Below are 72,089 nucleotides of genomic sequence, written 5' to 3'. Positions count from 1 at the left end.
GGGACTTGGGTTCAATTCTGACCTTGAGTGGCTGTGTGGAGTTTGCACATTCTGCCCACACCTACGTGGGTTCCCTCCTGGTGCTCCGATTTCCTCCCACAATCCAAAGATCTGTAGGTTAGGCGGATTAGCCGTGGTAAATGCATGAGATTGCAGGGGTAGGGCAGAGGGCGAGGGCATGGATGGGATGCTCTTTCGGAGAGTCGGTGCAGACTCAGTGAGCCAGTTGATCTCTTTCTGCACTGCAGGGATTCTATGATCAAATAAAGAGGTGATGGTCTAGTGGTTTTCTTACTATTAATCCAGCAATTTAGCTAACGTCCTAGGGATCCGGATTCGAATCGCGCCGCAGCAGATGGTGGAATTTGAATTCAATTTTTAAAAATCTGGAATTAAGAATCTAATGATGCCCGTGAAAACATTGTCAATTGTTGGAAAAACCCATCTTGTTCACTAATGAAATTTGCAGTCCTTACCTGGTCTGTCCTACATGTGAGTCCAGAGCCACAGCACTGTGGTTGACTCTCAGCTGCCCTCCAAGGGCAGCTAGGGTTGGGTAATAAATGCTGGCCAGCCAGTGACACCCATGTCCCACGAATGAAATTTTAAAAAAATCCATATCAGCATTTTCTGCAGGAAGGAAAACTAACAAAGCTTGATGTGGTGATTTGTTAGCATGAACTCAACGTCTAATTAATTAGGAAGGAAGTTTATTGCAGTCCCAGTCCTTGCCTCACTGTTGTAGCCAGGGGGTAGTGTTCTCCTCGGTTCCTGCTCGTACCCCATGAATCCAATCATAAAACTGAACACTTGGCCAAAGAAACTGGGAGCGCACTCGGAAAATGAAGAAGACGCAGGGCTGAAAAATCAGGGGGTGATTTCCTCATTAATGTATTACACTTCAGGGGTGAATTTTCCTGTTTCACCCGCCACAGCAATCGTAATGGGGAAGGGTTGCGGGGGGAAGGGATGCTTCAGACCTCGGAAAGGTCTGCTGACCTCGAGTGGGATTTTCCCAGTTTAGGGGCAAGCTCGGCTGGGAAATCCCGCCCACCGTTCCTGTCAAATGGACAACTCAGGAGACTTGGGCAGTGTATGTGAGAGGGAACTTTTGACGCGTTTTTTATTTGCATTTGCAAACATGTTTTGCTCTAGGCATTAATCAGTTGGTAAATTTTGTTTCATTTTCCAATAATTTCCTCCTCTTTGGCTGATGTAGTTCCACGGAAGCAGCATCATAAAAAAACAGGCCTCAATGCAAATTTTAGAATAAGATAAGGCCCCAACTTTTAGAAACGAGGAGATGGGTTCATGACGAGTCAACAAATGCAGGTGCAATGATTCCCAAGGCATTTATTTCTCGCACGTCATTACCCCAAGGTTCATATTTATTTACCACACCCCCCAATCCGTCCACAAAACTGAAGAATATCTGCTTCACAAGAGAGGCAGTCACATGCTGAACAGCTGGAGCAGAGGCAGCCCCCAGCTGCCACTGCAACAACAACTCAGCTTGCATTTATATATCTGCCACAGGGAAAAATATCCCCAGCTGCTGCACAGGAATGGAAGTTTGGTACCTGCCCAAAGAAGGAGGGGAAGCCTGTTTAAAGACGGGTTTTTCAGGAGGGCTTTAGGACGGAGAGGATAACGGAGAAGGAAAAACTGCTGCCCCACCACACCGAGCTTACTGCAGGAGAGATCTGCAGCACAGTGGTGAGCACTACTGCCTCGCAGCGCCAGGGTCCCGGGTTCAATTCTGGCCTTGGGTGTCTGTGTGGAGACACAGGGTGGAGGGAAGGGCTTGCACTTGCAGAGAGACAGTGCAGACTCGAGGGGACTGATGGCCTGCTTCTGCACTGACTGGATTCTGCGATGTCAAGCTGCCTGCTAAAGTTTAAAGTTAATTTATTTGTGTCACGAGTAGGCTTACATTAACACTGCAATGAAGTTACTGTGAAAATCACGTAGTCGCCACACTCCCGCGTCTGTTTGGGTACACTGAGGGAGAATTTAGCATGGCCAATGCACCTAACTCTCACATCTTTGGACTGTGGGAGGAAACAAGCGCACTCGGAGGAAACCCACGCAGACATGGGGAGAATGTGCAGATTCCACACAGACAGTGACTCAAGCCGGGAATCGGACCCGGGTCCCTGGCACAGTGAGGCAGCAGTGCTAACCAGTGTGCCATTGTATCGCCCATGGACACATCTATCAAACCAGTGACAAACACTATGCTGGAAAGGGGCAATGCATTTTCCTGGAACAAAGTAATCAGTTTGATTAGATGCAGAGGTGCCCAAATTTTTGTTAGCAGCAGACTTTCCCTAAATGCAATTCAGTGAGAATGAGGCCACTGTGGGCATTTGGTATCCTCATTAAAGACCCCATGGCCTACCAAACAGAATGAACTTGTCTTCCTGCTATGTTCAGGTGATCACAGTAACTCAATGACCGCTATACTGGATGCCTGCCTTACGCAAAGGTTCACAGTACCTGCGCTATTTGGTGATGTATGTCCCATAGACCATGGCTATGTTCTTCATTTCTGACAACTGGCTCCCATTCCCACCAACATCCAAGGAAGTCCTTTGTCTGGAAGTTTAGTATAGAATTATAGAATCTCTACCGTGCAGAAGGAGGTCGTTCGGCCCATCAAGTCTGTGCCAATCACAATCCAGCCCAGGTCCTATTCCCGTAACCCCACATATTTACCCTGTTAATCCACCTGACGCTAAGGGTCAATTTACCATGGCCAATCCACCTAACCCGCACGTCTTTAGACTGTGGGAGAAAACTAGAGCACCCAGAGGAAACCCACGCAGACATGGTGAGAATGTGCACCCTTGCTTTCTTCAGACAATACCTCCACCCACAAGAAAGTAATGTGAGCCTGCAGTACACAGTGAAAGAGCGTGTGCAAAAATGGAAATGGTTTACATACAACTTCATCCCAAAGGGTGCCTGAAAAATTAAAATTTGATTCTGCTAATTAGGCCCAACAGGAAATCTGTGCAACTTACTTTCTCTTCCCCTCCGGAACTGGCGAGCATCTTCATTTTGTAGTCAGACATAAGAGGCGGGATTTTCCAGCTGTGTTTGCTCCCAAGACCGGAAAATCCTGCCAGAGGTGAACAGACCTCTGCATGGTCTGTGTTCCACCCACTACGATTCCCGTGGCAGACGGGGTGGGAAAATTCTACCCAGGATGTTGGGGTGACTGCATTGGTTGTTGAACAACCTCCTGTCATGAAGGTTGCCCTTGTAGTTTTACTTGAGGCCGTTCAGCCCATGGAAGCCCCTCCTTGGAGTAACTCCTGCAGCCTGAGCTCCAAAGTCTTAGCATCAAAAGGAGCAGAGAAGCCCGAAAGCTCCCATTGTCCTATTGTGAGTAGTTGGTGAACATTGCTACCACCATTACAGCTTCCCCTTTAGAGTCAGCTGCAGTGCTCTGAACACTGCCGTCTTGCCAGATTTTACCAGAATGATAGGGAGTGGGATAGCTTGATCTTGGGTTCAGACATAGCTCGGTACAACATTGAGGGCCGAAGGGCCTGTACTGTGCTATACTGTTCTTTGTTCTATGTACAGTGTCCAACCAAATGCAAACCTGGGCAAATGTGCTATGCCAGTATTCTATTTAGGGTACTAAGTGTTGTTAGAGAATTTGCTGCAATCCATTCCCTGAGCTGCCGAGTGACCCTATGTTACCTTGAGCTGGACGAGCCTCATTTTGGCTGCGTTTGGAAAATGGCGAGGGGACGGGTGTATCAGCATGTAAAGTAAAATGTGTTAGAACTAGATAAAGCTTAGCTTTTGCAGTTTGATGCCAAGTTAATGACACTAACATTCACTTCCCTTTCTCCAGTCATATACAGAAGAATTGGTAGATCTTCATCGCAGGTTGATGGCGTTACGAGAACGCAACGTGTTGCAACAGGTAAATTACCAATGCACCCGTGGAAACCACACGTAGATCGGGGTCTCCTGCCCCCCTCCCCTCCCACGCTGCATCTTCCACCAATGGAGGTGGCTCTCCGTTGGCTGCCGGAGGGAATTATCCAGTCATTGGCTGTTGATGTTGCTTGCCAGCCATATCACCAGGGAAACCGTCACGTAGGGTGGGGAGGGGGAGCCTCTGGCAGGGCTGGGAAATCCCAGCCATAGACAGTTGTTCATTGATAGCATTGCTTTTAAGTGTTCAGATCAATCTCAATAAACATTTTAACTGGAATTATTTTGAATGGTTGCGTTCGCTTTTAGGAAATAGGTTTTTTTTTCTGCTACAAAATTGCCACTTGGACTCCCAAAATTTCCAATCTGGTTGCCCCCGCAGAAATCTGCAACTTCTTGCTGGCTTTGAACACCGTTTCCTGAGTTCTGTATTACTCTTTTTGAATGACTTTATAGAATCATAGCATGTTACAGTACAGAAGGAGGCCATTCTGCCCATCGAGTCTGCACTGACCACAATCCCACCCAGGCCCTGTCCCCGTAACCCCGTGCATTTATCATAGCTCGTCCTTTAGACACTGAGGGGCAATTCAGCATGGCCAATCCACCTAACCCGCGCATCTTTGGATTGTGGGAGGAAACCGGAGCACCCGGAAGAAACCCACGCAGACATGAGGAGAATATGCAGACTCCACACTGACAGTGACCCAAACCGGGAATCGCACTCAGGTTCCTGGCGCTGTGAGGCAGCAGTGCTAACCACTGTGCCAACGTGCCGCCCTATTTGATTTGATTTGATTTTCACCAGGGTGATTAGAACTGATATTCAATATGGTGAAGGGTCATAGAGACATTACTGTGCAGGAAGAAGCTATTTGGCCCATTAAGTCCATGCCTGCTTCCTGTACAGTTATTCAGCCAGTCCCGTTCCTCCTCTCTGTCCCTGCAGCTTTATTTGCCTCACTCACCCAAGTGATTTCCTTCTGAAATTATTGATTGTCTCTACACTGATCACCCTTAATAGGTAGCGAGTTTCAGAATTATGTTACTCACTGCTTCTAAAGTTCTTCCTCACTTCTGCCCTGTATCCCTTGCCCAGAACATCAAACCTGTATCTCCTGCTCCTTGCATCAAAGAAAAAGCCATCATTTGGAGCATGCGACTTTCAAATCATAGAATCCCAACAGTATAGAAGGAGGCCATTTGGCCCATCAAGTCTGTACTGGCCACAATTCCATGTAAAAATTGCCCATCTGTGTACATAATTAAAAGTCTACCTGCAACGCTTTTGAAGGTGCCACATCTGAAATTGTCATTTTAGATCATTGATCAGGTTGGACTCATCGTGTGAAGGTATCAGCTATGGCCCAGTGGTAGTGTTTGCACCTCGGGGTCAGATGATTGTGTGTTCAGACATCAGGCCAGAGACTTAAGCATCTCACCAAGGCTGACACATCATTGAGGGACTGCTGCTTTCTGGATGTTGATGGTAAACTGAGGTTCTAACTGTGCAAGGTTGATGTGAAAGATCCCATGGTACTGTTCGAAAATCAGGCGAATATCCGGGCCAATATTTATCCTTCAGCTTGCATCACCAGACAGATGATCAGGTCATTCATCTCTTTGCTGAATGTGGATCTTTGCTGTGTGGACATTGCTGACCATGTTTTCCTACAATAGTTCTTCAAAACAACATCACCTGTGAAACACTTTAGGATATCTTAAATGAAAGGTACAATATAAACATCTGCTAAATTATCCCATAGTGTCCAACGATGTGTGGGTTATGTGGAGAGGCCATGGGTAGCATGGTGGGACAGTAGTTAGCACTGCTGCCTCACAGTGCCAGGGATTCCGACCTCGGGTCACTATCTCTGTGGAGTCTGCACGTTCTCCCCATGTCTGCATGGGTTTCCTCCAGGTGCCCCGGTGTCCTCCCACAGTTCAAAGATGTGTGGGATAGGTTGATTGGCCATGATAAATTGACCCTAGTGTCAGGGGATTAACAAGGTAAATATGTGGGGTTACGGGGATAGGGCCTGGATGGGATTGTGGTTGGTGCAGACTCGGGCTGAATGGCCTCCTTCTGCACTGTAGGGATTTTATAATAAAAGTGTGGGGTTATGGGATTAAATTCAGCAGGCCTGCCGGCAACTGTCGGAGAAACAGGGCTAACGCCTTAAGTCATAGACCCTTGTCATTCACTTTACTTTCCTTTGTTCTTTCATGGCATGTGGGTATCACTGGCAATTTACCATTCCTGTTGCCCTTGAACTGATTGCCTTGTTAGGCCGTTGCTGTTGGTCTGGAGCCAAATGTGGGGAGACCAGGCAAAGGTTGGCAGACTTCCTTCTCTAGGGTGAAGGCACAGCACCAGTGACCTGGGCTCAATTCCAGTCTTGGGCGACTGTCTGTGTGGAGTTTACACATTCTCCCTGTGCCTGCATGGGTTTCCTCCAGGTGCTCCGGTTTCCTCCCACACTCCAGAGATGTGCAGTTTAAATGGATTGGCCATACCAAATTGCCCCTGTATTGGCCCAAGATGTATACGTTGGAAGGATCAGTGGGGTAAATGCATGGGGTTAAGGGAATTGGGGGGGTGGGGCGAGGTCTGGGTAAGATATTCTGTTGGATTGTCGGTGCAGACCCAGTGGGCTGAATGGCTTCCTTCTGCACTGTAGGGATTCTATGAAATTCTTTCTCATAAAGTGAATTTATCTTTGATTGGTTTAAGCTTTTCCACAGGGCTGCTTTTCTCATCAGTCCCATCCGAATGTTCAGTTTCTTCCACAGTTGATAGAAAATATTTTTTAAATAACTTTTTTGATTGGGATGGGGGAATCCTGTTACAGCCAATCTGGGGATTGAATTCTAGAAATGAAGAACACAAACTCTATACTGTATATAGCGAGGCATTTAATTAACCAAAGCTATAACTTGATTCGCAACCAGGATGACTGTTCTCCCCTGAGAATAAATCAACCTCTGTGTGGTCAGTCATTATTAACAGTTCCAAATCTTGAGTTGTATTTTTGCTGTATTTACTATTTACCTTTCATGGAGGCAGTGGCACTGTCACTGTAACCCAGACACTCAGAGCAAGATCTGGGGACCCAGGTTCAAATCTCATCAAGGCAGATGGTAAAATTTGAAATGAAATCTGGAATTAAAAAAGATCCATCTGTGACCATGAAACTATTGTCAATTTTAAAAAACCATCTGGTTCACTAGTGTCCTTTAGGAAAAAAATCTGCTGTCCTTAACCTGGTCTGGTTTACATGGGGCAGCACGGTGGCACAGTGGTTAACACTACTGCCTCAAAGCTCCAGGGGACCTCGTTTCGATTTCAGCCTTGTGTCCCCGACTGTGTGGAGTTTCCACTTTTTCCCCATGTCGACGTGGATTTCTTCCGGATGCTCTGGTTTCCCCTCGCTGCCCAAAGCTGTGTGGGTTAGGTTGATTGGCCAGGCTAAATTGCTCCTTAGTGTTCCAGGATGCATAGGTTAGACGGATTAGCGGGGTAAATAAGTGGGGTTACGGGGATAGGGCCTGGGTGGGATTGTCATCGATGCAGGGTTGATGGGCCGAATGGCCTCCTTCTGCACTGTAGGGATTCTATGTGACTCCAGACCCACAGCAATGTGGTTGACTTGCAAATGTCTTCTGGAGGGCAGTTAGGGACGAGCAATAAATGCTGAATTAAAAAAAAATTCCAACAAAGTTGACTTTGGTCAAAATCTGAAGAATTGACCTGAATTTCTGAACCTGGTTTTAATCGGTCTTTATTTTCCTTTCAACAGATTGTGAACCTTATTGAAGAAACAGGACATTTCAATGTTACAAACACAACTTTTGACTTTGATCTTTTCTCATTGGATGAATCCACTGTCCGTAAGCTACAGAGTTACTTAGAGGCTACAGCGACATGACAAATCTCGGGTCTTCAGCGCAGACTGTAGTATTTTTAATTAAGAACTAAGACATTGGACTTCAACCCCTGTAGGATGGAAGGCACGGCCTGTGAGATGAGGAGCAGCAATGTTACCGGACGTTGAAAACCACCCTGTCTCAAAAAACTGAGAGGCTCAAGTTCAAACCACCGCCGCACGGGATTAAGAAAGTCATTGTCAAAGCCTAAATTTTATCACCATTTATCCGTTCCCTGAAAGCATAGCTATTCTACTGGGCCGGGGGCAGAGAGAAAGGAAGAATACCGAGTGACTTCCTCCAAGAGGTCTTCGCCTTTCTGCGTGCTGCCAGAAGAACACGGGAACAAAATGTTTTTTTAAGAAGCATTTGATGGGACTTTTGTTTTAGTTTAGTGAATCTGTGTGAAATTTTATCTGGAGACTCCAGAAGTAATGTATATATTCTGAAAAGAACAAATGAGCTACATCCCTGATGTGAACCGAAGAATTCTGTGGTCTCTAATAAAATGCCAAACAATACAATTTTACCGTGGAAGTAAGGTTCCATAAAATGCTAGGCACATTATTGAACTCAGTGTCACTAATGTGGCCTCTGAATCCAGAATACAGATCTTACTGCATTGTATATTATCTAAAGAATATATATTTTTGAACCCTTTGAGTACTGCCTATCCTTTCCCATTTCCAAAATGTGCACATTTTTAAAATCTGCATTTTGTGTCATGATCTCAAACCGTGCATTTTAGATATTGTCATATAAAAGGGACGTTTAATTTCAAAGCATTTTGCCAGGCAGGAGGCCGGCCGCCTGTGCTACCCCTGCCTGGACCTACCCTCCAAAAAGAAAAGCTTAATAACTCTTGTTCCTTTGAGGTTTCAGATCCAAACTCCCTGCCATAATCCCATGAATATTTGTCTGCCTGTTTTTTTTTTAACAAACCCATGTGGAAGATCACTTTGCCTTTTGCAAATCCAAAAACCACACCGGCCAGAATGTTACAGGCATGCCCCACCCTGGAATCGGGGTGGGTGTGTTTCGCAGAACAGAATTCTCCATTGACCTTGGTCGGGATTTTCCGAGCTTCGCCCGAGCAAGGTCATAAAATCCCGACCGCCATTTGCATTTCCTTATCAATGCAATTTTTTCCTCAAAGAACTTTTAAGTCTACCAGCCATGCCTTGCCTTTTGTAAATCCATGCTCACTATCCATAATCCAAATATTTCTATGCATTAGTTTCATCGTTTTATCGCATAAGAACATAAGAAATAGGAGCAGGAGTAGGCCATCTAGCCCTTCGAGCCTGCCCCGCCATTCAATAAGATCATGGCTGATCTGAAGTTGATCAGTTCCACTTACCCGCCTGCTCCCCATAACCCTTAATCCCCTTATCGATCAGAAATCTACCCATGACTTAAATGTATTCAATGAGGCAGCCTCCACCACTTCAATGGGCAGAGAGTTCCAGAGATTCACCACCCTCTGAGAGAAGAAGTTCCTCATCAACTCTGTTCTAAACTGCTCCCCTCTCCCTTATTTTGAGGCTGTGCCATCTAGTTCTGGTTTCCTTTCTAAATGGAAAGAATCTCTCTACCTCTACCCTATCTAGCCCCTTTATTATCTTGTAAGTCTCTATAAGATCCCCCCTCAGCCTTCTAAACTCCAATGAGTACAGGCCCCATCGACTCAATCTCTCCTCATAAGCTAGAAGCTTATCCACTATTAATGTTAGATTGAGTTATCCACTTTATTCCATTCTTAGGGGTGTTACACTGACAGCCATCCAGCCCTCTCGCATAACTTTCAATTAGAAAATAGAAGCAGACAGAGGCCATTCAGCCCTTCGAGCCTCCTCCATTATTCATACACTGATGCGGCCGCACTTGGAGTATTGCCTACAGTTCTGGTTGCCACATTATAGGAAGGATATGGAAGCATTGGAAATGGCGCAGGGGAAATTTACCAGGATGTTGCCTGGTATGGTAGGAAGGTCTTATGAGGAGACGCTGAGGGACTTGAGGCTGTTTTCGTTAGAGAGAAGAAGGTTAAGAGGTGATTTAATAGAGGCATATACGATGATCAAAGGATTAGATAGGGTGGACAGTGAGAGCCTTTTTCCTCAGATGGAGATGGCTAGCACGAGGGGACATAGCTTTAAATTGAGGGGTGATAGATATAGGACAGATGTCAGAGGTAGGTTCTTTACTCTGAGTAGTAAGGGTGTGGAATGCCCTGCCTGCAACAGTAGTGGATTTGCCAACATTAAGGGCATTTAAATGGTCATTGAATAAACATATGGATGATATTGGAATAGTGTAGGCGAGATGGGCTTTAGATTGGTTTCACAGGTTGGCGTAACATCAAAGGCTGAAGGGCCTGTCCTGCGCTGTAATGTTCTATGTTCATTTTGATTATCAAATTCAATGTCCTGATTCTGCCTTGCCCCTCCCCGCCCCACCCCCCCAATCCCTTCATCCCTTGAGCCCCAAGAGCTATAATAGAAACATGAAATGCAAGATGGTTGAAAATATTCAGTCAAGGTCTTTGTTGGGCTGGAAAATGATCATCTTGTCCTGGAATACTTACTGGTATAACATCAAGCTCTTGATTTTCACACTAACATTTCCTCCTTCCAGGCGTTTCTTCCACAGCAATAATCTTGAGACGGAGCTGCAGGGTGTGGGGAGGATGGCAGAGGAGAAAAGAAAGCACATTAACAGATTTGTAAAGCTGTGGCCCAGCACAACAAATAACATTTAGAAATGCCTAAGTTCTCACTGAATTCAAAAGGGTGACAATTATTAAGAATGGATTTTTATTTACATTTGGTAACCACAATTATTAAGAATGTAAGTAGCTACAACTTAAAAATGGAGGATCAGCTTTATATCAGCTTTGGGCGCCGTACTTACGCAAGGATATTTTGGCCTTGGAGGGAGTGCAGAGGAGGTTTACTAGGCTGATGCCGGAGTTGAGGGGGTTGAGCTATGAGGAGGGGCTGAATAAATTAGGCTTGTACTCGTTGGAGTTTAGAAGAATGAGGGGAGATCTCACTGAGACGTATAAGATGATGAGTGGGATGGATAGGATAGAGGTGGAGAGACTCTTCCCGCTCAGAAAGGATAGTAGGACTAGGGGGCACAGCCTCAAGATAAAGGGGGGGCGGTTTAGAACGGAGTTGAGGAGGAACTTCTTCACTCAAAGGGTGGTGAATCTCTGGAATTCTCTGCCCGTTGAAGTGGTGGAGGCTGCCTCGCTAAATATTTTTAAGACGCGGGTTGATGGGTTTTTGATAAGAGAGGGGATTAAGGGTTATGGGGAGAGGGCGGGAATGTGGAACTGAACCACGACAGATCAGCCATGATCTTATTGAATGGTGGGGCAGGCTCGAAGGGCTAGATGGCCTACTCCTGCTCCTATTTCTTATGTTTTTATGTTCTTATAGCAAAATACAATTGCAACAAGGGGCTGGCACAGTGGTTAGCACTGCTGCCTCACATCGCCAGGGACCCGGCTTCAAATCCCAGCTTGGGTTGCTGTCTTTGTGGAGTTTGCACGTACTTCCAGCATCTGTGTGGGTTTCCTCTGGGTGCTCCAGCTTCCCCTCTCAGTTCAAAAGATGTGTTGGTTAGGTGTATTGGCCATGTTAAATTCTCCCTCAGTCTACTCCAATAGGCACTGGAGTGTGGTGACTAGGGGATTTTCACAGTAACTTCATTGCAGTGTTAATGTAAGCCTACATGTGACACTAATAAATGGACTGAACTGAAGAGACCAGGAAATAGATAGTAGCCCCAAAGTTCCCAACACCAAACACCAAGTTTCTAGAGGCTGCCATTAGGGACAGATAGACTGGGTATTTGGATACAAATGAGCAAGGCAGCATACATGTATAAAGGGTAAGTCATGCCTGTTGAAGCTAGTTGAATTTTTTGTGGAGGGAACAAACTTGGTAGATAAAGAGGTGTCTATACATACTATTTGTATACGGACTTGCAGAAGGCATCTGACAAAGTTCCACATAATAGACTTAATAAAAATGAAAGTTTATGGAATTGGAGGCAATCTATTAGCTTGGATAGGAAATTGATTAGGAGGTTGAAGACTGAGGGTAGACATACTGAGCACGTACTCAAATTAGCAGGATCTGTACTGGGACATCAGCTTTTCATCACATTTATAAATGATTTAGATGTAGGTATTGGAGAGTCATGTATCTAAATTTGCTGACACAAAGTTGGGTTGAATGGTAGATGGGAGCTGAACTTTGCAGACATTGACGTTAGTGAGAAGATGGAGTCCAATGTGAGATCATCCACTTTAGACCTAATTTTGAAATGGGAAGATAGGAATTGTGGACTAACAGTGATTTATTGCAGTCCATGAGCAGAAATCACAAAGCTCGGGGATAGTTCAAGAAAGGCTAATGGAATAAAGGCTGAAATACAAAGGAATGTAAGTTATGCTGAAGATGTAGAAAGCTCTGGTTAGACCTCATCTGAAATACTGATGTCAGCTCCGGACAGAACATCTCAGGAAGGACATAGAGGCCTGGCAGGGGTATAGCCCAGATTCACCGTAAAGGTCAGGTTGAGGGCAAGTGCCTAGTCCAAACACTGAAATTTAAGGAGTGCTCTGATGGAGGATTTAGGTTGATAGAAATGATTTCCTTGCAGAGATTCCATACCATCGAGCTTGGCTGTTCATGGGATTTGACTAGAAGCATTTCTTTGAAAGTAGAAATCTGGAATTGCCTCATCCAAAAAGCAAAGGAGGCTAAATTTCAGGACTGAGATGGATGGTTTTTTTTTTGAGGCCAAAGTATTAAAAGTTAACACAAGCAAGGCATGTAGATGAAGTTAAGATACGGGGCAACTCAAGGGATTAAATAGCTGACTCCAGTTATTTGAAAACAGGCACAGATCGGCTACTTTGGAACGTGTTAGCCTGAATGTCATCAGCACTACAATGACTGTTTAACTTGTGGATGCAGGGGGCTGGCACGCAGTCTATCTTGAAATCTGAAACTTGAAAGATGTGCAGTGGCCAGAAGAGACCAAGTTTTATCTAAGAATCTCAACTTTTTTGTGGTAACTTCTAAGCCTTGAGAAGTGCCTGCGCACTTTGGATGGTAGTTGTCAACCCCACATGGAACCCTTTTCTCTCTTTTGGGTCACATCCTACATCAAAAGTAGCGACACTACGAATCTTCCATTTGATTTCCGATCAACATACTTTTCCCTTAAGTGAGAAACAATAACCCTTCAAGGGTTGTTTGTCGCACCTTACTCAACACCCAGTTTTATGAAATATGTAATTCACCCTCCCAACCAATGGTGGTGATATTTTTGAAACAGGAGCATTATAATGCTAGCTAAGACAAATCCTTGAATAGATGTCAGTGTTCTGTTATACAAAGAATAATGTCACTTTGCCCTCAAAATTCTACAGAATAATCAAAGTGACTGGGATATCATTGAGAATGGAGTTGTATTGTCAGAAATAAGCTTGTTCCCTGATCTTCATTCAGATGGTATAAGCATTGTTATTGTTGAGAAAAATTACTGGCTCCAAAATTCCCAATGCTGTAAATTATATTTATGATGGGATGCCACCTCTTTTCAAAAATATTTTATAATTCAGATCCCAAGAGTAAATCTTCTTTCTGCAACAAACCATGGGACCATCAGCATGACATAGAATCTGACAATGCAGAAGGAAGCCATTCGGCCCATCAAGTCTGCAACGACTCCCTAATGAGAGAATCTTATCCAAGGCCCATCCCCATAACCCCACATATTTATCCTGCCAATCCTCTTATTCTACATATCTTGGGAGACCAGGGGACAATTTAACATAGCCAATCAACCTAACCTACTCATCATGGCAGCACAGTGATTAGCACTGCTACGTCACAGTGCTAAGGACCCAGGTTCAATTCTTGATTTGGGTTAATGTCCGTGTGGAGTTTGCACATTCTCTCTGTGTCTGCATGGGTTTCCTCGGGGTGCTTCGGTTTCCTCCCACACTTCAAAGTTGTGTGGGTTAGGTAGATTGGCTTTGCTAAATTGCCCTTTAGTGTCCTGGAAAGCATAGGTTAGAGGGATTAGTGGGATAAATATGTGGGGTTTACAGGATAAGGCCTGGGTAGAATTGCTGTCAGTGCAGACTTGATTGGCCCCCTTCTGCACTATAGGGTTTCTATGATCCTTGGACTGTGGGTGGAAACTCACACAGAATGTGCAAACTCCACAGTCACTTAAGGCCCTATAAGACATCAGTACCAGTGGACACCTGGTGTTAACCACTTTGACACAGAAGAGTACTCAATTACCTTAATCAGAATGGCTCCACTAAGCCTGTAGAGTCACTTGGGCCTCTAGGTGACCCTGCCTTTGAAGAGTAGATTGCTTATCGCCAGGGTGGTCATTGCTAATGTTGTCGTACTTTGTCTGGAATGATATCAGTGTATGTGGTTTGCTAATATGTCATTACTGGCAATCAAATGGCATTTTACCATCAAACTTAGCAAAGCACATAAACCGAGCACTGGGCTGGAGGTTCAGCATTCTCTGCTGGAGTGATCCTGATTTTCTCCTGCACACTTATCGTAGAATTCCCGACTGCAAGCACTGATAGGGAGCAAATGGCTTTGAACCAGGGAACCTCCTGACCTGCAGTCAAACGCTGTCTATCACTGAGCTACACCCTGGTAGTATAGTGGCACAGTGGCAAGCACTGCTGTCACACAGCACCAGGGACCGAGGTTCCATTCTCAGCTTGGATCACCGTCTACAGAATCTGCAGGTTCTCCCAGTCGCTGCGTGGGTTTACTCCCACAATCCAAAAGATGTGCTTTTTAGGTGCATTATCCCTACTAAATTCTCCCTCAGTGTCCCCGAACAGTTACCAGAGTGTAGCAACTTGGGGATGTTCACAGTAACTTCACTGCAGTGTTAATGTAAGCCCACTTGTGACACTAATAAATGAATCTTAAACATGAGGGGTAAATCCTCCTTTGCAATTGGATTTGATCGTGGAATTGTAATTACAGGGCCCATTTCAAGATAGATCAAAGTACTACTTTTAAAATTCTTATTAAGGCATTGCTAGAATTTTAGTGCAAACTTTTATCCCATGTCTTTTTGTATCTGCTGTGCCTGTTGGTGTTATTTTACTCTGTGCTGCATGGTTTGACCATCATTTTTTAAAATCTTTAAGTATTTATAAATAGAAGAGAGTTTGTCTGCTGATAATGATGTAAAATAGAGCAGTTAAACCAAAATAGGTCATTTTTAATCACTAAACCATCAGCGTGGTTTTAAATGCGAAGCATTTTCACCTCAATCATTGCTATTAGTTTTTTTAAATGTGTAGTCCACTTCTTTCTCCGCTTATCTGATCATGGTCACGTTTGGACCATCAGAAAATGACCATTGATGCTATCGTATGAATTAGTCTTTATATTTTTCCCCACTTGGCAAAAGAACAAAGAAAATTACAACACGGGAACAGATCCTTCGGCCCTCCAAGCCTGCACCAACCATGCTGCCCGACTGAACTAAAACCCTTATCCTTCCGGAGACCATATCCCTCTATTCCCACCCTATTCATACATTTAGCAAGATGCCCCTTAAAAGTCACTATTGTATCTACTTCCACTACTTGCCCTGGCAACGAGTTCCAGGCACTACTCTGTAAAAAAAAATCTGCCTCGTACATCTCGTTTAAACCTTGCCCCTCACACCTTTAACCTGTGCCCCTTAGTAATTGACTCTTCCACCCTGGCAAAAAGCTTCTGACTATCCACTCTGTCCATGCCTCTCATAATCTTGTAGACTTCTATCAGGTCGCCCCTCAACCTCCGTCATTCCAGCGAGAACAAACCAAGTTTCTCCAACCTCTCCTCATTGCTAATGCCCTCCATACCAGGCAACATCCTGGTAAATATTTTCTGTACCCTCTCCAAAGCCTCCACATCCTTCTGGTAGTGTGGCAACCAGAATTGAACACTATATTCCAAGTGCGGCCTAATTAAAGGTGATATAAAGCTGCAACATGATTTGCCAATTTTTAAACACAATATCCTGGCCAATGAAGGCAAGCATGCCGTATGCCTTCTTGACTACCTTCTCCACCTGCATTATCATTTTGTGACCTGTGTACCTGTATACCCAGATTCCTTTGCCTATCAATACTCAAGGGTTCTGCCATTTACTGTCAAGTGGGGAACTTCAAGTGACAACTTGAAGCCAGAATGGATATAAAAATTAATTTTTGATAATCCACTATAGAAAGGCCCTTTTTCCTACAGCAAAAATAATCCTCCTCTGCAGAGCTGCTGAGTTCACAACTTTTATTTGGAACACATTCCAACACGATGCTATGAAAAACAAAAAAGGTTCAATGTTGAATATTACACATTCATGCAAAAATTTACAGTCTGCCGCAGCAACAGAATCTAATAATTTACCAAATACAATATCCATATTTACACTCAATACAGTCTGGGTGTTATCACTCCTGGAAATTAGCAATAACCATCCTCCAAATAAGTATCTTTCATATTGTGACTTGTTGCAAATATATTAAACATGACAACTAAAATATTGACCGTGCAAAAAAAAAAATCCTTCAAATAATACATATGAAACAACTGCTTATCGGGCAATGTTTTCAAACTTCAGCTTACATGTTTCTGATTCTGATACCGCGCCAAGATTGCGCACTCAGTTTAAGAAACTGGCAGCATGCATACGATAGCTGTGGTATGTTGGTATTAACAATAAATGCACAGATTTTTATCTCCTTTCTGATAACTCCTCACAGGGAAAATAAGATGCAAACTGTGCACTTCACAACTTGGTAAGAAAAATGCAACATTTTATCAAGAACAATCGTTATTAGAATCACTGTACAAGTCACTCAGAACTTCAAAACAGAACAGAGATCACTGGGTTCCATTTCTGTGGCGTCATCAAGTTAGTGCTAACGCATTATTCTGAGCAGCAGAAGAACTTGAGATGGCCGAAGGGGTTAATTTTTCTCTGGTTAATGCCTGTCCCCGTCAATCAAGGATTAGCATTTGTTCTGAAAAATTCAAAGCTGGTTGGTGTATGTCAACTTTGAAGAAAGAACTGAAAAAAGTGTTGCAAATAAACATGTACAATAATAAACATTTTTCTTTTAAAATTTAGTCCCAGCATTAAGTTTTTAGGCACTTGTTGCATGTTATCCAAGAGATTATAGCACAAAAGGCCTTTACAGTCTAGTGTACCTGTCAGTGTTAGCTCATAGAATCCCTACAATGCAGGAAGAGGCCATTTGACTCTTTGCGTTTGCACCAACTCTCTGAAAGAGCATTTTACCTGGCCCCAACCTATCCCACTGACCACACATATTTACCCCACTAATATCCCTAACTTACATGTCGTGGGGCACTAAAGGACAATTGAGCATGGCTAATCTATCTAACCTGCACATCTCTGGAGCGTGGGAGGAAACCGGAGCACCCGGAGGAAGCCCACGCAGACAGGGGGAGAATGTGCAAACTCCACACGGACGGTCACCCAAAACCAGAATTGAACCCAGGACCATGGCGCTGTGAGACAGCAGTGCTAACCACTGCGCCACCGTGCCACCCAAAAGTTGACAGTGACTATATTTGGTGCAAGAGGGAAGTTCCTATTTCTGGGAATTTGAGACCAATTCTGCAACAGAAGCAATCTCCACAGAATGGTTACGTTCATTAGATCCAGAGAGGTCAGGTACCACACCACCAGCAGAGAGTAATATGGCAATGATTCACGCATTAAAACAGGTTGCGGTAGGGGAGGGGAGAAACAAGATTAAATAAAGCAGGGAAGCCTCAGACTACAAGAGGGATTATAAAGAATAAGATTACACTGGAAACCAAGGCAAATTTCAGACATAAACATGCAGAATAACATTTAGAGTCAGTGGCAACACTGCTACGGGGTTGCAACGAGACACGGCTTTTGCTAGCATTAGATGGGAGCTGAACATTCCTGTGAACGCAGCAAAGGCTGCGATCCCAACCTTCCAAACACTTTTGGACAGAGGACTGTTACCAAATAACACTTCCAATTAAGGGAAAAAGAATAAATCCGGTAACTACTTGTAAAGGAGGTCCAGAGGTCCAAGATTGGGATAAAATGACTGAAAGATGATACAGGTTGAATCAAGGGCTGTAAAGGCAGGTATATATCTGACAAGTCAAAGGGAGGGCTTTAGGGAATAATGAATGTTATCAACAAAGGAAACAAATTTAGACAGATTTTCCACAACACGTAACATAGGAGTCTTGTTGATAAGGAACAAATTACTCATCTGTCAGCGTGGATACCAATTTAGTTAATGGAAAGTAGCAGTAGTTAATACAACTGAACGATTTTAGCATGGTTTTTTTTTGAACAGCATTGCACAGAGATATATTATCAATGTAAGATCTCAAGGAAACAAACTGAGAACATAGTGTTTTAAGTGAACAATTTCAGGAAATCAAAAGATGAATTCCTGGCTTGGGAAGAGAGCGACACTGGATGAAATTTGAAGTGAAGCTTGCACGTTTTGGGAGGCCAAATAAAGAAAAAAAAAGGGCCAATTGCAAGAGATTAATTTACATCTCGGATCTAGGGTTTTAATCAATAGGTCCAAGGTTGAACAAGTGTAAGTAAATAAAAAGCTATGCAAATCATTGTTCTATTATGGAAAGTGCTAACACAACGAAAAGATACTGTTGTGAACTGAACCAGGTATTACTGTGGCTTAAGATTCTCTTAAGGTTACCGTGCAGGTTCAGTCACAGTTAGGAAGGCAAATGCAATTTCAGCATGTTGAGGAGGCAGGGATGTACTTGCGAGGCTGTATAAGGCTCTGGTCAGATCTCCCTTGGAGTACTGTGAGCAGTTTTGGTCTCTGTTTCTAAGGGAGGATTCTCAAGAATGATCCCTGGAACGAAGAGCTTGTCGTATGAGGAACAGTTGAGGACGCTGGGTCTGTACTCATTGGAGTTTAGAAGGATGAGGGGGGATCTTATTGAAATTTTACAAGATACTGCGAGGCCTATACAGAGTGGACAGGATGTTTCCACTAGTAGGAAAAACTAGAACCAGAGGGCACAACCTCCAGCTGAAGGGACGATCCTTTCAAACAAAGATGAGGAGGAACTTCTTTAGCTGGAGAGTGGTGAATCTGTGGAACTCTTTGCCACAGAAGGCTGTGAAGGCTAGGTCATTGAGTGTCTTTAAGACAGAGATAGTTAGGTTCTTGATTAATAAAGGGATCGGGGTTATGGGGAAAAGGCAGGAGAATGGGGATGAGGAAAATATCAGCCATGATTGAATGGCGGAGCAGACTCAATGGGCCGAGTGGCCTAATTCTGCTCCTATGTCTTATGGTGGCTGCTACTGACTGTAGAGTCAAAAATGTTAAAGTATCAGGAGGTGTTCAATAAGAGTATAAAAATATATAAATTTAAACTAATCTCTCAGAAGACAGAATCTTTTGGCCATTCATGCTGGTGAGACTATCCCATCCCACTGCACTGAAAAGGAGATTTGGCTGGGCACAAATTCTCTGGCTCGCAGCAGTGGGAACATGGCGTGAACGGTCAGTAAGATCGTGTCCAAGAAGTGAGGGTTGGGGGGAGTGTTTGTTTTTTTTTACTATATAGAGGGTGGTAAGGATACAGAATGCCATAAGCAGTGAAGGTAGAATCTACAATAGCTTTTCAAAGTAGTGGATGACCAGTTGAGTGAAAATGGATAGCTCTCCCAAGCAGCTAGTATATACACGATTTCTCCTGTGCCATAAGAGTCTATGGTTCTACAATCCTACAAAGTATAAAGCACAGCCGCATCACATTATGGCTTTTCATGTATAAAAAAAAATCAAAACATCTGGTTTTTCCTATTTGGCTTGTCCAAATGGGGCTGTACAATTCTTCTACAAAATGTACATCTGAAACACTAAAATATATTTCATGACAATTTTGCTTCAAGAACAATAAATAGCCAGAAAAACAAGACAAAGTTTAAATAATTTTTTTTGGGCTGTACAGAAATTTAAAACAAAGAAAAAGGAAATCCTGGAATTATAATAATCTTTTACACAAATGGCTCAAAAACAGAGCTCAAAAATGATATCACACTTCTTTGGAGACTGTAATCGTGTATGGCAGAATATCGGCCGTGTGTCATGGATTTTGTAAACAACATTGTGTTCTGTATGCGAGAGACATCGCTAGCGACAGAATGTTTGTTGCCCACCCTTCGTGTTTACTACAGTTTTGACACATTCCCGCGTAAGGAAGCCAAATGGCAAAAATAAAATTTCCTCCTTTGTGCGCGCACGCACACACACATACCCCTCACAGACACACACGCACACATTTAAATAGGGCAACAAAACTTTTCAAATGAGCAAGTTTGCAGAGTTAAGCCTGCACTAAGCATTTGAAATCAGAAGTTCTGGTTCCCACGCAACCCCAAATCCCTGAAAATTAAACAGATGCGATATAATTCAGGTCTTCACCATGGCAACATCTGAGTAACATGAAAATTTATTTAGGTCAGAAATGCCAAAAGAAAAATTAATGTTAAAATAGCAAAATTAAAAATATAAACAAACGATGTACAAATCCAGCTGGTGCTTCACCACTGTGGTGATGACGGAGTCTATTTTGCAGTAAGTGGATTATCTGGCGTGTTTGGGGTTATTGCATCCTTGTAGAAATCATCTATTTGGTCACTGTACATCTTCAACACAACCGGCCGTTTCAGTTTCATTGTTGGACCTGTCAGTAACAAAAGGCAGAAGTGAGATTTATCAAAACGGTGGAAATACAAGGCTATTTTTTTTTTAAAAAAAACTTTCCTTCAGGCGATCCTGCTGCCTCCCTCCAAACGTTTGAAGGAGCAACTTACTTCTGATTGCCACTTCCCCGTTCTAAGACAGGAAATTCACTGGGCGCGATCTTACCAGCTCACTACGAGGGTTAATTGACCTGCGGAGGGGCAGCAGTGGGGTGGGAAGGCAATTGATTGGCGCGGGGGGGGGGGGGGGGGGGGGGGTGTCGGGTGGATGGCTGCGATCAGTTGGGGAATGGCTGTTCTCCCAGTATACTGAGAGATTGGGGCGCCTGCACGTTGGCACACCTCGAGCTCAGCAGCCAGCTTCTCAGACAAGCTAAGGCCCTTACTGGCGAGATTCACATTACACCTTCTGCATTGCACAGAATGCCAGAAATTCCCATTACTTAACTCGCTGAAAAAAGTGGCAAGAAAACCTATTGTTTTCTCGCCTGTCCGACACTTGGAATTTTTTTTTTGAGAAAATACCATCTACTGTGTGGGCAAGGAGGTAACGCAGTCCACTTTTCCATATTAAAACACATCGACACACCCAACTTGTGTGGTCACTGGTTCACTGTGGATGTTTTGACTTGACCTACTTTGAAATCATGGCCTTCATTATATGGCCAACAGGCTGACTCCGAGCAACCTGCAAAATTCCTTCCAACACATGCCAATGGCAAACAGCAAGAGCTGGAGAGACACCTAGTCAGCTGCACTCCAATGTGGAGTGGCGCTCCGCAAGCCATAAGCCTCTGGCAACAGGCTACAGCGACCTGCTCCAGGTAAAACCGCACACTCTGGAGTCAGATGAACATCTGCCTCGGTGCAAACAACCACAACAACTTTGAACTGATCATACAGCTCTACGCCTCTTACCCAGTTCCCCTCCTGGAATGGAGAAATCCTTTTCTAAAAGAAGCCACTTCTGGATGCGCTGTGCATTTGATGTAGCTTTCTCGTTCACACGGTTGATGCACTCCTGTATGGCAGCGTACACTTCAGCGTCTCTGCTGCTTAGGATTTCTGACACCTTTGTGGCTTTGCTCCCCAGCTTTTGGCAAAACTGAATTGCTTCTTCTGTGAGGTTATCCTGTGGCTCACCTGTTTCATTGTTCACATTGCACTGGAAAAAGGAAAAATGTGCCAGTTATTGTACAAGGCGTAACATGCAGATACAATTGTAGAAATAGAATTCTTTAAAACATTGGTGAGTACTAAAATTGCAACTTAATCCGACTGATAACATTTTTATTATTACAATCCATTATCAATGTAGAGCGAAGAACATACATAACACTTTAATTCCAATGAATTACAAATAAAACAAATCATTTTTAAAAGTGCACTTTAAAATCTTGACATTTTTTACCCATAATAAAATTCCCTGCCTTGTCTTCCCTGGTGTCAGACATAAAGCAACGTTATCTACTTTAGGGCCTTCAGAAACTTCCGCACAGGACCAATTGTTCAAGAGAAAAAATTACTCAAGGAATGAACTCTCTAAGATATTCTCCACCATGTGCATATTTTAAAATTTCAAGTTTATTTATTAGTGTCACAAATAGGCTTACATTAACACTGCAATGCAATTACTGAAAATCCCCTAGTCGCCACAGTCCGATGCCTGTTCAGGTACACCGAGGCACGGCCGATGCATCTAACCAGCATGTCTTTTGGACTGCGGGAATATATTCAACTCAGTAATCCTCAAGGATCCGAAATGTGAAGCAAAAGTTCATGTGCTCAGTGTCCAGGATGAATTAACTGTACATATTTCTCAAGGAGGTTTGAAGAGTTGTAGCACTGTGTCCCTTTCACATGAAGACAGTTTTACAAAGTAGATCTTTCTTTTTCATTCCGGGTATTCGCCACACACCCCTGATCAATTAATTCGAAAGAAGGCCCTTTTGTAGATGTTCTGGATCTAAAGTCCAAACAACAATACTTGCTGATGGTTGTTCGAGACTGCTCCTTTATCCACGCAGCAGGTGTGGAAAGGGGATACAAAAACAGAAAAATGCTGGAAAACCTCAGCAGGTCTGACAACATCTGTGGACAGAGAATAGAGACAACATTTCCTGGCTAGAAAATCCTTTGTCAGAACACTACTGAAGGGTCATCTAGAATCGAAACGTTGGGTCTATTCTCTCTCCACAGAGGCTGTCAGGCCTGCTGAGATCTTCCAGCATTTTTCTATTTTTGTTTCAGATTCCAGTATTTTGTACTCATCCTTGTGGAAAAGGGATGCATGCTTTGTAACTGATGGGTTTTATCTTACAGAAATGAAGACGACTCATTTTCCGACCTCCTTGGAGCCCTGGTCCAAAGATGGTCAAAAGAGCTGAACTCCAAAGGCAGCATTTGACTGAGAATGGCATCAAGGAGCTTTAGCAGTCAAGCGGGAATCAGGAGGGAAACTCTCCATTGGTTGGAGTCATACCTGGCACAAGGGAAGATAGTTGTATTGGTTAGAGGTCAATCATCTCAGTCCCAGGACACCTCTTCTGGAGTTCCCCAGGGTAGTGTCCAAGGCCCAACCACCTTCTGCCACTTCATCAATGATCTTCCTTCCATCATGAAGACAGAAGTGAGGATGCTCGTTGATGACTGCAGATGTTCAGCACCATTCACGAAATTTCAGCTACTGAAGCAGTCTTTGCTCGTGTTCAACAAGACCTAGACATCATTCAGACTTGGGCTGACAAGCGGCAAGCCATTCAAGCCATACCAGCATCAGGCAATGACCATTGGAGAATCTAACCATCAGCATTATCATCACTGCATCCCCCATGATCAATATCCTGGGGGTTACCATTGACCAGAAGCTGAACTAGACCAGCCTCTCAAATATTATGGCTACAAGAGCAGCTAAGGCTGGGAATTCTGTGGCAAATAATTCATTGCCTGAATCCCCAAAGCCTGTCAACCGTCTACAAGGCACAAGTCAGGAGTGTGATGGAATGCCCTCCACTTGCCTGGATGAGTGCACCTCCAACAACACTCAAAGTTCAACGCCCCTGCCTGATTCACAGCCCATCCACCATCTTCAACATTCACTCCCTCCACCACCAACACACAGCAACGACGGTGTGTATCATATGCATACAAGGTGTACTACTGCAACAAACCAAGGCCTGACTGAAGCATTTTCCAAACCTGCAACCTCTACCTCCTTGAAGGACAAGGGTGGCAAGTTCAACCTCCAAGTCATGACTTGGAAATATATCGCCATTCCTTTCGTGTCGCTGGGTCAAAATCCTGGACAGCCTTCCTGACAGCACAGTGGGTGTACCTACACCAGATGGATTGCAGTAGTTCAAGAAGCATCCCAACACCATCTACGCAAGGTCAATTACAGATAGGCAATGAGTGCTTCTAGCAGTAGCACTCTCTACACTGCCCGAGAGAAGGTAGTAACTGTGCTAAAGAGGTGTTAAATCAAGTAAGTGCCAGTGAAAAGCCTCATCTTCAGTGGCTTCATTGAGTCAACAAACACACAGTGGCCGGGAATTTACAACCTCGTTCAGGCTTGTAAAATCCCGCCTGAGGCCAACAGATAATTCCATTCTGCAAGCCTCACCCGCTCCAATTCTGGAGACGGGCGTGCCGGTAAAACTCCAGCCAATAACTTTATCTTTATACTTTACCTTTTAATTAGTAAACATTCCAAGGTGCCTCACAGGATCATCAAATAAAACTGAACACCAAACCACATATGGAGATAAGTAGGGCCGATGATCAAAATCTTCAATCAAAGGTGGTTTTAAGAAGTGTCTTGAAAAGGAACAGAGAGAGGTGGAGTGGAAGAATCCCCAAGCTTAGGATCCAGACACCAGAAACATCTGCCTTGCTAATATCTGGGAAATTAATCTGTGGCAATTACTTAGATTTAGATATAATTGGGACAGGTTATCTTGCCTGAAAAGGCTACCTAATTTAGGCATGGTGTGAAGATGGAAGTGAACAGCAAAGATACTAAAATGCCTGAAAGGATATTAATCTTTTCCATGATTTCCTCAAGTATCGATCCACTCCAGCAATATTATAATTCGTTCTAGCCACTCCCTTTCACAGTCAAAGGGATTGCAATCTATTCAGATCACTGATATTTCTCTCGGCTCTCCTCTACAGTACTGCTCAGAAACTAATCATTACAATTGTATTTAAAATCAAAGAAGGAAACACCACAGAATTCCTACAGTGTGGAAGACGGCCATTCGATCCATTCCCCACCAGCAAAAATCCAACCCAGGACCTAACCGTACATATTCACCCAACTAGTCCCCCGATACTAAGGGGCAATTTATCATGGCCAATTAACCTAATCCGCGCATCTTTGGACTGTGGGAGGAAACAGGAGCACCCAGAGGAAACCCACGCAGACACAGGACAAACTCCACAGTCACCCAAGGAACCAAACTCAGGTCCCTGGCACTGTGAGGCAGCACTGCTAACCACCGTGCCACCCTCAACATATGACAATTGAAGCACTGCATTTACCTCTAAAACTTCCTTCAATATTTTATACCAGCTGTGAAGCAGTGAATATGAAATAAAATCTCAAAGGTGGCTTGCATCTGAGCAGGTAAGAACAGGGTAGGGGGATTAGTTATTAGAGGACAAGAGTAAGACTACGTTTTAAATATGATACAAAAAAACTGAATTTAGATGGTGGTTGGGAAAGAAGTAATAAATAAATTGGACTGTTAAAAACAAAAGCAAGGGGCACTATTTAGTGCCTATACCTCAACGCAAAGAAGCATTAGAAATTAAAATGCGAGAATTGTACACAGCAGATAGAAGGAAACAAAACATTAAAGAGAAAATGAAAACATATTTCACGCCAAAATATTCAGAGATACAGGTTATTCTGGAAAGGCAGGAATGGATAGAATGAAGAGTAGCTTGATACAGAAAAGACGAAGGGGAACAACAAGGGCGGGAACTGAGTCTGTGACTACTGGCTGACAGGAATCATCCCACTAAGATCGAGGAGATGGACTACTCAAAACACATCTTTGTTGCACAATCAGTATGTGACTGCCATAGAACATGAAGAATAACAGCCAGCAATAGACAGTCTGAAGGGGAGATTGGGTGCGGGTGGGTACGTGTGCACCTGCGCGCGTGTGGAGGGGTGATCTGTATGTGTATGCGCGCGCGTGTGGAGGGGTGATCTGTATGTGTATGCGCGCGCGTGTGGAGGGGTGATCTGTATGTGTATGCGCGCGCGTGTGGAGGGGTGATCTGTATGTGTATGCGCGCGCGTGTGGAGGGGTGATCTGTATGTGTATGCGCGCGCGTGTGGAGGGGTGGTCTGTGTGTGCGCGCATGTGTGTGTGACAGGGTGTTGTGTGCGTGTATGGGGCATAAAGCACCTCGCAGCTGCCCCCAACTTCTATGAAAAACGGTGATACCAATACATCAAGGGAACATAATATTATGTGAAAAGTTAATTTTGAATCAAGATCTTGGAAAATCTGCACTTATTCAAAAGAGATGGAATGAACTGGTCAGCGTGGAGTTCCAATCAAAATGGCACTGGCCAATAAATGTAAAGAGAGACAATTTGATGGCTTGCTTCACTTTCATTTTAAAACAAAATTAAACATCAGATTAGAGCCTCTGCAAGCTTCCCTCACTCTCGTTAAATGTCTTCTTAAACATAATACTACAGTCCGACAGCCACTACAAATTTAGAAAATTACCTTTAGCGTCAATAACATTGATAGAAATTTGCGTTTGTCTCCAATCAGCATGGCATTGCTGATAATTGGTAAATTTTGCTTTACAGCCTCTTCGATGGGAATCGGTGGGATGTTTTCCCCACCAGCAGTAATGATCAACTCTGTAACACAGGAAAAAAACAGACCATTCCCAATGAAACACAAATTCCACAATGAAGGTGCTTGTGTAGCACCGTTCACAATCTCAGGACACCCCAGAGTGGTTTAGAGGAAAGGAGATACAATGGGGACGATCTTACCAGCTGGTAGATGGGCAAGGCAAGCTGGCATGATTAGGCGAGAGGCGAAAAATTGGATTCGGGCCTGGTTTCTCCAACCTTACCAGCTTCAGATTTCTGGTGTGCTTGGAGTGGGGAATGACTGACAGATCTCTGTTCGGTTGCACAGGACGGAGATCTGTGCTCACGCAGTTGCGTAATCCGGTATGAACAGCTAGCTTTCTGGCAGGCTTAGATCCCACCCCCTCCCCCTACTGGCAGGAATCACACTGCACTAAATGCCACAATGGTTCATCTGTGGCCTCTCCGGAAAAGCAGATCTGAAACTCTCCTGCCTTCGCGCTTAGAATTTTTTGGCAAATTCACCCCCTTTATTTCTGAAGCAAGTACGCTGTTGTAATGCAGCATTATTACATGACGAAGGTTAGTTAGGATTCTCAAGTTAATTCCCCAGGAATTGGCAAGGCAGATCTTCCTGGGTCTCTGTATGGTGTACTGGGTAGACTGAGCATGACAGATACCAGAAATTGGGTATGTCACGGTGCTGATCAGTGGAGTGCAGATTGCTCTCTATTTAAATTAATTGTAGATGGTTCTGTGGCGTCATTAGCAGAGGTCAACGGACGTACGAGATTCTTGCGATGCATAGGATGAGAATGGTCCCATACATCTGTTCATGAACAGATCATTGTGATGTTGCAGGATCTCAACATCATTCCTGTCCATTCTGATCTCGAACCTCTTCATCAGCTGCAGGACTAGATTTCAATTCACTGAAGATCGAATCCTATAATTTTTTTTAATTCACTCATGGGATGCGGGCATCACTCTGGGCCAATGAAAAAAAATTTCAAAAAGCACTAGGGAAAACATAATACAATGACACACAGTAGATTTTAAAAATAGTGTTGTTACAATCATAGAAGGTGTAGGTGAGACCACACCTTCAGTACTGTGCCCAGTTTTGGTGTCCTTACTTGAGGAAGGATGTGGTGGCATGTGGGAAAAAAAAAAGGTCCACCAGACTGATTTCAGGCACGAAGGAGCTGTCATACGAGGAGCGGTTGGATAGTTTGGGCTTGTACCCGCTGGAGTTCAGAAGCACGAGGGATATAAAATGCGAAAGGGGATTGATGAAGGTGGACATTGTACTGACATTGCTGCTTGTGGGACAAATTAGAATAAGAGGTCATAGTTATAGGGCGAGAGGAGGGAGGTTCCAAAACTGAGATGAGGAGAAACTATTTCTCTGAGGGTGGTGAATCTGTGGAACTCGCTGCCCCAGAGTGCAGTAGAGGCAGCATCAGATTCAAGAGAGAGATAGATCTGTTTCTGATGAAAAGCAGGATAAAGGGTGATGGGGAGCAGGCTGGAAAGTGGAGTTCGGGCCAGGATAAGATCAACAATAGCCATGTTAAATGGCGGAGTCGGCTTGAAGGGCTCAATTGCCTCACTCCCCCTCCCAGTTCCTATGATTCTACGTAGGCAGTTTTGCAATTACACAGTGATAGCATCTTATAAACGAGGGCAAAAGGAAACTGACACAAAGGTGCGAATAAACTGACAATAAAAGGTGTTTGTGGACAAAAAATGCATAGTTTTTTTTTCCTTTATAATTGAGAAGTAGATAATTTATAGATTATGAAATTATTTATATTATAGATAGATTACGAAAGTATTTACCTTTAATTCTTCCTGTGATATACAGGAATCCGTTCTCATCGTGTTTCCCCAGATCGCCCGAGTGTAGCCAGCCATCCTCATCAATTGCTTCTTCGGTCTTATCCCCCATCTGCAGGTAACCCATGAACACGTGCCTGCCCCAGAAACAAATCTCGCCACAACCTTCCTCGTCAGGATTGAAGATTTTGGTTCTGCATCCTGGCATCACCTTCCCACAGCTGGAAGGGAGAAATCCATCAACAATGGCAGGTTAAAAATACAGAATAAACTTAGGGTTGGAATTACACTCTGGGTAAACTGGTGCTTGGAGTGCATTTTACCTGCCAGTGGTGCACAGGTATGCGTGGGCACACGTCGGTCTTTTTGCAGTCCCCTTATTTAGAATCCACAGAACCCCTACAGTGCAGAAGGCGGCCATTTGGCCCATCAAGTCTGCACCGACTACAATCCCAAGCCCTATCCCCATGCAGTTACCATAGCTAATCCCCCTGACAATAAGGGGAAATTCAGCAAGGCCAATCCACCTAACCTAATCTTTGGATTGTGGGAGGAAACCCACGCAAACACAGGGAGAATGTGCAAACCCCACACAGAGTGACCTGAGGTGGGAATTGAACCCGAGTCCAAGGCGCTGTGAGGCAGCAGGACTAACCACTGTGCCACCCAGTTGCAGTGCTTTTCTGCAGAAGTAGCATCATGCAACAGGTATATAGAAATCGAGATTTCCTTTACAAGAGTCTTCTTTTTCTTTATGGCTTTAGGAGCTGAATCTGTAGAGATAGTTTCTATGTCAAGTTCCCCCAACCAGTTCAGTGTGCTGATGGAGCGCAGCAAAAGGGGCTGAGAGACCCTGTGTATGCTCAGCCCTGTTTGCTTCACTCTATGCAAAGACTTCATTTTAAGATACATCTGCCTATGCAGTTACATCTGAATGCTAGATTGTAGGGGTTAACTAACACATGACTACATTTTAAAATTCAGAAGGCATGCTGGATTAGCTGAAAATTAACCACATTCCTAAAAAGTAGGCAGCAAGCAAAAATTCTGATAACAACAACAGCTGCAAAACCTGCTTACTCTGGACAGAGACAGACTGCGAAGGAGACTCACAATAATGAGATAATATTTAACATATAATTTGGAACTGTGTGTTCAGCTAGCTGTTTTGTTTATGAGTTGAGTGTCTCAGTACAGCGGCTGGCAGTAAAGGCCAGTCCCGAGTTCATTTCGTTTTTGTCATGATTTAATTTTCTTTAGGTTCTGTTCAATAAAAGAAATTCATTTTAAAAATCATGTAAGTGCTACCCTCGTCTATTCAAAGGAATGAACAAACCCTACAGTGGCACAGTGATTAGCACTGCTGCCTCACAACACCAGGGACCCGGGTTCAATTCCAGTCTTGGGTCACTGTTTGTGTGAAGTTGCACATTCTCCCCGTGTCTGCGTGGGTTTCCTCCCGGTCTAAAAGATGGGTGGGTTAGGTGGATTGGTCATGTGAAGTCGCCCCTTAGTGTCCCAAGATGTCCCAGCTGGATGAATTAGCCATGGTAAATGTCTGGGGTTATGGAGATAGGGTGGGGGAAGAGGGCCTGGGTAAGGTATTCTGTTGATGAGAGTTGGTGCACCCTCGATGCAAATTCTACAGTTAGCTCACTCCGAGCTACAATTTCACTGAGGATTCACACCAACACATTTCTGGGTCAGTGTTAAGAACGAGAGAGTTCCAAATGGTCAGGGGAGTGGAGACCTTTGACAGATTACCACCCACTAAAATCCACTGAATTTAGAGGTGAAAATAGCTATTAAAACTCAGACATTGCTCAAGGTGGAGCCTCAGGGAAAGAACTGAGGGAAGTGATATTACCTTGCAAGTCTGAAGGCATTAGATACAGAGATGGTGTGGGGGCCCGAGCTTTCACTCATTCCGTACAACTCGTAGACAGGGATGTTGAGGCTCAGGAAGAACTCCAACGTGTCTTTGGTTATTGGAGCTGCTCCGGTGTAACACTTGGTGCACCGACTCAATCCTAAAGCATTCCGAACCTTTTTAAACACGAACTTGTTGGCCAACCGGAAGTCAAGCGAGACAGCCATGTTTCTGAAAAGAAAAACACAACACGAATATTGAGTCCGAGTTTCAAAAAAAAAGGACTTTGTTATTGTAAAAACATTGTGAGGTTAACAATGACAGTGCGTATTGTTAGTACGCTACAGAAAGCCATGTAGTTGATGCAGACAGAGATAGTGGTGTACAAAGAACAGTATTGCACACTCCAAGCCTGCGTCGATCACATGGTCCTACCTAGACCAACCACTTATACCCCTCTATTCCCTGTTTGTTCACGTGTCTATTCAGAAAAGTCTTAGATGTGGTTAACGTAACTGCCTCAACCACCTTACTTGGCAATACATTCCAGGCCCCCACTACTCTGTAAAAAAAAACTTCCCTTACACCTTTCACCCCGTTATCTTAAACTGTAATTGTCATTTCTGCCCTAAGAAAAATCTTCCAACTGTTCACCCTTACCCCTCAACTTTATAAACTTCTATCAAGTCATCCCTCAGCCTCTATCTTTGCAGAGAGAACAATCCCAGTTTATTCAATGGTAATGTCACTGAACTAGCAAAATCGAGAGGCCCAGGACGCTGGGGACATGGGTTCAAATCTCACCAAGGCACCTGGTGCAAATTAAAATCAATATTGAAGTATAAAGTTAGTCTCAGTACTGGTGAGCATGAAACTTGTCATAAAATCCCACTGCTTTACTAATGTCCCTTCGAATCAAAGAACAACGAGGGAAACAGGCCCTTCGGCCCAACAAGCCCACACTGCCATTTTAACAGTCCCCTCTCCACCCATGACCCTTGTCAATGCTTATGGCATTCCACATTGAGGGAAGGCTAATTAGGGACAATTTGTTACACCAATCAGCCTAATAGCACATCTTTGGGGTGTGCATCATAGGATCCCTGCAGTGCAGGAGGCCATTTGGCCCATTGAGTCTACACTAACAGTCCTACCCAGGCCTCATCTCTATAACCCGATGTATTTACCCTGCTAATCCTTTGACACAAGAGAGCAATTTAGCATGGCCAATCAACCTAACCAGCACGTCTTTCGGACTGGGCGAAGTATCTGGAGGAAACCTACCCAGGCATGGGGAGAACATGCGAACTCCACAGGCCAGAACTGAACCTAGGTCCACTGGTGTCACCCTTGCCTGGTCTGGCCCATGTGTGACTCCAGATCCATAGCAATGGTCTAACAAGCCACTCAGTTCAAGGGCAACAGGGAGGGTCACTTGCCAGTGATGCCCACATGCCATGAAAGAATAAAAAAGCTAAATATTTTTAAGAAGCGGGTTGATGGGTTCTTGATAAGAGAGGGGATTAAGGGTTATGGGGAGAGGGCGGGAAAGTGGAACTGAGCCACGACAGATCAGCCATGATCTTATTGAATGGCGGGGCAGGCTCGAAGGGCTAGATGGCCTACTCCTGCTCCTATTTCTTATGTTTAAAAGTGAATGATAAAGAGACGTTAACCCTCTTTCTCTGATCGGTGCTGAATTTTTCCAGCTCTGTTGACTATATGGAGAATTTGGATTCAATCAGCCTAAAAGATTAGGAGACATATTCCGGTTATAAATAGAAGTCCTTCTCCCTTCCATCTGATGCCTTGTATCGATTGGATAGCTGAAAAACTGTTACACCTGGAACATCTGGTACTTTTATGTTACAGCCAATGTTACAATATCCACAGTGAGCTTTACACAGTTTCCTCAGTTAAATACTCAAAAGGTGATGGTGGAGACTGTTTGATTATAGTTGAGGAAAGGCCACTGTCATTGGACCTTTAATTTGGGATCTGTTTCTTGTGTTGTCATAGACACTGACGTTCTTCTGCAGCTATAAATACCACTGGATTGGGTAACCTGCTTGGATGGGAGCCAAGCGCCATTTTTGGAGGTTTCCCCAAGGAAAATTAATGACAACATCTGACATTTTGCCTGGAATTTTACCGGCATGCCCGCCCGAGGCTCGTAGGATCGCGCCCAAGGTCACACCGAGTGCTAAGCCGCTCGCTGTCAGGTGTTACAAGGCAGCCTTGGACAACACACCCAACAAGACAGGTCCCATTGCAGGAACAACACCAAACAAACCATCTCTCAAATTCCAACATATCACAAAGCTTAATTGTGAACAGACCGGAGGCATTCTTTCAAAACGCAGTGAGGGATTTTCGTTGTGGGGTCGGGACCCTGTTGCCAGAATCAGATCTGGTTCCTGACCCCACAGTGTGCCAAACTCACCTGATGAGGGAGCTGTGCTCTGAAAGCTCGTGATACCAAATCAACCTGTCAGACTTTAACCTGGTGTCGTGAGACTTCTTACTGTGCCCACCCCAGTCCCAACGCTGGCATCTCCACAGCATGCCAGAAATAGTCACCCGACTTGACGTTCAAAGGAACGATCGGTCCATCAATGGCCAGGAGCGTTCTTGCTGTCCAATTAAAGACGGTGCGGCGGGGATTGTTGGGATGGGGGGGGGGGGTGGTGGTGGTGGTGGTGGCAGGGGCTGATGTTCCTGATGCTGGAGGAAGCCCCTTAATGCCAGGAGCACAGCCAATTCAAGTAAGGGACAAAGCGGCTTCCTCAAGATGGACGACACCTCCCACTCTGCTCGGGAACCCCCTCCACTCTGCATGATCCAGACGTTTCTTGACACTGGCAGCAGGGTGGGAGGGCGGTCACTGCTGTTATGTTGCTGTATTTTCAGCTAAGGCAGTGGGGACTGCCTATCAATTGGAAAACCCCAGTCGAGGCTGGAATGGGCTCCTTAACTGCCTTGATTGGCTACTTGCCGTTTGCTGGTTCACCATGACCATGGCCTACCCGTTTGAAAACAACCCCGAGGAGGGACGAAGGTGGCAAAACTGGCACATCGGTCAGCAGTGACTGCCTATTCCCACTGAAAATTCAGCTCACTTCAGTAACATAAACCCTTAGCTGCATGGAATTTACCTGGGCAACCTCATCGAATCCTGACAGTACAGAAGCAGTCCATTCGGCCCAATGAACTTGCACTGACTCTCCAACAGAGCATCTTACCCCACTAATCCCCCTAACCTCACCTGTGAGGTTAGAAGAACATTTAAACCAACGGTTGAAACTAAACTATATTTAGGGCAGCATTTAGGGTGGCAGAGTGGTTAGCACTGCTGCCTCACAACGCCAGGGACCCGGGTTCAATTCCGGCCTCGGGTCACTGCCTGTGTTGAGTTTGCATATCCTCCCCGTGTCTGCGTGGGTTTCCTCCCGCAGTCCAAAGATGTGCGGGTTAGGTTCATTGCCACTGCTAAATTGCCCCTTAGTGTCAGGGGGATTGGGAGGGTAAATGGGGTTACGTGGATAGGACCTGGGTGGGATTGTGGTTGGTGCAGGCTCAATGGGCCTCCCTCTTTTCTGTAGCTCCTGTCACAGAGAGAACTAGGTGTCACCAAACGGTCGCACACCCTACTTTACACGTACCCATTCATGCGATTTAGATTGGTTTTCAAACCAATGTCTTTTGCCCAGGAAGCCACTTTCCTCCGCAACGTTGAGGATTTTGCTCCTACAGTCTTCATTTTCTCCTGCATCTTCTCCCAGACGCGGGGCACACCCATGAATGCTGTCGGACGAACCTCTTTCATCGTCGTCACCAAAGAGCCCTGAGATCGATCACAATTAGAACACATTACATTTGTTTGCACCATAGGTAAAGTTCTCAGTAAGGTGTACTGCAAAATATTTATACCAAGAATCATACATGTCTTTTAACAAAAGTATCTCTTGGGTTACAATATTGCTTTCAACAGGTGGTGCATTTAAAAAAAAAGCCCAACTTATCCACATATTATGTACAGTAACATTAAACAGGTAGATACAAAATAAATTGTTTTGTTCCCCATGATAATTTATACTTTTATAAACCTAATTATGAAGTGTAAGATTTGTACTGGCAGTGATTTTTGGAACATATTCATAGAATCCCTACGGTGCAGAAGGATGCCATTCAGTTCATCGAGCCAGCACTAACAATCCCACCCAGGCCCTACGTATTTACCCTGCTCATCCCCTGACATTAAGGGGCAATTTTGCATGGCCAATCCTCCCAATCCACACATCTTTGGAGTGTGGGAGGAACCTGGAGCACCCGGAGGAAACTCATGCAGACAAGGAGAACATGCAAACTCCACACAGACAGTGACCCAATTGAACTGAAGCCAGGTCCCTGGTTCTGTGAGGCAGCAGTGCTCACCACTGTGCCACCCATTATTGATCTCCCAAATATCCCTATCCTTGTCGCTGTCTTTATTTGCTAACAAAGCTAGTAACAAGGAAGTGCCATATCCAATGAGAATCGCTTTAGTGCCAATTGTAAAGTCAACATTTTGGATCAATCGAGTTTTAGCTCAGTTGGCTAGACAGCTAGCGTGGGGTTCTGACTCATATCAATAACTTGGGGTTCGATCCCCGTCCCATCCGAGGCAGGTTAGGGCCTACCTCTGTGCTTGACCTGTAGCGAAAATCATAACACTCCACCATGGCATAGGGAATAATGACCAAGAACCTGCCTCTGGGCTGAGCACTGAAGATTACATTCACACAAGCTGGCTACCAAATTTGAATTTTAACAGTGAAGCTTTGAAACTCAGAACACTTCCCCCAAAAGCAAAGAACAAAAATACTGCACCAGGTATGGTCCAATCAATACATGTTGGTATTTATCCTTCATATGACTAGTACTCTTTTACTCACTGAGTTACTCCTTTAGCAGGCCATTCCATGCATCACCTATCTAACTCACTCTTCAATCTTTCCATCATTCCTGCTTCAATCAAGAATTCCAGGTTAGAAAAAGCAAAGGACTCTGCACGCTGCCAACTCTAGCCTCTTATGTACCCACCCCTTTGCCCACCTTGTTGTACAGGCCCATATCTCTGGGAGACCCTCCCCAACCACTCTGCCTCTGACCCCACCCCCCAACAAACCTCCTTCAGGGTTGTCCTTAAAATCTAACAACTACACCAAGCTTCTAGTCATCTCTCTAAGTTCCCTCAAGGTTGTACCTGTGTGTTACAAAGAACAATACAACATAGGAAACAGGCCCTTCAGCCCTCCAAGCCTACGCCACTCATTGGTCTAGTTGGACCATTCTTCTGTACCCCTCCATTCCCAGTCTGCTTATGTGACTATCCAGATAAGTCTTCAACGATCCCAGCGTGTCCGCCTCCACCACCCTGCTTGGCAGTGCATTCCAAGCCCCCACCACCCTCTGTATAAAATACGTCCCTCTGATATCTAAGTTAAACCTCGCCCCCACCCCCCCCCCCCCGCCGAACCTGCGACCCCTCGCGTTTGTCACCTCCGACCTGGGAAAAAGCTTCCCACTGTTCACCCTATCCATATCCCTCATAATTTTATACACCTCTATTAGGTCTCCCCTCACTCTCAGGCAGAACAACCCCAGTTTACCCAATCTCTCCTCATAGCTAAGACCCACCATACCAGGCAACATCCTGGTAAACCTTCTCTGCACCTCTCTCCAAAGGGGTTGCTGGGGGCTGTGCAGTAATAAGGAACTGTGCTGGGAATAAACAGGCCGCCTGCACAAGCTGATGGTCCTCTTAACACAGGCAGCAGTGCTAGGCACTGTGCTAACCTTAGTATTTCCCTCCTGCTAGGCAGTTAGAGAAACTGCAATTGTGCAGAAGAAGCAAATGCCGACCTTCTCTCCTTGTGGAAATGGAAACTACAACTGTTTCTAAATTTCACATTGCATTATATATATTAATCTTTTTTACCTTCAATGCATCAGGTTGTGCAAAGTAAGTGGTTCCTCCAAACTTTATGGACAGCCAGATATCGATCATTTGAGCAGCGATGTGACTCAGTGGCAGATAACTAACGATAGCTTCTTGGCTCTCAGTGGCTGGTCGCAGGTCCACCGTGGTTCCCGCTGCACGAGCTGTCCATGTTAGCTGCAATCACAAAACAAGCATTCTTAAAACACGCCCACAGCCAGATACACATCACTAACCTAAGCACAGCACACAACATTCATCATCCCCCACTCCGAGAGGAGAGTGCTGCCGGCACCGAATCCCGACAGTGTAGAAGGAGGCCACTCGGCCCATCAAGTCTCCATCGATACAGCATCCCATCCAGGCCCTGTCCGTAACCCCACATTATTTACCTGCTAATCCCCCAAAACTTCACATCTCGGGACACTAAGGAGCAATTTAGCATGGCCAATCCACCCAGCCAGCACCTCTTTTGCAGACACAGGGAGAAAGGACAGGCTGGAATTCTACCATCTTGTGAATCAGGATGGGCAAGGCGCGCAGAACGGAATTCTTCATTGGCCTTGAGCAGTATTTTACAAGCCTCGCCCTAGCGACAGTCACCTAAGGCTGGAACCAAACCTGGGTCCCTGCCGCTGAGGCAGCAGTGCTAACCACTGTGCCACCGTGTCACCCAAAGCCCATTCATTAGCCATCCCTCTTTACCCTGACATGATGGCATGCCAACTTTCTGAATGTCTCCTGTCGATGAGAGGTTGGCATTCCCTTAGTGGGAAACAACAAGTAGTCTACGCCTTTATCCTGCTTTAAAAAGGGATATAGCAGTTTGCTCCCCCCTTGGCAGTTTCAAACATATAGGGTCTGCTGAACCCATGCCCAGCCTCTCTGACAGCTGCTGTGTGACCTATATAGAGTTGGGTTCTCGAGGTGCAGGCGCTGACATCTGGGACAGATTGCGACAATGCACAATTAGAAACAGCAGGAAGATTTCTTCATTTTCCCAACCTTAGAAATTTTTTTTGTTTCTTCGTGTATGAAAAGTCATTCTGGAAAAGGGTGGTTTTTTTTTTACTAATTCCAGGTGGCCAAGAAGCTAAATGCTGCAACGGCTCACATCAAAATGTAACTCTTTAAACACACGCATATCTTAAAGAGATTGACTTTGACAACATTTGGTGGGGGAGGGACTGGTGGAGGCAACAGAATCATCCTGGTGAATGACTTTATCAATCTAAAGACTGACCGGGGTTTTCTGTTTATTTATTCACGGGATGTGGACATCACTGCCTGGGCTGCCATTTACCCCTCCCTAATTGCCCTTGAATTGAGTGGCTTGCCAGGCCACTTCAGAGAGTAGTTAAGAGTCAGCCACATTGCTGTGGATGTGGAGTCACATGTAGGCCAGACAGGGTAAGGAGTTCCTTCCATCAAGGAGTCAAATTCTATTTTTTTTTTAAATACAACAATTGATAAGGGTTTCACGGTCATTTTTAATTCCAGAGTTTTACTGAATTCAAATTTCACCATTTGCGGTGATGGGATTTGAACCCGGGTCCCCAGAACATTGCTCCGGATCTCTGGATTACTAGTCCACTGATAACTCCACCACGCCACCACCTTCCCATAAGAATAAAATGATAAAATAACATCAGGAGCGAGGGGGACGTCAGTCTGAATTGGTATGCTTTTAATCAAGAAAAGGGAGAGTCATGGAATCAAATTCCATAAAATTAAGTGGGACAAATGGCAATGTAATGAAATGATGCTAACATCTCAGAGAAAATGGCCATAACATAAATTAAATCACACTCGTCGTTTCAAAAACGAGGGCAAATAAGAACAAATTGAACACCAAGGAGATTGGTTCATTCAAGCCAGTTGGTAACTTTGGAAGGATGGCCGATTTCCTTCCCCAAAAGGAGATTAGCGAACTGGATGGGTTTTCCCAACGACCAGTGCTAGTTCTCATGGTTACCATTTCTGAGGCTGCCTTTCAATTCCAGATTTATTGATGGAATTCAAATTCTGCCTGCTGCCCTGGTTGGGAGCTCCGATCGCAGATGACGGGCCAGCCAATCTCTCAGTGTCCGTGGGCCACCTCATTGGGATGGGGCTCTCAGAGGTAGCTGTTGAACTGACCGCCTCCTCAAAAAACTTCCCTCAGGGTGGGTTCCTGACCCTCATTTCCTCAAAACAGCAGGGGAAGGACCCACTACCTGCGGTGTTTTTTAGGCCAAAATTAAGAACTTAAAGCATTTTACTTTTAAAATGGAGAACTCCTTTATTAAAAGAAAGGCGGTGACATTAAATCAAACATGACATAGATGGTGTTAATAGGATAACTCTTACATTATCATGGCTCAGCATGACTCCCTTTGGTGGTCCGGTGGTCCCTGAAGTGTAGATGAGCGTGCAACACTGATTCGGTTTCTGGGAGGCAATAATCTCGTCAAGTTGTGAATCTGGCACTTCCTTCCCCAGTTGCATGAATTCTGCCCACTTTGGAGAGACAGGAAAAAAGCACATTATCAGATATATCATAGAATCACAGAAACCCTACTGTGCAGAGGGGCCATTTGGCCCATCGAGTCTGCACCTACCACAATCCCACCCAGGCCCTACCCACATATCCCTACACATTTACCTGCTAATCCCTCTAACCTACACATCTCAGGACACTAAGGGGCAATTTTAGCATGGCCAATCAACCTAACCCCCACATCTTTGGACTGTGGGGATAAACTTAAACTCTTCAGCATTTCCCTGGAAGATAACTCGCCTATTCCTGGCATTAGTCTGTTAAATCTTCTCTGAACTGCCTCAAACCCGCTTACATCGTTCATGATGGCAAACTGGTTAGCACTGCTGCTTCACAGTGCCAGGATTCAAATCTGGCCTCAGGTGACTGTCTGTTTGGAGTTTACACGTTCTCCCCGTGCCTGTCTGGGTTCCCTCCCACAGTCCACAGATGTGCAGGTTATGTGGAATGGCCAAGCTAAATTGCTCCTTAGTGTCCAAAGAAGGATTAGCAAGGTAAATATGTGAGGTTCTAGAGGTACGGCTTGGGTAAGGTGTTTTGTCAAGAGCAAGTGCAGACTTCATGCGCTGAATGGCCTCCTTCTGCATTGCAGGGATTCAATGATTTTATGAGACCAACATTGTAGAGTGGTGGAGGGGGGGAGAGATGTAATTTAAACTTACAGAATACTGAGTGATCCAGATAGTGTGACAGTGGCGAGAATGTTTTCACTAGAGAGGCTAGAACTTGAGGGCATAACCTCAGAGTGAAGGAACACTCCTTTAAAACAGATGAGGAGGAATTTCTTCAGGCAGAGGGTGGTGAATCTGTGGAACTCATTGCCACAGAAGGGCTGAGGTGGCCAGGTCATTGAGTGTCTTTAAGGCAGAGATAGATAGGCTCTTGATTAATAAGGGGATGAAGGGTTACGGGAAGAAGACAGAAGAATGAGGAAGAGAATCATATGGCGGGGCAGACTCAATGGACTGAATGGCCTAATTCTGCTTCTATATCTTACTGTACACAATACTCCAGACGCAGTCTCACCAACGCCTTATACAATTGAAGCATAACTTCCCTACTTTAAGCATCAACCCCCTCACAATAAACTGTAATGTTCTATTTGCTTTCGTCCTCCACATATTTTAATTACCAGTCCCTTAAGGGAATATTTTGCTGTTTAGCAGCTGGTCATAAATACCAAATGTTGATACCAATATTGTACAGCACAAACATTTTTGACAATGAGAACAAACTGCTTCGACCAATTGGAATTCTACATTCCTACTTGTTTATTCAATCTTATCCAGAAGAATTTTTTTGGCTAAGTTATACCTACAGTGTAAAGATTTGGTCTCTTCTCCTTCAGTTCATCCTTATACTGTACGATCGCCTTTAAATGTGGAAGCTGGTCCTGAATCTGAAAATAAAGGGTTACACATTACACGCTTGCAAAAAACAATAAGAAATGTATCAACACAGGCATAAGCTAACAGTGCGAGATGACATTCCAATAGGATGATCTTATTGAATGGCGGGGCAGGCTCGAAGGGCTAGATGGCCTACTCCTGCTCCTATTTCTTATGTTCTTTATCAAGGCCTAGAAACTGCTGTGCATGATACTGGAATTCAAATTCTGAATATATCCCATTAAGGACAGGAAAATGAGATAAATGGTTAACTTCCTCACGTAGAAGGATGTGGGGGAAGGGGTTGGCGAAGGAGAGGTACAAACGAATGGTCTAGTTGGATGCATGAGCGGCGCAGGCTTGGAGGGCCGAAGGGCCTGTTTCCTGCGCTGTACTGTTCTTCGTTCTATATTTACCCGGCTGCTTTCTGGGAGGGCAGGTCTGTCATATGAGGAGAGACTACTTGGTTAGGATTGTATTCACTGGAGTTTAGAAGAGTGAGAAGGGATCTCTGAAACTTATAAAATTCTAATAGCGTTAGGTAGATTCAGAAAGAATGTTCCCAATGGTGGGGGAGTCCGGTACTAGGGGTCATAGTTTGAGGATAAGGGATAAACCTTTTAGAACGGAGGTGAGGAGAAATGTGAGGTGAGTGATGAATGTTTTGAATTCACTACCACAGAAAGTAGTTGAGGACAAAACATTGCCCAATTTCAAGAAGGAATTAGATATCGCTCTTGGTGCTAAAGAGAACAAGGGATTGGGGGAGGGGGAGGAGGAGGAGGAGGAAGAATCAGGATATTGAATTCGATGATCAGTCATGATCAAGACAAACAGTGGAGCAGGCTCAAAGGCCATTGGTTGGCACTGCTATCTCAGGCTCAAGGACCTGGGATTGATTCCAGCCTTCAGTGGCTGTGTGGAGTTTGTACGTTCTCTCATCGTCTGCTGGGTTTCCTCCCACTTTGCAAAGATGTGCGGGTTAGATGCACTGGTCATTCTAACTGTCCCAGGATGTGTAGGTTAAGTGGATTAACCATGGTAAATGCACATGGTTACAGGGGTAGGGTGGAGGAGGGGGCCTGGATAAGATGTCTTCAGAGAATCAGTGCAGATTTGATGGGCCAAATGGTCTCTTCCTGCACTGTAAGAATTCTATATATCTATGTTTCTGAGAAAGTACAGGCATGGGACTGACAGGCTGAATGTCCTGTTCTTTTATTGTCATTCTCCACGGTTGGGGGAAAATTCTGAAAGCACAAAGCATTAAGAATAGAAAACTAAAACATTAACTAAATAGAATGAAGGGTTAACATTGTCGGTGCATATGGAATATTAGAATGTGCACCCAAGAATAATAGATCCCAAATCTTTGAAGTTATAATCTCGCATTGCATTCTCAAGAAATCCAACAGAGTGATCAGAACAACATGCAATATAATCACTACTATTAACGGCTTAGAAGAAATCATGTACATCCTTTGGTTGTTACACACGCCCAAGCACAATGTTGTAACCCTTACCCAATCCATATAGGAAACAATTACTAACACGTGTAAAGTGTTTTATCTTTTTAAACGAGAGATTTGATTCACTGCACTTTTTCAGGAATAGCTCACAAACCTGCAAGATCTTCTGTAGTTGCTTGTTGTTCTCTACAACCAAGATATTAGCTTCACTGTCACTCGCCACATAATGACAGGCTTCAGGTGAATTTGTGGTGTAGATTCCCACAGCCAATCCGCTAATGTGCAAAAGAAACAAAGAAAGAAATCTTTAAAAATGCGAGGCTCCGAAAATCTGAAGCCTTTCCAGCAGCTGATCATAGGTCTGGCAAGTTTGCCAGAACAGCCATGTTTACTGAACGGTCTGGAACAGCGGGCGGACAGTGGGGAAGGAAGGGAAGGAGTGGAACTGCCACTTTGAGGCTGTCGATATAAAGAGGATCAGGACAGGGGTGAGGGCTAACTTGTTAGGGAGCCCCTGAACTTGGGCCTTCTGGTGGGACCCAACGTACGGATGAAGCAGATCTTGGCTCACCTTGTGTGTCTGAGGCATGTATATAGTTTTAAGGTTTGAAATGTTATGACTGTAATTTGTATAGAACTGTAAAAAGTTTTAATTTTGCACTGTTTACAATTCTAAGACGTATAGATGTGCAATGGCTTATTTGAGATTTTTATGAATAAAGTATATTTTTGGAAAAAAAGTTCTAAAATCTTTGCTTTAAATTCAGGAGCCACTTTATAGTGCATAGACTATGCAGAAACAGGCCATTTGGCCCAAATTGCTGGTGCTCCATAAACGCTTCTTCTAATGCGCTCTTCTGGTATTGAACATCCAAGCTTTTTTGCTCAGTCACTTCCTGTGGTAGTGAGTTCCATATTCTAACCACTCTGAGTAAAGAAATTCCTTCTCACTTCCCACACTGGATTTATGAGTAACTATTGTGTATTTTTGGCCCCTGGAGTTGGATTCTCCCAGGAGTGTCCTACCCACATCTAACCCATTCATGTTAGAAATCTCCACTAGCTCTACCCCAAGTCTTCACTTTTCTAAAGAAGTGCCAACCTATTTAACCTTCCCCAGAAGTTGTTATATTTCATGTCAAGTACAAAACTTGAGAATTTTTTTTTTAAAACACTTTCTCCAGGGCTCGTGTGTCCGTGTACACAATTCTGCGGGTGCAGCCTAACAGGAGTCCTGTATAACTTTAACATAACTTCGACAGTTTCAGATGCTAGAAATAAATCCCAGAGCCTTGTTAGCATTTTTAATTGCTTTGCTGACCTGCAATGTTGCTTTTAATAAGTTGAACAATTTCATTCCTAGATCCCTTTGCTCTTATAACTCATTCAGTTCCTTATTTTCTAAGCTTAGGTGGTGATTATTTCTTCTACTGAAGTATGGTACAAGGGAAGTCGACCTGCATATAAAACAACCCCACTTGTTTGGTGCTAAAATGCATGTTTATTTATTAGAGTCACAAGTAGACTTACATTAACACTGCAATGAAGTTACTGTGAAAATCCCCTCGTCACCACACTTCAGCATCTGTTTGGGTACACTGAAGGAGAATTTAGTGTGGCCGCTGCACCTAACCAGCATGTCTTTCAGACTGTGGGAGGAAACTGGAGCAAACAAAGAAAACCCACGCAGGCATGGGGAGAACATGTAGACAATGACCCTAGACAGGAATTGTACCCCTATCGCTGTGAGGCAGCATTGCTCATCACTGCGCCGTCCCATGTTTAGGCCTACGCTCAGCAGATTAGTCAACCACCCCATTTTTAGGATATTCAGAGATAGACGTTTAGGGTTATACTCGCTTTACAAATCAGTGCATGGCATCAAGCAGGCGATACAGACCGTGTTGCCAAGGGGAAGCATGGGAATTTAAGACATTCCCACACAGAGCAATTGACCAATAGAAATGGATCCTCCTGCAGCAACAGCTCCTGCTTTTGGAGGGATTTTTTTGAAGCTCTAAAGATTGACTACATCTATATTACAATTTAAGTTTCTAATGACTTCTTGCATTTCTTCACTAATGTCAATTGAATCCACAGTTTAGAATTAAATAACTTGTCAAATTAGCATATGGTACTAAGTCCAAGTCATTAGTGTAAATTATAACATGGGTTCACACTGATTTTCTGGAACACCTTCCATTTTGAATCATTGGCCTTTACCCAGACTAATTTTTAGCCAAGTCACTCCCTGTTCGACTTGTTCATAAATTTTTAACTGTCCTTTGTTTTAAGATTACTATGTGGTGTCCTATTAAAGGCCTTTTGATACTCATCTATTGCATTGCCCTGTTCCACTCTGTTATCCATTCAAACAACTATCAGATTAACTAAGCATGACTTTGCTTTTCTGATACTGTGCTCAATGTTTCCTCCCAACAGAATCACTTCTTTTAGTCATGGTTCCAATATCCTTCCTATCACCTATCATTAAGGTCATTTATAGTCTCCAGGTTTTATGCTCTCTATTTATAGAAGAACAATATTAGCTGTTATCCTCTGGGACTATCCCATCTTCTTACCCACAAATAAACTAATACCTCTGCATCTCCTCCCTTGAAGGTACACGGATCCACACCATCCAAACCCGGGATCATATCCTCTTCTCGTTTTTAAAATTCTCAGTCATTTTCCCTTTCTCCACCCCAACAGTGCTCGATATTCTTTTTAAGATAATCCTCGGGTGAAATGCCCACTTCATTACTTGTAAAGATGGAGGCAAGTAGCTATGCTTCAAGGACAGCACGGCGGCACAGTGGTTAGCACTGCTGCCTCAGTACCAGGGACCCGCATTCGATTCCCAGCTTGGGTCACTGTCTGTGCAGACTCTGCACATTCTCCCCGTCTCTGCATAAATTTCCTCTGGGTGCTCTGGTTTCCTCCCAGTCTGAATTCCCACTCTATCTCCCATGCTAAATTCTCCCTCAGTGTACCCAAACAGACGGCGGAGTGTGGCAACCAGGGGATTTTCACAGTAACTTCACTGCAGTGGTGATGTAGCAATGATGGAGATGCTGGCATTGGACTGGGGCAGCCACAGTAAGAAGTCTCACAACACCAGGTTAAAATCCAACAGGTTTATTTGGAATCACGAGCTTTCAGAGTGCTGCTCCTTCAGCAGTAGAGTCCTTCATTCTTTAACCTAGTGTTGTGAGACTTTTTACAGTGTTAACATAAGCCTGCTTGGGACATTAATAAATAAACGTTAAACTATTTGTGCTCCTATCCCTTATATAGCGTTTTGTGACATTTGTGTCAGAGAATACTTCATTATTTCTTTTTATGCTCCCTAATAGTTTGATTTTGTCATTTCTTTTGCCTTCCGGATTTTTCAAAATTCCTCACATTAAAGATGCTTTGTTTTGATTTGCAATCCTTCAGTATTGGAGTTTCTTAAATACAGGTCCTTTATTTCAGTTCTGTTTTTCCTTTAGGTGTTTGGCATAGAGGGAGTGCTCCACCCCAGAGGAAGCTCAGTCAGAGTATGTTTAAAAGTAGAGATTGAGAGATTTCTGATTCACAATAACGTAAAGAAAGTGCAGTGTCTCACCAGCCATAATCCAACAGAACAGACCTGATGGGCTGAATGGCCTACTCCAGTTTCTATGATCATTCACAACGCCCCATGATTCCCCTGTTTTTTGATAGAATACATTTTCCTTGAACTTGGTTCCCATTACCCTTTCCCTACTAACCGTTTACCTTTAATTCCAGACTCATTGCCTCATATTTTATTTGTGTTACTCTCAATCTTAACCTTGAACTTTCACTGTCTGAATCAAAATGGATTTTTAGTCGATTAGTGAGCATACACTCTGACCCGCACGTCAGTGAAACAGAGATGGTGGTATTTTCTTTCCAAACATACACCTTGGCATTTAAGCTGCTGTTCCTGCAGTGACACGGGGGAGCGGGCGGAGATCAATGAACAACAGAGACCGCCTTTCTTTCAAGGTATGCAATTCAAATTCATTGCACAACTGGGCTGGGAGCCACAGTAAGCAGAGACTTACATCTCCAATATGTTGTTTAAAAGAGAGCAGAGACAGTGGAGGGGGTAGAGGAGGTGGCAGCAGCGAGGGGGAAGGGAGGGAAGAGAGCACAGAAGGAGGTGGTGAAGGGAGGGAGAGAGAGCAGGGGAGGAGAAGGCAGCGAGGGGGGGGGGGGCAGGAAGGAAGGAAGCGGGGGAGACAGGGAAGAGCAGAGGTGGCAATGGGGGAAGAGAGCAAAGTAGGAGAGGAAAGAAAAATGATTTGGCAGGAGGTGTAATGCTGCCTTCCAGAATGCGATATTGGCAGAATGGAAAGAATGAACATTCTTTTGTCTGCAAGAACCCTGTCAGAATGAATCATTGTGCTTTATTCTGCATGACAGAGCTGTGAGGAATATCAGCAATAACATTCTTTAACAGCAAGCTTCTTATTGTTTCAGTGCCTGCACACAATAAACATCCCTCGACAGTGACTCAAGAAATGTACTAGTACTTAGGACAATGATTATGAGCCTTATGCAGCAGTTTGTTGTTTACTTTCTTTTAAATAATGATCTGTCTACTTTGAGGCTATGTTGCGTTTATTTTTCCATGAATCCCACTGTTAACCAAAACGGCCCCCCTGCCCTGATCCTATCCTTGTAACCTCACACATTTCCCATCGCTAATCCTTCTAACTTACACACTGTTGGACACTAAGGGGCAATTGAGTATGGCCAATTCATGTACCCTGCATATCTTTGGACTGGGGGAAGAAACCAGAGCACCGGGAGGAAACCCATGCAGACACTGGGAGAACTTGCAAACTCCACACAGACAGTAACCCCAGCCAGGAACTGAACCCTTACCCCTGGTGCCACTCCAAAAGCATTTTCAATATTCTCATTGGAAATATTAACAGCTCAGTGTCAGATTGTATATGGAGAGATCAACACTAACAATCCAGGAAGATCATGAGCAGCATGGTGGTGGCAAAGTAGTTGGCATTGCTACCTCACAGCGCCAGGGACCCAGGCTCAATTCCAGCCTTGGGTGATGTGTGGAGTTTGCACGTTCTCCCCATGTCTGCATGGGATTCCTCCAAGTGTCCCTCTTTCCTCCCACACACTAAGACGTGCAGGTTAGGTGGATCTGCCATGCTAAATTGCCCCTCATGGCACAACTGCTGCCTCTCAGCACCAGGGACATGGGTCTGATTCTTGGCTTGGGTAACCGCCTGTGTGGAGTCTGCATGTTCTCCCCATTGAACAGGTAGTATGTGTCGGTCTTCACAGTGGAAGACACAAATGACATGCCAAAAATTGATGGCACGAAGACTATGGCAGGTGAGGACCTAGAAACTATTATTACGAAAGAGGTAGTGTTGGGCAAGTTAACGGGGTTAAAAGGTAGACAAGTCCCCTGGTCCGGATGGAATGTATCCCAGGATACTAAAAGAAATGGCGAGAGAAACAGCAAGTGCATTAGTGGTAATTTACCAGAATTTGCTGGACTCTGGGAAAACAGCAAATGTGATGCCATTGTTGAAAAAAAAAAGGAGGTAGACAAAAGGTGGATAATTATAGTCCAGTTAGCTTAACTTCTGTAGTAGGGAAAATGCTTGAGTCTATCAAGGAAGAAACAGCAAGACATCTGGATATAAACTGTCCTATTGGTAAGACACAGCATGGGTTCAAGAAGGGAAGATCATGTTTGACTAATTTGGTGGAATTGAGAACATTACATGTGCAGTGGACAATGGGGAACCTGTGGATGTGATGTATCTGGATTTCCAGAAGGCATTTGACAAGGTGCTGCACCAAAGACTGCTACATAAGATAAAAAAAGGTGCATGATGTTACGGGTAATGTATTAGCAAGGATAGAGGATTGGTTAACTAACAGAAAGCAAATAGTGGGGGTAAATGGGTGTTTTTCTGGTTGGTGATCAGTGACTAGTACCTAGTGGTGTGCCTCAGAGATCAACATTGGGACCGCAATTGTTTACGATTTCCATAGATGATTTGGAGTTGGGGACCTAGTGTAGTGTGTCATAATTCGCAGATGACACTAAGATGGGCGGAAGAGCAAAGTTTGCAGAGGATGCTGAAAGTCTGCAAAGGGATATAGATAGTCTAAGCGAGTGGGCGAAGGTCTGGCGAATGGAGTACAGTGTTGTTAAATGTGAGGTCACCCATTTTGGTAGGACTAACGGCAAAATGGACTGTTATTTAAATGGTAAAAAAAATCGCAGCATGCTGCTGTGCAGAGGGATCTGGGTGTCCTTGTGCAAGAATCACAAGGTGTTGGCTTGCAAGTGCAGTAGGTAATTAAGAAGACAAATGGAATTTTGTCCTTCATTGGTAGAGGGATGGAGTTTAAAAAACAGCAAGGTTATGTTGCAACAAAATAAGGGGAAGCAGATTTAGGACTGAGTTGAGGAGGAACGTCTTCACACACAGTTGTGAATCTGTGGAATTCCCTGCCCAGTGAAGCAGTTGAGGCTACCTCATTGAATGTTTTTAAGGCAAGGATAGATAAATCTTTGAACAGTAAAGGAATTACAATGAGCGGGTGGGTGAGTGGATCTAAGTCCACAAAAAGGTCAGCCATGATCTTATTGAATGGCGGAGCAGGCTCGAGGGCCCGATGGCCCGATGGTCTACCTAGTTCTTATGTCTGCATGGTTTTCCTCCAGATTCCATCCACAGGCCAAAAAAAAAGTGTTTAGGTGCACTGACCGCGCTAAATTCTCCCCAGTGTACCTGAACAGACACTGGAGTGCAGCAACTAGTGGATTTTCACAGTAGCTTCATTGCAGTGTTTGTTTATTATTGTCACAATGTCAGGATTAGCAGGGTAAATAAGATGGGTCATGGAGATAGAGCCTGGACGGAATCGTTGTTGATGCATGCTCAATGGCCTCTTTCTGCACTGTAGGGATTCTACGATTCTAAGAATATCGGGTTTCTGTGCTAGCTTTTGTTTTGGATGATGATGATAATCTTTACTGAGCTGCAGTAAAGTATGAAATATGTGACCAAAACCAAATTACATTATTTGATTGCAGGATTCTAAAAATTGCCCTGATATCCAGCGACACGCTAGAACACATGGACACAAAAAGGGCTCTGAAGGTCTGCCTGCATTCAGCATCAAGATTAGCACAGGAAGCATAGACAGCTGGGCAGGTGCCAAAGGGCTGCCATCCCAGCATAACTAAAGCCAATTGGAAAGAAGCTCCATAAGACGCTGCCATGTCAGCCATTGCAGTCTAATCAATAACTTGTGCCATACCCTGCCAGGATCGCTCCGATATCTGCAATGAACCACTCAGGGGAATTGAAACCAAGGATTCCAACACCATGGAAACGCTGGAGACCAAGCTATAAGTAAAAAAAAATGAAAAAGGCGCATCTTTAAAATGGTGTTTCCATATGCAAAAGATGCAATTCTAGACCATAAAACAGACAATGACATTATTTTAGTTTCAAAGCAATTAAGCAACCTAATGATACAATAATTGCGGTTGGTTTGTGACCCCATTAGATTCCAAGAATAGATTATCGTAGAATCCCAGTAGTGCAGGAGGCCATTTGATCCATCGAGTCTGCACCAATCACAAATCCCACCCAGGCCCTATCCACATATTTACCCTGCTAACTCCCTGATACTAAAGGGGCAATTTGGCATGGCCAATCAACATGACCTGCACATCTTTGCACTGTGGGAGGAAACCAGAGTACCTGGAGGAAACCCACACAGACAAGCTGGGAACTGAACCCAGACCCCTCGCGCCGTGAGGCCGCAGTGCTAACCACTATGCCACCATGCCATCCCAAAAGCATTTGATATTTTCAGAATAAACAACAGCTCAGTCTGACGTTGTACATAGAGGGATCAACACTAACAATCCAGGAAGAGCATTAGCAGCTGGGCAGCACAGTGGTTAACACTGCTGCTTCACAGAGCCAGGGATCCGGGTTTGATTCCAGCCTTGGGTCACTGTCTATGTGGAGTTTGCACATTCTCCCCGTATTCTCATGGGTTTCCTCCAACAGTCCAAAAGACGTACAGGTTAGGTGGATTACTGAGCTGGCCAGAATGAGCTTTTTGACTTGTGACTGCCAGAAGCTTCTTTGTAAAGTAGGGTGGGAGCAGGAACTCCACACTTTCACTATTGCCTGGTAGTGGTTTAATTGGAAATCATGACAAACTAGAAACCTTACTATTCAAGTTAGGCAATTCATATGGAAGCCTGCTAAAGGGCAGAGAACAGTAATGCAAATACCTCTGGGGGAAAATCACTAAAGATGTGCTGTGCTCTTAAATATTGGACGTGAATTCAGAGCAATGAGAACCAAACGAGACCCGCAAGGATGGTTGAAACAATACCAAATTGGTCTTGAACTAGCATTAGACAACACTGGAATCCACCTCCCCCTGTCCCAATAGGATGTGGGCAGTGCCCATGAATGACTAAGATGATGCTTGAATTTCCCAGTCACTGGCTTTGCTTATAGCTGCGCGCACAAAGCCAGTTAGATTTAACAGTTATCTTTCTATAAAGATAAGAAAGCCATCTAAAGAAGCTAATGCATAGTATAATGCGCCCTGGAACTGACTGCGTTTCATTTGTTCAGGAAGGAGTATTTCCATCTACCTTCAGAAAGCTTTTTGCAGCATCCCTGCATTCGTTATAGTACTGTTTAAACGTCAGCTTCTTCCACTCTTCACCGTGCTTCGATGCAAGGGCTGCATAGTCCCCATACTTTTCCACAGACTCCATGAACATCTGAGGTATAGTCACTGGTGGCTGCTCCGAGCAACTTGGATCGTCCATTCTCAGCTTGACCTCATTGTCCTTGTTTGTGGTGCAGAAGCTTGGGCCAGCTGAGCCTAAACTCTCAGTAACCATCCGAAGTACATCTTCTAAAGAAAACAAGAGCAAGGACATTCAGTGATATGGCTTTGTTTCCACTGGCGTCACTAAGTTCTGTCCGCACCAGTCATACTGAAGTGTTTATGTAAACAGGCACTCAGTCTTCACAATGTTCTGATAATGAACTTACAAGGTATGGATTTTCAGAGTCAGAGGGAGGCCATTTGGACCTACTGCCGGAGTTCGTAAGTCTATCCTCATAATGAATGCTTGGCTAAGAATCGCGATTCAGAAAATAATTATCCCAGTCAGGGGGTCTGCTTTGATAACCCAAGAGAACTGTTGACTTTGCTTTATTACCATCTTCAAGTGGTTATAAGTTACTCTTCTCTATGATCTTTGGTCAATAGCTCAGCGTTCATTTGCACAAGATTAAGAGGCGGACACCAGTTTTTGGTGTTTCAATGGTTTGTCTTGATTGACATTTTATAGGGTTATAGAAATAGCAGTTTTTTTTTTACCCCCAAAAGAATTGTGAATGGGTGATTTTTACTTCCTGAGCAGCTCATGTATGACATTGTTACAATTTGTATACAGGGTGAATGGGCATGGGGAATGGGTGGGGGTGAGTGTTATGTTGGGGCAAAGGCCAGAGGTACCTAACATCCTTTATACAACAGGTACAAAGTCCCAGTGAACTGAGGCAGACCTTCTAAAAAGCCCACCTCAGCACTCGGCCTCTTCTAGTGTCTGTCTACGCTCCGTTTCAGAGACCGCCGGGCTCAACTCCACTCCTCAGGGCACCAAACCAAATGAAAAGTTGCCAAGGCAAGGATAAATCTCAAACTAAATGCATCAAAATGACATTTTTCAAATTTCCACAGCACTCATCTCATAGCTTCCCTGGTTGAAATTTCCTAACAAATGCCAATTTAGGGGGGAGTTTCTACTTCAGGTCCATAAAGATAACCAAACTTTCAATCAAACCCTCAAAAAAATGAACAGGCCTCTGTCTAAGCACGGGTCAGAAACAGCTCAAACAGGTTAAAGGTCAACTTACCATCTGATTTCCACCCCCCCTGCCAACCCTGTCAAAAATCAGCAGACAGGCTGGGAGTGGGGTGGGGGAAGAATGGAACAGTAGAAATCAGGAGGGAAGGTGGAGAAGGTCAGCCCAATTAATTTTATATTAAAAAGGCCCTCATCCCACTGCTGCTGATGTTTGGCCAGCTTCATGGAATCGTACACCATGTGGGGAGGTCGCCCAATGAGGGGCGGGGGGTGAGGGGTGGCATCAATCCTTGCTCCTGGTAATTGCCAGGTAGGCTGGCTGGCTTTGGGAACGGGAGCCCCCGACTGGAGGCAGTTAGCTGTCCGAACAGCAACATATTACAATGGGACTTCTGAAAATGGCTGGTGGACAGGGTCTCTGCTGCAACCAATAAATTTAGCCCAAATTCCCACCCTCATTTCCTTAAAAAAAAAGAGGAGGTGGGGACAGACAAAACCAACATCTGTCCTAGAACTCCGAACTTGCATACAAAGCAAATTATTCAGCCTCAGGGACCATTTGGGATGGGCTACAAATGCTGGTCTTGCTGCTAACACCCACATAAATGGAAAAAAAAAACCATAATTGACTAGCATTCCACCAAACAAGAACTGTTTCCTAATCTTCCCTTCATGCAATTCATGTTGAGGACAAGTTGAATATTTGTACATTTACTCGACTATCCTTTCCATAAAGGCACAAGTCACCTCATCATTCATTAACCACTCTTCAAACTATTCACTAACTAAACATGTAATGTTAACCCAAGTCGAAAATATGGCATAGGCACGTCCCTAGTACGGATGTCTAAGGGGAAGAAACACCCTGCGTTTTTTCCTACCCTAGCTAGGTCAGTGTGCTCTGGAACAATGTCAGTCTCTTGTCTTCACCTGAAGATGGGATGTGGTTAGCAAACTGAGCTTGTTCGCCAGCTGCTGCCAACAAGGTGAGCTGAAGCTATTAGAAACCAGCTGTACAAACGGAAGTTCCAGAAAATCCCATTAAAACAGGGGGTGGATAACCAGCATAATAGTTTCCCACACCCTTTTCCTCAATTCTCCAGGCTCAGTTAAGAGAAAAATCCACTTTCTGGTCTTCACTTCCACTGCATTTTGAACAATTCCCATTTCTTTGTCATGATATTCTGATAAAACGGTTACATTACAAAGGAATCACATTTAGGGTTAAGGTGTGCAGGAGAGATCTTAGGAAACACTTCTACACGCAGAGAACATTGGAGGTTTGAAATTCTCTTCCTCATTGTTGGTGGATGTTGCTTCAATTATTAGTTCAAGTCTGAGATAGTCAATTTTTTTATAGAGCAGGGTTATCAAGGAATATGGGTTTAAGGCAAGTACATGAGTTAGGCCTAGATCAGCCACGATTTTAGTGAATGGAGGAGCGGGCACCTGGGGCTGAATGGCCCACTCCTGATTGTACTTGAAGCAAGTTTTCTATTTTTGGGGAAACATGGTAGCACAGTGGTTAGCACTGCTGCCTCACAGCACCTGGGACCTGGGTGCAAATTCTGACCTCGGGTCACTGTCTGTACAGAGTCAGCACGTTCTCCCCATGTCTGCATGGGTTTCCTCCGAGTGATCTGGTTTTCTCCCACACAAATGTGGAGTTGCTGGCGTTGGACTGGGGGTAAACACAGCAAGAAGTCTCATGGCACCAGGTTAAGTCCAACAAGTTCATTTGGCAGCTCAAGCTTTCAGAGTCTCAGGCTCCTTCACCAAGTGAAGGAAGAGCTGTGTTCACAAACAGGGCACATAGACACAAACTCAATTTACAAGATAATGGCTGCAATGCGAGTCTTTACAGATGATCGAGACTTAAAAGTACAGACAATGTGTGAGTGGAGAGAGGGCCAAGCACAGGTTAAACAGATGTGTATTATCCCCTGCCAGGACAGTTAGTGAGATTTTGCAAGCTCAGGCAAGGTTGTGGGGGGTCACATATAGTGTGACATGAAGGCCACATTGGTCGCCTTCACGATAACGCAGAATCGCTGAGCAGAAACTGATAGCCAAGTTCCGCACATGAGAACAGCCTCAACTGGGATCTTGGGTTCATGTCACTATCTGTAACTACTACTACACACCACCGCCCCCCTCCCCCCCCATAGCTTGCCTGGGCTTGCAAAACCTTACTAACTGTCCTGACTGGAGACTATACACATCTCTTTAACCTGTGCTTAACCCTCTCTCCACTCACATCGGACCTTTAAGACTCAATTACAAACTCATCACTTGCATTCCAACCATTATCTTGTAAATTGAGTTTAGGTCTGTATCTGCCCTGTTTGTGAACACGGCTCACCTGATGAGGAAGCCTGAGACTCCAAAAACTAGGCTGCCAAATAAACCTGTTGGACTTTAACCTGGTGTTGAGAGATTTCTTACGGCGCTTCCTCCCACACTCCAAAGATGTGCAGGTTAAGTTGATTGTCATGCTATACTGTGTCTTAGTGTCAGGGGGACTAGCAGGGTAAATGTGTGGGGTTATGGAGATGGGATTGTTATCAGTGCAAGCTCGATGGCCTTCTCCTGCACTGTAGGGATTATATGGTTCCTTCTATTCTATGCAACCTTTTGACTGACGTACATCAAAATGGAAACTTTTCACTTTATTACTTTTTGGGGATTCGTGGCCAATGAAGAAATTGGATTTTGAATTTAATTCAATTTTCTTGACTGGGAAATACTTGTTATTGGCACCAGGAGTTCAAACCCCCAAGACTGCTCATTGTAAACATTCCTTGTTTTGCTAAGAAGAAATCATTTGTCATGGTTACAGAAACAATATGACCTTTAGGCTGATGGCAACAAAAGAATTTGCAGTTCTAAAGCACTTTCATATCTTCACAGTGCAAAGCATTTGATATTCAATTAATTACTTTTGAAATGCAGTGCAGTGGCACATTACAGACAATTCAATTTACATACACCCAGGCCCCATAAATATTAAGGTGTGATGCTGGCATAGAGCTTCCACTATGGCACAATCCTCAAAATGCTCCAAGGTGCCTCAGCTGCTTATGCAGAAGGCGCAAGCCCCTACAAACTCATTACCATAAGCCCACATATACAACCACAAGTCACAGCAATCCAGTGTGACTAATTGCAGTGGGTTCGTGACTTGACATCCTCCACATGCTGGGATGGAGTGAGATTGCCAGGAAATGAGCTAATCTTCAACTAACCGATTTAATGCTTTGGGTCTTATTGCTGGCTTCATCTGACTGCTTTGATCTGTCCTTGGTTCACAAGCCCCCACGACCAATTGAAATCACACAGCTGCTCTGCCCCGTTCAACGTGACTGTGTTTAGACTCATTCAAAACAACTGCAGCCACTATGGGGGTGGAGGGAAGAGACATGCGTCAGGTTTCAACTGACTTCTGAGTAACTTCAGGTTAACATCGGTCAATATTACCTGTGCGTCAGAGATTCAGGCTGCGAAATGCATCACATAGAACCAGTTTCATCACAGTTCTGAAATTAAAGAACTCCTCTCTCTCCCCCCCACTTGTCACAAGTAGGCTTACATTAACAGTGCACTGAAGTTACTGCGAAAATCCCCTTGTCACCATACTCTGGCTTTCGGGCACACTGAGGGGGAATTTAGCATAGCCAATGCACCTAACCAACACGTCTTTCAGACTGTGGGAGGAAACCGGAGCACCCGGAGGAAACTCATGCAGACACGGGGAGAACGTGCAGACTCTGCACAGATAGTGACCCAAGCCAAGAATTGAACCTGGGTCCCTGGCACTGTGAGGCAGCTGTGTTAACCACCGTGCCACCCTATTCTACTGGAGTCTGGATATACTCACCTGACGAAGGAGTAGCAGCCCCTCCATCAGCTAGTGGCTTTTGCTGCCAAATAAACCTGTTGGACTTTAACCTGGTGTTGAGAGATTTCTTACTGTGTTTACTCCAATCCAATGCCAGCATCCCTACATTATTCCTCTTTTTTGGGCAGTGACATCTTTAGGCAAATTCACTCTGCTTATAAATCAATGTAAAAGTTGGAGATACTCACGTGTTAAGTGGTCATGACATAATTCATAAAGGTTACATAATATCTACACCTCACTAATCTGTTTCTCAATACCGGTTGGGGGAGGATCTCCCATGGTGCCCTCCTTCTTCAACCACGGTCACAGTTTGAAAGTATTGCGTTGACTGTAAAGCACTTTAAGACAGAGCGGTCACAAGAAACTCTGTATAAAAATGTAAATTTTTCTTTCTAAAAATCATTCAGCACAATCTTTAATGTTGAGATGAGACCTCGGTCAATCTCCCGGGTGAGATGTTCAACCAAGGGCTGAGGCAGTATTGCGAGAGAAATGCAGGCGAGCAAACGTGTTCAAGTTTTGCAGTGCAACTTACACCCACTTTGCTCTAACCTCACAGGCAAGAGCGTGTAACCACTCAGACGCTTTCCATCTTCCCCAACAGTCATTTAATTGCTCCCCGAATGAAAAAAAAGCAAGGCTCTAAGGGAAGGAGAAAGAGGGCAGTCACATTCACAGAATCTTGACAGTGCAGAAGAGGCCATTTGGCCTATTGAGTCTGCACTCATTCTGTGATAGAGTATCTTACCCAGGTCCCCTCTCCCACCTATCCATGAAACCCTACGGCATTTACCATGGCTAATCCATCTAACTTGTACATCTTGGACACTAAGGGTCAATTCAGCATAGCCAATCTGCCTAACCTGCATATCTTTGGACTGCGGGAAGAAAACTGGAGCACCTGGAGGAAACCCACACAGACACGGGGGGGGAAATGTGCAACAGATAGTCAACCAATGCCCCTGGAGCTGTGAGGCAGCAGTGATAACCAGCGTGCCACCGTGCTGCCCATTCCACGTTACGGAATGATTCAATGCACTGAAATGATTAATACTCTCATGACAAAAAGAGTTTCCTTCTGGCATTAGTTGGTTTCGGAAATAATGTTGATATGGTTTGGGAGGGGTGGCACAATGGTTCGCACTGCTGCCTCACAGCTTCAGGGACCCAGGTTCAATTCCTGCCTCGGGTCACTGCCTGTGTGGAGTTTGCACATTCTCCCCATGTCTGCGTGGGTTTCCTCCAGTTTCGTTCCACAACCCAAAGATGCACAGGTTCGGTTGATGGACCATGCTCAGTTGTACCTTAGTGTTAGGGAGATTAACAGGGTAAATACATGGGGTTACAGGGTAGGGCTTGGGTGGGATTGCTGTCGGTGCAGACTTGATGGGTTGAACTGCCTCTTTCTGCACTGTAGGGATTATATTCTTTTAAAAGAAAAATCAGGAACTGGAGCACTAAAACACTCAGAACATCAAGCATTGCCATTGAATATGGTGATGTGGTAACTCAAGAATGTAGGACAGTAAATGACACTACATTAAATACACACTAACAGGATGTACACAATGCCACAGCAGTCACTCCAGAGCCCACTTACCATTTTTTCTCTCCGGCACTTCTGTCATTTTTGATATTTCAGATACCACTCCAGATTCCAAGTCATCAACATTGATTTCACCAGGGGAAACATTACTCAGCCGTAGTACATTCTGAGAGATGCATGTGCTGCAAGTGGGGGACAGAAAACACAAGTACTGATAGTGTTGAAGCATAAGAAAACTGAAGTACATTCACATTCTTTCAAATCACTTGTCCTGGTCATTGCCGGTTCAGGAACAAAGCAACAGGCTATGAACTCATCGACTTCAGGAAGCGTAAAGGAGAATATGCCTCTGTCTACATTGATGGTAGCCATGATATGGAGATACCAGCATTGGACTGGGGTCAACGCAGTAAGAAGTCACACAAGTGGGGAGGATCTCCAAGAAGATCGCGCATATTGAGATAGACATCAAGTTTCATGGAATTTAACCTGGTGTTGTGAGACTTCTTCCTGTCTACATCAACACAGATGAAGCAGAAAGGCTCGGCAGCTTCAAGTTTTGTGTCCAGATCACCAACAACCTGTCCTGATCCCCCCCGCCCCGCCCATGCTGACACTATAGTTAAGAAAACCCACCAACGCCTCTACTTTCTCAGAAGCTTAAGGAAATTTGGCATGTCAGCTACGACTCTCACCAACTTTTACAGCTGCACCATAGAAAGCATTCTTTCTGGTTGTATCAGAGCTTGGTATGGCTCCTGCTCTGCCCAAGGCTGCAAAGAACTACAAAAGGTCGTGAATGTGGCCCAATCCATCACACAAACCAGCCTCCCATCCATTGATGGTCTACACTTCCCACTGCCTCAGCAAAGTGGGCAGCATAATTAAGGACCCCACGCATCCGGACATTCTCTCTTCCATCTTCTTCCGTCAGGGAAGAAGGTACAAAAGTCTGAGGTCACGTATGAACCAACTCAAGAACAGCTTCTTCCCTGCTGTGTCAGACCTTTGAAGGGACCTACCTTGCATCAAGTTGATCTTTCTCTACTCCCTAGCTATGACTGTAACACTACATTCTGCACTCTCGTTTCCCTCTCCGTGAACAGTATGCTTTGTCTGTATAGCACACAAGAAACAATACTTTTCACCATATGTCAATACACGTGATGGTAATAAATCAAATCAAACAGGCGGAGACCATCCTGCCCCTCAAGCCTCTCCCACCATCGAGCAGGGGATTTTCACAGTAACTTCACTGCAGTGTTAACTTAAGCCTACTTGTGACAATAATAAATAAACTTAGACTTGGATCATGACCGATCTGTACCTGAAGTCCCATGTACCCCCACTTTACTTCAGTAACACTTGCCTAACCAAAATAAAAAGAGCCAGAATACTGTGCATGCTGGAAACCGAAACAAGAACAGAGGACACTAGAAAAACAAAGCAGGTCTGCCAGCATTTATCAGGAGAGATACAGAGTTAATGTTCAAGACATAGACTCTCTGTCAGAACTGAGGGGAGAGAGAAAGTGATAAGAGGGGAGGGAGAAAGTGATAAAAGCTGAGAGAGATTGCAACAAAATCATAGAACCCTACAGTGCAGGAAGAGGCCCTTCAGCCCATCGAGTCTACACCAAACACAATCCCACCCAGGCCCTACCCCCATATCCCTACATATTATACCCACTAATTCCTCTAACCTACGCATCCCTGGATACTAAGGGGCAATTTCTTAGCATGGCCAATCAACCTAACCCACACATCTTTGGAATGTGGGAGGAAGCCGGAGTACCCGGAGGAAACCCACGCAGACACGAGGTGAATGTGCAAACTCCACACAGACAGTGACCCGAGCCAGGCATCAAACCCAGCACCCTGGAGCTGTGAAGCAGCAGTGCTAACCACTGTGCTACTGTGCCGCCCATAATGTAGCAATTTTAAGAACAAAAGGCAGATGACCTGATGTGGGAGTGTTACATTAAAGCAAATACATGTCTGGGATGTTTATAAAAAAAGGACTTTAAGATGTAGGCAAAAGGTCAAAATCAACTCAACGTCCCAAGGGCTGCAACGTGCCCAGATGAGATACTGGTCCCCCAGTTGGTGTCGGGATTCATCTGAGCACTGCAGCAGGCCAAGGACGGACATGCAGGCATGAGGGTGAGGTGCTGCACTAAAAATGACACACAATAGGAAGGTTGGGCTCATGAGGAGTGAGCAAAGGTGTTCTATTGTCGCCCAGTCTGCATTTAGTCTCCTCAATGGAGGACAGACTGCATTGAGAGCAGCAAATGCAGCAGGTCAAATTGGAAGTAGTGCTAGTGAAATGCAGCTTAACCTGGAATGAGTAATTAGTGGGTAAATAAGTAGGGATATGGGGATAGGGCCTGGGTGGGATTGTAGGTCGGTGCAGACTCGATGGGCTGAATGGCCTCTTTCTGTACTGTAGGGATTCTATGAGTACTTGGGGCCAAGAACAGCAAGGAGGGAGAAAAAAAAACTTAGTTCACCTCCACTCACTCTGACCCAACAGATCTTTGGGGGAAGGACAAGTTCCAAATATCCACAACTCTGTCATAACTCTATTTCAGATTTCACAGCCCTCTCTTCCCCCTCCTCTCACTCTCCCACAAAGGTAAACCTCACCCCCGCTGGTTCTCAACTCTACAATTAGATCAAATCTCACCCCATCAAGCCCTTTAAACATCTGAGGACAGCACAATGGCAACCACTGCTGCCTCAGTGCCAGGGACCCAGGTTCCCAGCTTGGGTCGCAGCCTGCACATTCTCCCTGTGTCTGCATGGGTTTCCCCTGAGTGCTCAGGTTTTCTCCCATAGCCCAACCATGCGTGGGATAGGTTGATTGGCTATGCTAAATTGTCCCTTTGTGTCAGGGGAGCAGCAGGGTAAATAAGTGAGGTTATGGGGGAATAGTGCCTGAATGGGATTGTTGTTGCTGCAGGCTCAATGCGCCGAATATTCCTAGCATACTTCCACACAATCCTACAGTGCAGGAGGCCATTTGGCCCATCGAGCCTCCATTGACCACAATCCCAACCAGGTTTTCTGCATTGTATGAATTCTATGAAAACAAAATCTCAAAGAGGAACACAAGTTTGACTATGCGACCTATCTTCATGATTTATCCCTTTCAACTATTCTGGTAGCTATACACAGTGGCCGCTACAACTGCGATACATCTTACCCGAGATATGGTGCACACAACTGAACACAGTACTCGAAAGTCTCTGAACTGTCCGCTTGAATATGCGTACTCAAGCAGTTTTAACACTGCCTTGATGTCCAGCCAAAAAAAATCCTGAATAAAATCTATGACTCAAGTAAAATATTGCACCAGTTATTTCAGCTTCTGACTGGAAAATGTGTTTTTTTTTATGGTCTGCAGACAGCACCCAAGTTTGGGAGCGAGACAAGTGACGTTGAAGAGAGAGAGAAAGGAAGAACCTTTTGTCCCCCGGTGTCTGGAGGCAGCTGGCTTGAAGGAAGCATGCAATGCAATTAAAACAGAAACAACAATCGGGTTTGTTCATAACTGGCATAGATGCTTTCGAAAACTATTCAAATTTATGGAGTCCTGACGACTGTTTGGAGGTACTTAACTAACTCAAACTATTCAAGATGGAGATAACCTGTCTCCACTTTCAACGAAAAACAATATGCGTAAAAGTCAATTGTAAAATTATTTGTTTAGATTACAAGCTAGGGTTATTAGTTTTCATCCTTAGGAGTCATAGTTTAATATTTAGTGTAAAAGGATGTGAGGTAGCATGTGGGGAGGCAATGGCCTAGTGGTATTATCGCTAGACTATTAATCCAGTAACTCAAATAATGTTCTGGAGACCCAGATTCGAATCCCACCATGGCAGATGTTGGAATTTGAATTCAACAGAAAAAGTGGAATTAGGATTCTACTGATTGTTGGAAAAACCCACCTGATTCACTAATGCCCTTTCAGGAAAGAAATCTGCCGTCCTTACCTGGTCTGGCTTACATGTGACTCCAGAGGCACAGCAATGTGGCTGACTCTCAACCAACCTCTAAAATGGTCAAATAAGAATGGGCAATAAATGCTAGCCAGCCAGCGACACCCATGTCCCATCAACAAATGAATTTAAAACCCTATTTATTCACTTGTCTATTAATTATTTTGCAGTCAAATCTTAAATGAGCTTTGGTGTTGGTGATACTCTGCTGATTTCTTCTTGTGGGAGAATCTAGAACGAGGGCGGGAATATCAATGTTTAAAATAAAGGGTCCACCCAATTTGTACTAAAATAAGCAGGAAACTTTTCTCAAAAGATCATGAATCTTTGGAACTCTTCTTCAAAAAGATGCAGAGGCAGGATCTTCGAATATTTTGAAAGGCAGAGCTGGGTAGATTCTCAATAAGCCAGGGGCTGAAAGGTCATCGGGTTATGGTTATCAGGTTAAGTGACGAGGTTTCGGTCAAATCAGCCATGATCTTATTGAATGGCGAAAGCAGGCCCAAGGGGCTGAGTGACTTACTCCCGCTTCAGGCGTTTGTATGTAATTCTCAGAGGGTTGTGAAGAATCCTGTGAACACACAAGATCCACCCAAGAGATAAGGATATCTGGTGAGAGGTCTTTCTGATCATTACCCAGACCAGAGGCACTGAGGATGCTCTCCAAGCCTGAGGGAGCCAGGAGTTCCCCAGACTGATTCCTGGGACAGCAGGATCATCGCATGGGGAGACACTGGGTCATTCGGTCCTGTATTCACTGGATTTTAGAAAAAAAGGGGAGCTCATTGAAACATAAAATTCTGACGGTGCTGGACAAACTGGCTGCAGGGTCTAGAACAATGGGTCACCATCTCAGGACACAGGGTACGCCTCTTAAGACTGAGATGAGGAGAAACTTCTTCACTCGGGATGGTGAACCCGTGGAATTCTCTATCAGTACACCTGGAGGTCAAGTCACTGAATATATTTAAGGAGGAAGTAGTAGATTTTCTAAGGATGTCACGGGAGGTGTGTTTCTTGCGATGGGACTGGATAGGCTACATGCAGGAAAAATGTTCCCAATGTTGGGGAAGTCCAGAACTAGGGGGTCAACGGTCTAAAAATAAGGGGTAAGCCATTCAGGATTGAAATGAAGAATTTCTTCACTCAGTTGTGAGCCTGTGGAATTCTCCACCACAGAAAGGTATTGGGGCCAGTTCATTAGATATGTTCAAGAGGGAGCTGGAAATGGCCCCTGCAACTAAAAGGGATCAAAGGATATGGAGAGAAAGTGGGAGTGGGATACTGAAAGTGCAGGATCAGCCATGATCATATCGAGTGGCTGTGCAGGCTCGAAGGGCCTACTCCTGCACCTATTTTTGATGATGTTTCGCCGTCTCATGTGAATGGAGAGTAGTGGAGCCAACCAAATGTAATAGTGATGGGATCAAACGATAAAACATATTACCACAGAGTGCAACGCACCCCTCCCCGCCAATGACAACAGCGCAGCCACCCCCTCCCGTCCACACTGGAGTGTTAACCTTGATTTTTGTGCTAAGTGGACCGATCTGACTCAGTGGCGAGACAGCCATCAACTGAGACACAGCCGATACACAACTAATTGCTCATGGGGAAATCCCGTGGAGAAAGACTTTCCCCAACCTCACCCTCCTCTTTAACAAAAGTCCCTCAACATGAAACAGCCTCAAGGGAGAGGTGACGGCTAAAAGAAAATGTGGCAGAAAGGCCAAATGGAGTTTTTAAAGTTTCCGACCAACAGCAAAAGGGAAACGCAGCAATCAGCTTTTAAAGATCCCAGCATCAGCTTTCCTTTCATTGTTGTTCTAAATTCAAGTTTCAGAATGAAATGAGTTAAATCATCAGAACCTGAGTCATAAATATTGACATTTAGAACCAGTCATCTTGGCCTAAACCCACCATTTTGCAAAGCTACATTCTAGCCAAGGTGACCGTATCTCTGCACTCCTTCCTCACTTTGAACCAAGGTTAGGACAGTAAACAAATGTGGCTGAAGACTGGTGTAATCAGAACCCAAAAGCAGTGGAAACACTTGGCAGGACAGGCAGCAATTGTGGAGAGAGAAAACAGAGGTAAGATTTCAGGTTAGTGACCAGTATTTTCTGGTTTTGTATCGATTTCCAGCATCGTAGTATTTTGATTTAAAAAAAAACAGCGGCACAGTGGTTAGTACTGCTGCCTCACAGTACCAGGGACCTTGGTTCAATTCCCATCTTGGGTTACTGTCTATGCGGAGTCTGCACTTTCTCCCAGTGTCCAGTTTCCTCCCACAGTCTGAAAGGCGTGCTGGTTAGGTGCACTGGCCGTGCTAAATTCTCCCTCAGTGTACCCGAACAGGCACTGGAGTGTGGCGACTAGGGGATTTTCACAGTAACTTCGTTGCAGTGTTAACGTAAGCCCCCTTGTAACACTAACGAATAAACTTTAAACCGCTGCATCCTAGTCAAGTCTCAAATTCTGATAGCTCTTCTACCAATTGTGCTACTCAATTTCTACCCCAACAGTTGGAAGAACAGGTTGAGAATTACCTATGAATTCTCTAAATTATTTCAGCAGTGTCAAATAAAACTTTTCATCTACCTTGTACCGTCCCCAGATAAACAAGCTGTTCGAGAGACTAATGACATACTAACTCATCATACTGTGTTCCTATGTTGAGCGGAATCCAAGCACAAAACATTACCATCAATTTTTTTTTAAAAAAAGGCAAGATACTGGGATCTGAAACAAAAACCCAGAAATTGCTGGAAAATCTCAGTAGGTCTGACAGTATTTGTGGACAGAAAATAAGAGCTAATGTTTCGAATGAGGATGACCCTTTGTCAGAGCTGAAGACAAGGACAATAAGACGAGGTTTATAATGTAAGAGTGGGGATGGCATAGACAAAAAGACAAAAGAGAATGTAAATGGTGATGATCAAGGTTAGGACTGGTGCTAATAGCAGACCACAAAGATCTGATTTTGTTTTGTCCACTTAAAAAGGAAGGGCCTCAATAATCTGCTTTAGGGACACTGTGCGGTCAGTACATGCTAACCAGAGAGGCAGGGCGAGGGAGGAGCACAGACCGAGGGCAGGAACTGAATGGCTTATCATCCAATCTGAGAACAAACTCTTAACTAGGTTAGCTTAATGTAAATAGGATAACAGAAAAAGTAGTGTGACTGCACTGCCTGGCAACAGAAAAATCAGGTCAGTGGGTTGGTTCTGGTGCCAGTTAAGAAGTGGATTACTGGATGGTTCTATACTGACTGCTGGAATGACACAGCAACATAGGTTGCATACTGCAGATAGCTAACTGATTAATTAGTGAACCTACCATAGAAGTGTGTCAAAACCCTACATCATCCCTGAAAACCCAGCCCAATCCACTATCGCTTCCCAGGGAAGAAGGTTAACGTTCTCTTGTCGGAGCCAAAGATCAGCTCTTCCGCGAACAAGATCGCCATCAGCACGGTTCAATCCCACACAGGGAGCAGCCAGGAAATCGATGCCAGATCTTTGAATTCCTCTTTTAGGAGAGCCAGAGATTCAAAAATCTAGCCTACCAATCACACCATACTTCCCAAAATATGCCAGAACACATAACTAAGGGAGTGCAGGAGATGCTGCACCTGGTATCACAGCTGTGCCACATTCTGCAGCCACAGCAGGTGCAACTGGCTCCAAGAAGGACAATACCAAATGTTGAGTGTGAATGACCAAATGGATTGGTAAGGGTATTTTCCACCTCCTAACCACCACCCCAGAAACGACTCTGAGAAGCTTCATTCAATCTAGCAAAAAGACTGCTGGCAGGTGTCACTAGTCATACAGATGCACTAAATGTTTTTGTAGATTATGTACAGGATTCCAGACATGCCTCTCAGGATGAAGGCAGCATCAGCCACGCTGCAGTGATTAGCAGATTCCATTGTAAGGGACACTGGTGATTACAGTCAGGCATGCATTGATGGTATCGTCCTCCTCAGTAACTCACAGGGGCGACACATCAAACGCATCAACTTCTCAACCCATTCCAGCAAAACAGGTTTGGCAGGTAGTGTGACAGAGGAGAAGAAGGTGCCCTTCAGTGAGTTCACAGTTGAACTGTGCCCCAACTCCACAGATCTGTCCTTGTCCCATGTCTGTTAAGATTTTTGTTAGCCAAAGAAGTGAGCAGTCTCAGGCTTAAAATTTACAATCGATCCAGCACCAACTGCTGCCTCACAGTGCCAGGGACCCAGGTTCAATTCCAGCCTCGGGTCACTGTCTGTGTGGAGTTTGTACATTCTCCTTGTATCTGCATGGGTTTCCTCCCATAGTCCAAAAGATGCGCGGGTCAGATTGACTGACCACGCTAAATAGCCCCTTAATGCCAGGGGATCTAGGAGTGTAAACATGCAGGGTTACAGGAATAGGATGTGGGGGTGGGGAACTGTTGCCAGTGCAGGCCCGGTGGGCCGAATGGCCTCCTTCTGAATTTTAGATTGTATGATTCTAACTGCCCTGTGTAGAAGAGATTTCCATCTGTCTGTGTGTGTAAACAAGCATTCCTGAATTTCAATCCTAGAAGGACTGGCTCTAATGTTTTGATTGCGGCCCTAGTCATAACCGGTTGAGACAGTTCCTCTCTATCTGTACCATGCACGCCACTGAATATCTTAAAAATCTTCAAACTTCAAGGGAACGCAATGTTAGTTTGTGCTATTTCTCCTTATAAATTAACTTTTGAGTCCAGGTACCTACCCCTCCAAGGCCTAATATCCTTCCTAAGGCTCTGTACAGCAAACAAACTACCTCCATCCCCTCATATTTTACTCCTCTAAACATAAAGGGTGGCCTTCCATTACCCGTTTCATTATTTTTTTTCTACCAACTCATGGGTCCAGGTGCCTGGATCGAGGTCAGTAGGTGGAAAGAGTAAAAGTGTAACCAGTGGATTCCACTGGTTATCCTGTCTCCTGGCTAACAAACATGTATGGATGTTCCTCCAGTTGGTCAGCTATTTTGGCAGTTTATTCCCAATTCAATTTCGGTAGCCACAGCATTAATCTAATTAGATAAGAATCCCAACAGTGCAGAAGAGGCCATTCAGCCCAGAGTCTGCACTAACTCTCTGACAGAGCATCTTTACCCAGGCTCTCTCCCCTGCCTCATCCCCATAACCCTGCATGTTTATCCTGGCTAATCCATCTAACCTACACAGGGATCTGGGTTCAAATCACTGTCTGTGTGGAGTCTGCATGTTCTCCCCAAGTCTGCGTGGGTTTCCTCCAGTTTCCTCCCACAGTCCGAAAGATGCACTAGTTAGGTGTATTGGCCATGCTAAATTCTCCCTTAGTGTACCCGAACAGACAACAGATCATGGCGATCAGGGGATTTTCACAGCAACTTCATTGCACTGTTAATCATAGAATCCTACAGTGCAGAAGGAAGCCATTTGGCCCCTCGAGTTTGCACTGACCAGGATCCCACCCATTCGCTATCCCCATAACCCCATGCATTTACCCTAGCTAGTCCCCTTAACATTAAATGGGGCAATTTAGCGTGGCCAATCCACCTAACCTACACATCTCTGGAGTGAGGGAGGAAACCGGAGCACACAAAGGAAGCCCATGTGGACATGGGGAGAACGTGCAAACTCCACACAGTCACCCAAGCCAGGAATTGAACCTGGGTCCCTGGCACTGTGAGGCAGCAGTGCTAACCACTGTGCCACATGCAAGCCTAGTCGTGACACTAATAAACTTTAAAAACTGTGGGACACTAAGGGTCAATTTAACGTGGCCAATCCACCAAACCTGCACATCTTTGGAGTGTGGGAGCAAACGGAATCACCTGGAGGAAACCCATGCAGACATGGGCAGAATGTGCAAACTTCACACAAACAAGATAGTCACCCAAGGCTAAAACTGATAAAAAAAAATGAGGCCCAACTAAGTGACCTGATCCCAGGGCAGAAAATCCTATTGTGAGCAAAAACATGCCTGTGATAGCTCGCTGGTGTTGTTCTTTGGAGGTGTCACAGCCAACAGCAATACTTCTGTTCTCACTGATGCACTGTTAAAAACATTGATGAGTCATTTACCTGTACCTATGGTTATTTAAACAATCTCTGTTTGGATAATCAAGCGTCCTTCAGATCCTACAAAAGGCTACACAGCCAGCTCAAGACACTGCACTTTGTAATCGCAATCCTCTTACCTGGCTACATTAACAAAGAAAAATAAAACCTGTGTAGCTGTGGAAATACCACTGTGGCTTCTGCCAGGATTAAGTCCTTGCACACATTGCAAGATGCAAAATAATTTTAGCCTGACATCTGAAAGTTTGCACTATTTTCAGCAATGGGGATATTCATAGAGAGTGCATTTTATCAGACTTACATTTCTAAATTAAAAAATACAGGAAGGCACCATCTGCAATTGAGGTCAGATTTCCATGCAGTGAGAGATTTGCAGAGTGAACGCGGGGTATTTTTTTTGCAACAGGAAATAATTAGTGAGCCGTACCTTTGGGCGAACTCGGCAGTATCGGACAGGGACATCTCGCTCAGCAGCACTGCGCTGCCCGCTTGCTGAGGATCTCTGGCTGCCGACTGCTCCACCACACTCAGCGACATCTCGCACAGGGCTGCTGCTGGTCAGAGAGAGACAGGGAGGGTCAGAAATGCCACGTTAGTTCACTCAGATGTCAGGAACAGGCAAGGGTGAGTCAGAGGAACAGCAACGGCTGAAACAAGAGGCTTCAGGAAGTGAGATGTATCTGGTACAGTCAGGGGACAAAAAGGGAGGGAAAGAAAATTGTTACACTAATCCCCTTCGCCCTCCTCTAGTCCTGCTTGTTTTACACCTTGGAGTCCCAGCACGTTCTTCATTTCAACACTTGCTCTCTTTCACATCTCTCTCTGAAAGTTTCATCGTACCTAGTTTCTGCTCACGGCTTTCTTTTTTTAAAAAAGGAATAAATAAATTGGACTGGAAACTTAGACCTTCAGGTGTTTCTCACACATCAATCCAAAACTCACCCCCCCTCAATCCACACAAAATAACTCTCACCCCTCTCAATCCACCAAAGAACACTCACACGTTAAAATCCTTTCACTCTCCGCTCTGTCTCCACTCCGCACCTCTGACTTTTCATTCACTCAGCCCAGCCCACTTTGCGAAGCATTTTGGGACACATGCTTACATCTTCAGGCCAAGGAAAAAAAAGGGTTACTACAGTTCAAGCACCACCCACTAAAAGTCACAAGACACTACCAGCTCCTGATGAAATATTTGAAATTAAAGATTCCACCAGAATAGCACTGGGCTGGGTGAATCATAAACCTCTTTTTCTGAAATTAATCCAGATTGAAAATTAAAAATCATAATCTTAATCCAGATTACAAAACAATCAGTAATATTAATCCAGATTACAAAATAAAAATCAGTAATATTAATCCAGATTACAAAATAAAAATCAGTAATATTAATCCAGATTACAAAAAACAGTAATATTAATCCAGATTACAAAAAAATCAGTAATATTACTGATCTAGATTGCAAAAGAACCCATATTGATCCAGTCTACAAAAAAAATCAGCAACATTGATCCAGCCTACTTCTAAATATTGTTCTGTTCACAAGTAGCTAAACTTTTCATCCCAATTGGAACCTTGTCAAAGCAGTTATGAAAACATATAACTAAATTTTAAATGGGCTATTTTTAACTGGCAGTTTACTTGCATAACTGAACAAATCAACAATATCCATCTGACTACATGTGGGCAACTCCTATCATTCCTTTTCAAGATAACCACAAATATTTGTGTCAAGCCAGGCTACAATCGTGGCTAATTTTTTCCAAATTCCTGTAGAATGTTTTTCCAGCCAGCACAATTCTCTACCAGCATGCAGGGCAGCGCAGGGCACTCTGTATCTGCCTCATCTATTGTCGTTGGTCACAAGTTCCACAACATTTCCAGTGTTGCGTTCATCAGGATCATTGCTGCAGTCTCCCCATTGCATTTCCTTCAGGGGGCATGCCAAGAAAGTGACTGCTTGCTGCGGCAGGAGTCTATCAGCAGTCTCGTACGCTGCCTCCCTGAAAAATGCCAGTCATAACCTTCACCGAGCAAGGGTGGGGGGTGGCATTGCTAAATAACTGGTGTTACTAAAGCAGCAAAAGTGCTCCCTCAGATCACGCCATCAACACACCAGTGTCTGGCAGAAGGTTACTGTGCTGGAAAATACATGGAATGAGGGAGAACAAGAAACTGACCACCCTCACTCACCCAATGTGGCGCCATTGCTCCTCTAAGGCGGCAGTGGAACCACTTACAGATGAAGAGAAATATCCCCATGACATTCTGCGCCCCACACCAGTCTTGGTACCAAGTTATAGGGGTCTCTACCAAGCCAAGGCTAAACAAATATTCATTTTTCCTCACAGCAACCGATTATTGATCAAATTACTTATTGATCACAATTATATTGTGTCAGAATTATATTGTGGGCCAGTTTGCCGAAATAACATGGAAAGGTGGATGATTCAGACAAATCGACTGCTCTCTCCCCGTCTGCAAAGAAATTAAAGATTTATCAAAAAGTTTGTTTTCCCTGGAGAGGAAAGACCTAACAGAGGCTGTCAAAATTACAAAAGGTTCTGAAGTCACAAAGAACCATATTGTTACCAATAGCTGGAAAATCGGTAATAAAAAGGCAAAAATGGAAGATTATTTTTAAAAAGAGGGTTATAAGAACATGGAATGTTTCAGCACAGGCACTCATTGAGGCTTAGACCATAACTGCATTTGAAATGGGGATTTTGCAAGATAATAGGAACAAGCAGAGAAATAGAATTTGAATAGCTGGCTTCAGGAGAAGAACTAGCATTGACATTGGGCTGAATGGCCTCCATTAATGCTTGGATTTTTATCATTTGACAAGAACTGAAGGAACGTTGCAGTAATAAGTCAAATGTTGTCCCTGTAACAGCTTCCGAAAGATGACTGGCACATTATAAAACATAACTGAAAGGTTTCCATTTTGTTTATGCAGACTGCCTTACTGCCCTCATCTGCTCATGGCGATGCTCAAAGCACCACCATAAACTCCATACACTATTACACAGTAAATAAAAAACAGCCATGAGGAATGCCTATAAAATATAAGCAAAAAAAACATTGACATGGCAATGCAAAGTGTCAAAACGCAGCACCCTCAACCACTCCCCCCCCATTTCATCTCCAATCCTCAATGTCAATTATTGATCTAAACCCAGTGCCAGTTAAAAGCTTTTACCACAGGAAAATAAGTGAACATTGAAATACTTGTCAGCCTGGGTCACTCAGGTACAATTTAAACAGTTGGGTAAAAGAGCTAGCAGCGATGGTATTCTGTGGCTCTGCATCCCATCCAATACTAACACATAATTTCCAATTAAAAACAAAAGAATCGTGGAATTTCAACCCTAAGCTGTGAGCCAGCTAAATGGAGCCCTAAGCCCCTGATTTAGCCAACGCCGAGTGCCTGTTAGCATGAAGCTCCCGACCTACCTCTCTCTGTGTACCGACCCCTTCCTAGTTATTCTGCTACATTCCCCTTGGTCAGTCCTGCATCTCCATTCACTGGCCTATACCCAGGACACTTCTGCATCTCCATTCACTGGCCTATACCCAGGACCATCCACAAGCAACCTGGTTGTTACACCAAAATTAAAATCCTTGGGTTTCCTGATCGGCCCAGATCATTAGCCGGCTGTACAGTTCTCTCTGACCAGAGAGTGACTAGGATCACATTTTGTCCTCGCCGACAACAAAAAAAGAAAATAGCATTCGCAGAACATTTGACGGGGAAAATGAGTTCTTCTAACGAAATAGCTTATCAATTGCCATCTGTGAGCACGCCTGCAATTGATAAAACATAGTAATTTGCAAAGCAAACAGCTGCTGACTGCAGCATCATTTTAAATAGTACAGCAAAACATGCAATTATTCACAGATTTCCAAGCCTTTAGTTTTATTAGCATTAAAGTAGAAAATGATCAGCTATGTTTTCAGAATGATGCAGCACTTTTGATCCAAGTGAAATCCAAGAACTTAAATTCTCGACCAGTTAGCACAAAATAACAAGTATTTGCAGTTGACACACACACACCCTTCAATATTTAGCAGCAGATTAAAATACATTCCAAAGCACTAACAACATTTGAAAAGCTTCATCACGTTTGGCCATGAACAGATATTAAATCAAAATACAATGGAAGAAAAATAAAATTTGTTCGGTTACCACAAAAACAACACGGACTCCAGCCAAATGATAGATGCTGGATAACCCACAACGGTTCTGTCAATAAAGCTGCAACATCTTCAATCGCAAAGATGTGAAAGCAACTGCAAAGATTAGACCTCAAATCGCTGCAAACATGGGGCCATTTCGCTGCAAACACGGTTATGTGTCTGGATTAATTAATCCCTTTTCTATATTTCCCAGACAAGGCTTACAAAAAAAAATCTGCTGCAACATCGACAGCAATTAGACATCAGGAAACTAACAGTAAAACCACAGCTCCCATGCTTTTGCTTTCTCGTTTAAAAAAAGCCCATTTCTGTATTTCATTTCTTTAATACAGATGCAAGCAATACAGATTTTTTACTTTCTCTCGCAAACAAAACCAAGCATTCCTTACATTCTATCCTTGGCATAGTAATAACAGGGTTTAAAATTTGACACCAGAGCCTGCAGCTTCTTGTAATCTGCTTTCAAGTCTGGGTCATGAACATGACTGGGCTTTCTTCCTTATTGAAACAGAATTACAGCCTGCATTGTTCAAGCAACTTCCCCTTCCCCCCAGAGTCATCAGCATTTAGTGATGTAACATTTTCTGCTTCCTGATTGGATACAACTGTCTGCAGGTACCCCATCACCCCATGTAACCACAGCCCTTATATGGCAACATCCTCAGATTACATGGTACTAGCTCATTGGTGAAGGATGGCCACTGCTGATTTTCCCAAACCCCTCACTGGAATACAATAACCCGCTTCTCGTTAGCTGCTTTGCTTCTTTGCGC

At 44.3% G+C, this 72,089-nt stretch overlaps 2 protein-coding genes across 6 annotated transcripts in view; one reads left to right on the top strand and one right to left on the bottom strand.

Moving 5' to 3' along the window:
* Positions 1-8,352, top strand: part of mllt1a (MLLT1 super elongation complex subunit a) — a 117,517-nt gene extending 109,165 nt beyond the window's left edge. The window contains exons 11-12 of the mRNA XM_080212767.1: positions 3,872-3,943; positions 7,758-8,352. Coding sequence (XP_080068893.1) covers positions 3,872-3,943; positions 7,758-7,886 — 201 coding nt within the window. The 3' untranslated portion in view covers positions 7,887-8,352. The remainder of the gene's footprint in view (positions 1-3,871; positions 3,944-7,757) is intronic.
* A 7,874-nt stretch (positions 8,353-16,226) lies between these two features.
* acsbg2 (acyl-CoA synthetase bubblegum family member 2) lies at positions 16,227-71,808 on the bottom strand. Of its 5 annotated transcripts, none has more exons than XM_080213281.1 (15): positions 71,706-71,808; positions 67,544-67,667; positions 57,078-57,205; positions 50,347-50,615; positions 48,981-49,069; positions 41,809-41,929; positions 40,116-40,196; positions 38,608-38,757; positions 36,259-36,435; positions 33,941-34,122; positions 30,276-30,509; positions 28,412-28,629; positions 26,472-26,611; positions 21,640-21,886; positions 16,227-20,702 (listed from the first exon to the last, which is right to left on the bottom strand). In XM_080213281.1, the coding sequence occupies exons 1-15, from the start codon at positions 71,719-71,721 to the stop codon at positions 20,584-20,586; spliced, it is 2,295 nt and encodes a 764-aa protein (XP_080069407.1). In that variant the 5' UTR covers positions 71,722-71,808; the 3' UTR covers positions 16,227-20,583. The 5 variants fall into 5 exon arrangements, with proteins under 5 accessions (XP_080069407.1, XP_080069406.1, XP_080069408.1 ...); XM_080213280.1 differs by having other exon boundaries at positions 67,544-67,670; positions 71,706-71,772; XM_080213282.1 differs by lacking the exon at positions 71,706-71,808 and adding an exon at positions 68,118-68,228.
* Positions 71,809-72,089: the final 281 nt, after the last annotated feature.

The sequence above is a fragment of the Carcharhinus amblyrhynchos genome, chromosome 26 (genome assembly GCF_965287045.1).
Source record: "Carcharhinus amblyrhynchos chromosome 26, sCarAmb.v2.hapA, whole genome shotgun sequence".
Taxonomy (NCBI): Eukaryota; Metazoa; Chordata; class Chondrichthyes; order Carcharhiniformes; family Carcharhinidae; genus Carcharhinus; species Carcharhinus amblyrhynchos.
Note: the sequence above shows the minus strand (reverse complement) of the source record. Positions and strands in the feature narration are given on the sequence as shown.

Coding starts and splice junctions, on each gene's coding strand:
- acsbg2 (XM_080213280.1), bottom strand. Junction 57,206..67,543: donor ACTGCCGAGTTCGCCCAAAG/GTACGGCTCACT, acceptor CCCCACTTGCAG/CACATGCATCTCTCAGAATG. Junction 28,630..30,275: donor AATGCCTTCAGACTTGCAAG/GTAATATCACTT, acceptor TCTCCCTTCCAG/CTGTGGGAAGGTGATGCCAG.